The sequence below is a fragment of the Cupressus sempervirens genome, chromosome 10, assembly GCF_028749045.1.
Source record: "Cupressus sempervirens isolate cs-2001-9-10 chromosome 10, ASM2874904v1, whole genome shotgun sequence".
Taxonomy (NCBI): domain Eukaryota; kingdom Viridiplantae; phylum Streptophyta; class Pinopsida; order Cupressales; family Cupressaceae; genus Cupressus; species Cupressus sempervirens.
The window spans coordinates 622,981,036-623,053,124 of NC_143127.1; the positions used below are offsets into that span (position 1 = coordinate 622,981,036).

The following is a 72,089-nucleotide window of genomic DNA, read 5'->3' on the forward strand; positions in this document are numbered from 1 at the left end:
GTTGGTACTCAGGAGAATGTTCCAAATGCATTAGCAAAGCTAGTAAACAGAGTTAAGTTCAAATGGTATACAAGCTTTATAGGGCTTAAAGATCCTGACTCTAGCTAGAATTATTGAGTAACTTAAAAATTCATCAACAGGGAGATTGTTGAATGATGAAGTACAGATGCTCACTATATAGTGAATCCACGATACATGAGATCATCATACAACGAGTAGTGAATACACTATACATGTCATATGCTGTACTAAGTGGAAGTGAGTACATAAACCATATGGAGTACAGAGTCCCCTTCTAGATATGTATGGTAACACATATTATTGAGGTTAATCACTTTTGCATATGATGACATTTAGTGTGTGCAGTGAAGGAAGTATGCCAAGTCCAGTATGATGAAGTGGTATGGCAAGGGTGGTGCGTTAAAGGCAAGTATAGTAAATGAGGTATGAATACCATAATTTGGTCCCAGTTCTAGTATGGTGTCACTTCTATTATAGTGTCATGTATAGTACCAGTGTGGTAATGGGGCACAATGATGCCTGGTAGTTGGACAAATGGAAGTCGGTTGACCATTCTATAAAGTGATGATTAACATACCGAATTCTGCAATAAATTACAATGTACATAAATGGTTGCAAGATTCGTAAGGAATGGCTATGATGAAAATAAGGTTGATTGTAAGGCAATATGAACCTATGTGAAAAATCGAGAGTTCATTATATGTAAACTTTTTTACTCTAATACAAATTTGCTTGAGGGTTTTTTGGGTAGTGGGTTTTTTCCTGAAAGGGTTTCCCATGTAAAATCTCATGTTTCTCTATGTATTTGGTGTTTGGTATTTTCATATTTTATTTATTTTCACATCTCTAAAATTTATTATTTATTATTTATATGATAATTTGGAGTTTTCAAAATATTTTTGCACCGTTTCTTTCCTTACAGGTTCACAAAATATATAAGATTTTGTTGCACCATAGATAGTTGAGAGGGGGTTGTAGTTGTATGTGGGTAAAAGCACAAACCTATGTCATGCTTTTATAAAGGAAAAGGCTAACAAAAGTATAACTATTAATATTTATTGACATAAAATTGGTAGTATTATTAAGAATTTGATAATGAAGTAAACTCATGAAATATGTATAAATGGATAAATTTTATGATTATCTTGGATGAAATATGTACAAAGATGAAAATTCATTTGCTCTCGCAAGAATACCAGGAAATATTTTCTCATAACGAGGGTAGTTCTTAAAGTGCACCCTTGATAAATATGAGTGATTTGCCTATATATAATTCACATAATTTCAACATATGTAACATCCCACCTTCATCTCATATATAATAATTTGTTAATTATTTATTATCTCATATTCTAATTACTTAAAGCTTCTATTTAATCAATTCAATCTCCATTCCGGAACAAGAGACTATAGCACAATGATAACTTGTGAGCCTCTTATATCAAAAATCTTGAATTTGAGTCTATTTAAACTTAACACATAATAATATTTAATTTCAATAAATTATTATTATTATTCTAACCTAAACCCATTACCTAAAACAAGAGCTCTGATAAAGCTTAAGTCCCTGCCTTTGGTTAAAAGAGAAAGATAGATTTGTGTGATAGTTAAATCATAATTTTTAAATAGTTAAAACATAGAGGGAAATAACATAACTTTGAACATTTTATAGTTTGGCCAATTAGATAAAGTTCACCATTATGTGCAAACTCAAAATGTGGTCATTTCAAGATGTAGTCTAAAACATTTTGTTTATTACCTCCTTTGATGTTCCCTTTTACGAGTAAAATTAAAAATGGACAAATGATTCAATAGTTATGGAGAAATAGTGTTTCCATTAATCTAATAAATTAGTTTTTAATAGATTTCTAATGAAAAAATCTAATTAGAATTAATTAAATGATAACTAACACGCTTCCTAAATATTATTACAAATATCATATTAAATCAAAAGTTCTATTACACCTATTATGTCCTATATAGTTAATGTCTCATCATCTAAATGTCACTTATACATTTATAATTTTTTTAAAAAAATCTACTAATTTTTGATAAAATTGTTAGTAGTATCTAAAAAAAATTATAATCATTTTAAGTCATAAAGCTAAATTATTTAGTAATTGTTTGCACTTAAAAAATGAAATAATATTTGATAATGCAAAATGCAAGTATTAGTTACAAGGAACTTAAATATATTTTTAAATAGTAGAAAAACTAGATTAGATTGTAAATATAACATTTTTAAATTTTTAAATATATATATTTTAATTATATAATATTTAATCAATAATTTAATAGTTGTATTCATATTTTTAAAAAATTAAGAAAATTGGATTGTATTGTTTATTAGAAATAATTGTATGAGTAATATATAAAATGTAGAAGCATCTAGACAACTATTATTATTATTATACGATCACACAAATTAAAAACACATAACAAATTTACATTTATAATATTAAAATCATTTTTGATTGTATGTCTCGAGTTTATTTCTAACATTTGATTGCCACTTTATACATGTCCATGTAAAGAAATGACAGCTATTTATTTTGAACAACTAAACTTCTGACATGAAATTATTGCTGCCAATGATATTTTTAACAAGCTTTTTAATCTTCCAGCTGCGACCAAATGTTTCATTTTCTAGTTGTAGCACCGTTTGGGGCCCTGTTCGTTAGATCTTGTGGAAGAATGACAAATTTCTTTCAGAAAAAATTGATAACCATTCTGCTTCTTCAATTCCACCATTAAAACCCCAAAACATATGTTTAACCCCTTATCATTTCAATTATTTTGTGATTTATTTTAGTTGAAGATTATCAGTTTGGTTTCCTTAGTTTGATTCTTACACTGTTATAAAAGAGAAATTAAAATAAGCGTTTTTAGATTTGACTGCATAAGATTGTGCAATCAAATTCAAAAACATCTCATGCTAATACACTGTAGAATTTTCATCTTGGAGGAGGGAGGAGGTAAAATTCTTTGACGCCATGGAGGAAATAAAATTTGTTTTGATGTAACATTTAATTTCTTGTGCCAAATTTAAATGGGCAATCTGCAAATTAGACAATGCATACAAGTCCAAAAAATCCAATCAATTCAGGAAAAAAAGACGAGATAAAAGGTTTGCAAGAAGAGAGTCTGCGAAGGCATCTGAAACAACAATTAATACTGAATCGGACAGAATTAATATCGAATCGTGCAATTTTTTTCGAAAAGTTTCGACTTTTGATTTTTAGATTTTTCTTTCTCAAAAACTAATTAAAACATTGGCAAACCAGAATGCACCAATAGGAAAATAGAGAAATTCATAATGACGTCAAAAATAGAAATATTAAACACTGTCAACCATAGATATTTTATTTTATTCAAAGTTTGGAAGGAAGATTAATCGTTTATAATTCGAATGAAAACAATAGTCTCTGCCTTTTACAAAGCAGGGACTAACAAAAGCAATCTCTATTCTACTAACTTTAAAGTAGATATTTATCATAGTTCTAACTTTATAAGAACTAACTACATAAATAAAACTCAAGTAGTTTATATAAGTTACTTCAATTATTTGATTACGATTGATCGATCTAAATGTTTATCATTAAGGTATTTTAATGGTGGAGGTTTTATAAACCTATGTGCTTATACTCGTATTCTTTCCTTTCCACATGAAAAGCCTGATAGTTCATTTAACAAAATAGTCAAAAGTGGGCTGGCCCATAGGTCTCCCTCTATGTAAAGATTCTTTCCCCGTGAGGTTCGAGTTCAATTCCATTCACACACAACCCCCATCAATAATCACCCTCATTTCTGTCATATCTTCTTCGTCATCGATCTTTCGATAGTCATCCGTATTCACGTGTGTTGCCTAAGCTTCCTTCGCCTTCCGTGCGTTTTGGCGTCACTCTACTACTCTTACATCCCATCCAATCCAATGGACGTTCATGACGTAACTTTACCTATTATATAAACAACGTTCGACAGTACCCACAACACCGCAGAACATTCTTTCTTCGAAGCATTTGTTTGTTTTTTTTGGGACTCGATGGCGTATTGGGTATTGGCGTTCATGCTTTTATTTGGTAAGACATAAAAACTCCTCCTTCCTTGAATTCTTAATTCTAGTGGGTTGATTGTAGTGACTTGGTTTTACACAAGATTATTATGGCGTTCGTTAAGTTCCTAAAAAAATTATTGTTTTGACTATAAAATATGCAGATCATAAGAAGTAAACGATGCATTTTGTCTTGATGTGTAGGGACATATGGAGCGGGCGCAAGAGTGTTGACAATCGTCAATAATTGCGCATACACCGTTTGGCCGGGAACATTATCGGGCAATGGAGGCACTGCGTTGGGCGAAGGAGGCTTTGCTCTCCCCCCAGGAAAATCGATGCCCCTCACCATTTCTTCCGGTTGGTCGGGACGCATATGGGGGCGGACTGACTGTAAATTCGAAAAATCGGGTAGGAGAATGAATTCTATTATATTATATTTTGATGATACATCATAGAATATGATGTGAAATGAAATGTATAAAACAAGTTTCAAAGTGTTGCACCAGGTCAAGGATCGTGCGTAACTGGCGATTGCGGCAACTCTTTGAAGTGCAACTCTGGCGGGACACCTCCGGCAACTCTGGCGGAGTTCACATTGGGCGACAAGGATTTCTACGATGTCAGCCTCGTCGACGGCTACAATCTTCCGCTAACCGTCACCACCGTTGGAGGCACCGGCGACTGCAAAACGGCAGGGTGTGTGAGCGATCTGAGGAACAGCTGCCCGGCCGAGCTCAGTGTTGTAAACGATGGGCAGGTGACTGCGTGTAAAAGTGCTTGTCTTGCTTTTGGAACGCCCGAATATTGTTGCACGGGTGACCACGCAACCCCTCAGACTTGCTCACCGAGTAAATATTCCAAGGAGTTCAAGAAAGCTTGTCCAAATGCTTACACCTACGCTTACGATGATCCCTCTAGTCTTTACACTTGTTCCTCCGCCAGTTATGCCATTACCTTCTGCCCCACCACTTGATACAACTAGTCAACATATCGATATGGCCGGTATGATGATTCAATGGTGATGTTTGAATCATATATAGCTACTGCAATGGACTCAAGTTTCTTCATTATTATTATTTTTATTTATGGTGTGTAAGAGCCAGGGAGCTTTCGACTTATATAAGGATGCCAAATAGTCGTCCGCATGAATATGATATGAAGTTGTGTGTTTAATATGTAAGCCAGATTATTGAGCTACGAAAATAATGTGCAGCCTTCCACCTTGTGATAATATTTCCATTATAATATCATTATCAATCAGTGTAAATGAACATGTCACACCTGTTTGCTACAGCGCAGAGATCAGATTATGGGTAAGCGGTATCATACATGAAGGGAATTAATTGTAAACAGATACGTGTAACGTCTAAATGGGTTTTCTGCTGTGAAAGAAAAAATGTGCCTAATCGGTGGCGTGCTGCCCACAAATCAGGCGATTTGAAGGAAACTATTTAGCTCACCCGCTCATCTAAAATTAGGTCAGAAATCTATATGTCATCAAATACTTGTACGGAAAGCAAATACTCCATATAAATATCATATAGTAAAAATAAAATAATTTACAAGGAAACATGATAATAAAAATAAAATTCTTATAGGCAAATAAAATTATATGAAAGGTCTTGGGTTTGAAACTATTCAAGCATAATAAATAATAATAATTAATCATAACAAATTATAACAAATAATCTAGACTTCGACCCATTGCTATAAAAAATAAAGATCTTATGCCGATATAGATATAGATATAGATATTGATACTGAAATATATTTACATGTGTATTAAAACTAATAAAGGTAATTAGGGTATCTAGTTATAAAATAATATATTATTGAATGTTTTTAGTGAATGATCTTCTATGATTTGTGTATTTTTAGTTATGGAGATAATGATCCAACTACAAACACACAAAAGCACAACATCCAAGGCTAACACTCACGCCAAATAGTATGATGGCTGAACCAAGAATCTAAGACAATGCAAGGAGTAAAGGTCCTGGTCAGACACTCAAAAGGCTACTAAGTAGGGACTGACATCATGGAGAGTCGCTTGGCATCGACAAGCCCAAGCTTGGATCGTGCGTTTCAACTCCTCAACGGAGGGCCCCACACACACATTTTATTATCTTAAGTTTTATTACCAATCACACATTTTCTTTAATTATCACTTAGTTAAAACTTCCTCTGCCAACCCTATGGGACTAAGGTCACCAGGCTGCGAGATAGAAGCCCCCTCCATATGCTACCCTACCCTACCCATGCTCATCCTACGACAAGTGCCCGTGGGCATGCATACTCCCATCCCAACCCCAATGATCATAACTTCCGGCAAATCCACGAAAGATCGAGCCTCGCAAGTCACCCAACAAATGTACACGTACGTACTTGTGTGTGGCGCACCACCATCACGAAGATCATAACACAAGGACAGGAATGAGAACACAATGCAAAGAAAACACCCAATTGAAAGCAACACGGGAAGGACAGATTCTACAGGAATCCCAAAGCCAATAAAATCATACATCATGAAATCACTCAACCGGCCTCAATCCGAGAGTATGGATTCTACACGAATCCCAATGATGTAACAAGACCAAACATCGTGAACTCACTCAACCCGCCTCAATTTGAGAGTATGGATTCTACATGAATCCTAGCATTCACGAAACAAAAGCAAAGGTCCAACAAAACCCATAACAGGTATAAAATCACTCAACCGAACACAACGTCGGGAGTACGGATGCAACACGCATCCCAATGCAACATAACAGTGCAAAAGTGGTCTGATTGATATCCAAATGGATCATCAAGGTCCACAACCCACATTGTGCCAAGAAAACTCGAGAAAACAGGGTGGCACGCAAAACGAGGTAAAAATCCCAAAATTTTGAAAAACTTCAAAATTAAAACCCATTTGGCCTTTGGGTTCAAAAATCCAAAAATAAATAGAATCAAACACCGTATGCAAAAACGGCCAGCATAACGGCGTAAAATCCCAAACCCTCATCTCAAAAAACAAAGAAATGTTCATACCCACCCAACCGAGTAGAACTAGCATACAGAAACGGAGGGGAACACTAGTTCTCAGCCTCCAAACAAACGGCTACCAAAAACAGAAGCAGAAACAATAAAACGGGAAAGCCCTACCTCACAGCCAAAAGGGCAAAACGGGAATCTGAACCATAAAATAAATATCTCGCAGAAGTAGCTGAAAATCGCGGCAATCCAAGGTTTCCTCGCGCTGGATCCAACGAGCCCAACCTCGCAACGATCCCACACCCGTAGCTCCCACAACGAACAAGACAGTAAATCCTCATGAAGAGGATTTTGGGTTTTACTCTCCAACTTTCCAATTTGAAAGTGAGAAGTGAGGAATTAAATTCCTCTTTGGATACTTATTCACTTTTCGGGTGAATAATCGATTAGGGCAAATAACCAGCCAACCTAGTTAAATCCCGAATCGACCCAAACGAAAATAGGCTATTCCTATAAATAGGAATTCATCTATGGCAAAGCTACCAGAAATTAAAATAAATCAATTAAAAAGCCCGAAAACCCAAAAATACGTAAATCTCCTAAACAACTTTCACGACAAAGCGAAACTCTAAATGCATAGACATGCTTACTGGTCTAATCACATAATGCAAATGAGTTCGGATTTAATAATCACCGAAAGGTTTAATTTAAACATTTAATTAAGGATACGTCGACCATACAAAGGCGACATTGGTAAAATATGAACGACTGAATCACTAACTCCATGTGCCACTACCAGGGATATAAATCCTGCACACGAAACAACACGATCAAGTGCAATTGCATATAATAACATAGCCGAAGCAATAAATGTATTAAATCACCTAATTTAACCATTTATTTAATTATATTAAAATAATCTATTTACATCACTCACATTCGCAAAAGGCATAGCAACGCAGGAATGAAGTAAATAACCATAGCATTAAATCCATCACATAGTGAAATCAGAGGTATGTCCAAATACCGGATAACTAGATAACTAGATATCATCATAAAATACATTGTCATCTCAAAATGGCATCATCATGCAATATGATTAACTGAATAGCATAGTAGTCTAATATCTATGATACTAAAATCAAAGAGTAACATTTGACCCTCAGGTCACCTCAAATGTAAACATAACATGAGAACAGATATCTCTCAGATCAAAATAAAACAAGGTAAATGTCCGCAACACATAACCAAATAATCCAACAAGAACAATCCATTCTAATTACTTAAGCATTTAATAATGATTGATTACTTTTCATTAAAAAGACATTTAAAACACATAAGCAAACACAGTCATAAACATGACTAACCATCGCTACAGGAACCCAGTCCAGTGTAGCATGGTAATAGTACACAGTGCAATCTTTGCACACATCTCAGGGTAATCACGGAACAACCTCATGATACCACATCGATCCTAGTAACCACTGGCACAAACCTCAGTGAACCAAAAATCACATCATAATCTCGAAAATCAGTCAAAAGCATAATCAAAGCAATTGATACAAAAACATAAATCAAAACACCTCAATGGTGTAGACCACTCAGGGTCACAATCATGATCCATCACAACAAAAGATCATCAAGGTTGCATCCATCAGGACGACTTACAAAAGTCAAATGGGAGAGGCACTACAATCTAAAGCTCATGTTTAATAGAAAAATGATTCTTGATGCATGGGGTGTGTTTTTATATTTTGTTGTTACATGCAATAAATTTTTCATATTTAATTTCTATAAGAGGCTTCCTAGTATTATGAAGAAGCTCGCATTGTTTTTCAACTACAAAGTGATGTGCTTATGTCGAGTGCTCATGTTTACTTATTATTAGAAGGCATTACAGTAAAAACACAAATTTGTGTCTCCTTTTAGGACATTTGAGGGGGCTATGGATAGAAAGGTTACGATCAGAAGGGGTCCAACCAGAAGTCTTACGACCAAACACACATGGCACCAAGTAGCATTGATGTAGCATTTAGGTGGAAAAATAGGTCTGACCTGACCAGAGACCCCTTAATCTATATATAGGTTGAACAAGCCCTTAGTGGCTTATTTTTACTGCAACAATTTCTAGAATTCTTAGAGTGGATGATTAGGGCTTTTGGTACAATTAGGCAAACCAATTTTTTAGTTTTTATTTTTAGTTATTTTAGTGTTTTTTAGTTAGTATATGTTTATATATTAATGTTATGATAATCTATTTTAGTTATACTATTAAATTTAATTAATATGTTTTGATGTGTTTTTTTAATTAAATGGTAGTTAATTTAGTGATAGATTAAGCGTATAAAACTAGAATCAAATTTAATCTAGTTAACCATAGGCATAGATTAAATGCAGATAACTATAGTCAATTTTAACTTAGTTAACCATCTAGACATAGATTAAATGTACAGATAACCATAGTCAAATTTAACCCCTAGTTAACCATATTTATAATTTTAAAGTAGTAAATGTAGATTAAACATAGATGAACTCTAGTTAAATATAGTTAACCTAGTACACCTAATCTAAAATAGAACTTAACATATTTTTAACCATACTTTGAAAACATAGAACTAACAGAGGTGTGTGTGTGTGTGGGTGGGTGGGTGGGTGGATGGGTGGGTGAAAGCATAGATCTGTGTCACCTTTGGGGTTTACTTTAAGGTTTTAGCGGGACCAAATCCGGTGAGACAACTTCTGGGGGGACCAAATCTGGCTGAAATCACGTGGCACTGACTAACCACCAAGTGGCGTGTAAACATCTGTAGGGATCCGGCCAAACTGGATCTAGCCGGATCTAGTCCGACTGAAACTACAAAAATTATATAAGCTACAAAAAGACAAATCTGCTAGTCATTTTCATCATAGGAGCTTCCTGGAACTATGGAGTGGAAGAGCTAAAGGAGTCATTTGGTCAGATTAGGCATGTCAGCAATTCCCTCTAATTTTTTTAATATGTTTTAAGTTTTATTTTATGTTTTCTTAGGTAGAAATATGGTTTTTAATGTGTATTTTTAATGTAGATTGTTTTAAAGAGTTCAAATTTTTATTTTTTTTAATACATTTATGTTTTTAAATACTCTAATATCAGATTAATTTTAGAAAAAATATTGAAATTTAGTAAAGCTTAGAAATTATTAGAGAAATTAGATTAATTATAAAATATTATTTATAGAAAATTATGTAGAAAATTATATAGACAATTTAGAAAAGATTATAATAGTTAGAAAATTTTGAAACTTTATAAAATATTAGAAAATTTTTAAAATATTAGAAAAAAATAGAACTTTTTGAAAATATTAGAAAATTTAGAAAATACTAGAACACTTAGAAATTTTAGAAACTTTAGAAAACAATAGAAAAAAACTATTAAATATAGAAAACTAGTTAGATGTAAATTAGAGAATTTAAATATTTTTATTTTATTTTTATTACAAATCATTAGAAATTGTTCTAAAGGTAAAGGTTTAGAAATAATTGTAAACTAGAAACTAAAACCATCATATTAAACTAAATCAAATTTTACCTCTTACCATGAACACAAATAAATTCTAATTTAAACCTTAACATTGAACCTTACAAATTATAGGTAGGGAGTGGAACTTAACATTGAATGTAATTAAATCACTTGACATTAAACCTAATCAAATTCAAACTAAAACTCTCACATTCAACCAGATTAGACTCTAACTCCTATATTGAACCTTAAATCCAAATATGTTGACCTAAACTACTCACTAAACTCTAAACTGCTCTCTAAACCCTAAACCGCTATGTAACCATATAATCTCAAAACCTCTCTCTCTCTCTCTCTCTCTCTCTCTCTCTCTCTCTCTCTCTCTCTCTCTCTCTCTCTCTCTCTCTCTCTCTCTCTCTCTCTCTAACTTACATAATTTCATCACTTCCAACCCTAAACTCCTCTCTCTCTCTCTCTAGATCTCAAAATTTTAACCTTCTATCCCTCTCTAACTCGTAAACTCTATATATATCTCTATAAACCCTAAATTACTCTCTAACTCCTAAACCCCATCACTCTTTAAAGCCTAAACCATTCTCTAACCCCTAACATAACTTCGTCTCTCCCATCTCATCTCTCTATCTTACATAACTTCATCTTTGCCAACCCTAACCTACTCTCTCTCTCTCTCTCTCTCTCTCTCTCTCTCTCTCTGTCACATAACGTCATCTCTCCCACTCCTAAACCCCATCTCTCTAAACCCTAAACTGCTCTCTAACCCCTAATCCCCAACTCTCTAAATAATAAATCACTCTGTAACTCCTAAACCCCATATTTGTAAACCCTAAGCCACTTTCTAACTCCTAAACTCCATCTCTCTAAACCCTAAGTTGTTCTCTAACCCCTAAACCCCATCTCTCTAAATAATAAACCACTTTGTAACTCTTAAACCCCATCTTTGTAAACCCTAAACCACTTTCTATCTCCTAAACCCCATTTCTCTAAACCCTAAACCACTCTCTAACCCCTAAACCCCATCTCTCTAAATACTAAACCGCTCTGTAACTCCTAGACCCCATCTCTCTAAACCCTAAACCACTCTAACTCCTAAAACTCATCTCTCTAAACCCTAAACTTCTCTCTAACCCCATTTAATCCCTAACGTAACTTCATCTCTCCCATCTCATCTATCTCTCTCTTACATAACTTCATCTCTCTCTCTCTCTCTCTCTCACACACACACACACACACACACACACATTATCTCAAGTATCCCAACCCTAACCCATAATCCCTAACATAACTTCATCTCTTTCCTCCATCTCTCTCTAACTCCTAAACCCCATCTCTCTTAACCCTAAACTACTCTCTAACTCTGAAACCCATCTCTTTAAACCTAAACTGGTCTCTAAGTCCTAAACTACATCTCTCTAAACCCTAAACTACTCTCTAACCCCATAAACCCTTTGTTTATCTCTAACTCCTAAACCCCATCTCTCTAAACCCTAAACTTCTAAACCCCATCTCTCTAAACCCTAAATTGCTCTCTAACCCTTAAATCTCATCTCTCTAAATACTAAACTACTTTGTAACTCCTAGACCCCATCTCTAAACCTTAAACCACTCTCTAACTCCTACAACCCATCTCTTTAAACCCTAAACTTCTCTCTAAGTCCTAAATTGCATCTCTCTAAACCCTAAACCGCTCTCTAACCTCATAAACCCTTTTTCTATCTCTAACTCCTAAACCCCTTCTCTCTTAACCCTAAATCACTCTCTAACTCCTAAACCCCATCTCTCTAAACCATAAATCGCTCTCTAACCCCATAATCCCTAAACTTGTTATCTAAATTTGATTTGTACCTATTACTGAAAAAAAAAAGAAAAAAGTAATGTAGTTAAAATTTCATTATATGTTGTACAATTAGTGTGTTTTGATTCAATTAGTGTAGTTAACATTTCTTTAAGATTCATTTGGTGTGTTTTGATTCAATTAGTTTATATAATAATCTATGTATATGTATGCATGTGCAGATCTCTAGTATCATCTATTTAGTTTTGTTTGTTTATATCTTTCATCATTATGGCATTAGGGGGTAGTGATTTTGGAGAGGCCAGTGTACATGGTCATCCCCGTAGTGGTTCATCCCATAGATTGACTACTAGTACCCAAGATAGGGAGACATTATTCAGTGATACTATTCAGTGCTTACAGAGCACACTTGATATTATTGATCAAAGTCTACAGGCTTCACCTGCCCTACAACATAGGGATATGATTGCGATTAGAGATGAGCTAATTAGCATGACGTGCACTATCAAGGATTTTAACCCTTATGATAGTGTTAGTTTGGACAATTTTTATAGCGCTCTATCCCTTACTGTCAATGGTGTTTTCTGATGGAGGGAGATAGATGAGATGGTCTCAATGGAGAGTGTGAAGAACATGTTCCCACATTGTCGACCTTTGAAAAAGGTCAGAGGATATTGCACTATGAGGTGTACTAATCCATTGGTGGCACCTTTCATGTATCCTCGTTGGTTGGCTGCACATCACATTGCCCCAAAAGGATGAGTTCCCCTTATATTTTTGCGAACAATTGTATCTACATTGAGAGGTTGATTACACTAATATCCCTAGGCATGTTGGGCAGGGTTAGTGTAGGTTCTTAGATAAATTCAGACACCAAGATGCTCCTGCACCCATTAATAAATGGACATTGATTGGTCCAAACATTTTGGTGATGCCAAAATGTTTGGAGTTAGCTGTAGTTGGAGATAGAGTGGCAGATGATACACGTAGAGATGTGTATGAGAGGATTTCCACTATTGCTACCCAGGTGCATGATATGTCTTTTGACCGAATGCATAGATACATGACACAGGCACAATTTGCATCTACAGGTGGTCACACTATTGCATCATCTTCATGTTATGATATATATTATGAGGTTGACATCCCATCTCTAGTAGACATCTCTGTGGAGTCTTCAGTAGACTACTTGAGGGCTATGAGTACATGTTTATCCACTAATCTACTTTCAACCTATTGAGCTATATAGTCGTTGACTAGACAACCACTTAGTGCGGTGCCATCATATGTGACCGGTATCATCAGAGGTATGTCAGAGGCACGGGGTGGTTAGGGGTAGGAGGACATATATGTTGTAGCAATAGCTCCACCACAAACCATAGTTGACGAGGATGTGGCCCCCTTATCGAGGTAGGTTCTTATCCACCACGACGTTCATTTTTCACAGATATGATCACAGATCCTACACTTGACATCAAAGATGTTATCTTTAGTGATACAGACTTGAGTGAGATAGGTAGGCATATATTTGTGATGATGATGGCATATGGGGACTTGCAGACACCTATGCATCCTATGCAGCAGGAGACATAGGTAAAACTTTACAAACATGTCTATTTAATTGGACCTACAGATCTTATATTTAAAACTTTAGTAAAGTATAACTTGTGACATATTTGTTTCTTCTATTACATATAGACTGGATCTGCAGCTCGTGAGGGTGGAGATGGACAGACAACTATCAACCCTAGTCATCTTGAGTCGCAGGTAAATTTAATTGTACTTATGTTATTATTTATTAAATTTATACACATACTCATGATACAGGGTTCACGATCTCATCTCAGTCGATCACATTGTTGAGTGTGACATGATCATGTTTGATATTCATATATGTCATATACATGATACTTGATATTGATTTACGATGATATCATTTAGATTTATAGCTATGGGACATTTTACATTTACAACATGCTCATATTTGACATATTTCATATTAGCGTGAATTATCTGACCATTTGCATTTATAGTAGAAATATATGATATTTTGATGAATTATGTGACCATTGATATTTATAGTTGACATATTTTATTTTTTATGACTTGTGTGACCATTTACATTTATAGTTGACATATTTGATATTTTCATGAGTTATGTGAACATTTACATTTATAGTTGACATATATGATTTTTTCATGAGTTATGTGACCATGTTTATATATAGTTGATATATTTGATATTTACATTTATAGAACATATTTTACGTAAATGTGGAAACGTATTTTTGAAATATCTCCTACATTATTTTTTAGATAATTGTTAATGTGTAATAAATTTATGTGTTCTATAAATAATGAAAATATGTGTTACATAATTTTCTAGATGTGTTGTAAAAGTGTATAGCAAATGTACATGTAAATTTAGAAATAAATACATTATTTTATAGATAATTGTTAATGTGTAATAAATTTATGTGTTCTATAAATTAATGAAAATGTGTGTTACATGATTTTCTAGGTGTGTCATAAAAGTGTATAGCAAATGTACATGTAAAATTAGAAATAAATGCATTTTTTAAAGATAATTGTTAATGTGTAATAAATTTATGTGTTCTATAAATTAATGAAAATATGTGTTACATAATTTTCTAGGTGTGTTGTAAAAGTGTATAGGAAATGTACATGTAAATTTAGAAATAAATACATTGTTTTTTTATAATTGTTAATGTGTAATAAATTTACATGTTCTATAAATTAATGAAAATACATCTTACATCATTTCCAGATGTTTTGTAAAAGTGTATAAATATTGAAAAAACAAAAACATGTATAACTATTTAAAAAAATTATGTATATATAAATTTGAAATTTTTTTATGAATCATTAAACCTATCTAGATCAATCAGGAGTTTGTTGATACATATGGTCAAGATCCTCTTTATCTTTAATTATCTCTAACTACTTTTCATGGTCCTCGGTATCTAACCTCCACTTTGGTTTGCTACGTCCTTTTTTTGGCATAATGTCAAGTTGAATCTTTGTGGCTAAAACCAAGTGGCTATAATGCAAAACTTTTTGGCTAGGCATGTATTCAATAAATTGAACACCATTGTGATCAATTTTTGCTTGCTGATAATAGGTGCCTACAAAATAAGATTTATAATTCATTTAGTATTCTTAATAATATAGAAAAGAAATAATTATTCACAATTAATCTATCACTCTCTAATTAGTTGTATACATCTCATAAGAGGATAATCTATACCTTTTATAACAAATAAACCATTTGGACAATATTTGTTATCATCATTTGTACATGGTTCAGTTAACTTGATTTTCTCTTTTGTTCATCTAAGTAAATAATAATCCACACCTTCCACATTTTGAGGATCCACATTCATAAAAAAGATGTCACCTACAAATGTACAAAAATAATGGAAATTGTAAATAAATAAATATGAAGACAAAATTTTATTAAAATGAAACATTTTTGTAGAAACTTGCCTGGAACAACTAAATCAGAAACATGTTCATAATCAGCTGAATACATAGGATTATGAATGTCTATGTCGTTGTCATCTTCTTCATAAGGGGTACTTCTGATTATGTTTGTCCATGTCCATTCAGAGACATAGGCAGTCACAATATTCTTGCATTGACCCATTGCATTGTTTTGAATGCAGACATCACAAAAACATGATTTTTTCTCTTACTTGAATTACTAGAGGTTTGTGTTGTCCGCTAGTCATCAATTGATGAAATCTTCTAATTCCAACAATGGGTTGACAATTGTAAGGATTTGATCGATCAATATCTGTAACACATTAAATTGGCAATAATAAAAATATTAAAGTAATCGTGTTAAAGAAAATAATCATGTGTCAAAGAAAAATGGAAATCTTACCTTTCACTTTCTAAAAAAAAGTTTATTATATGTTGTATCACGAGGAGAAAAATGAGATTTGCACCATTCAACAACTTGATTTGCTTTGTCTATCTTTGCACCTATATAGGAAAGATAATTGTATCAATTTTAACAAAATATAAAATAACTATCTAACAGATGGTCATATATATCAAATTTGATTAGTACATAACAATATTATACTTGAAATTTCATGTTGGCAAAGTGCACACTTTACACATGCCCCTACTTCATCATGCTCTCCTTTTCCATGACCACTTTCAAAGTTCGAAAGAAACTTAACATTCTATCTCACATGTTGTGTTGCAAGCCAATTGAATGCTTTTGCAAACTTAAATTTCCCTAGGAAAAAAATTAAAATAAATTTATGAGTAATCAAATCTTGATATAATTAATTATTCAGTGAATTAAATATGTGCATGAAATTTTAAAGTTTAACTTTCAAATACATGTACCAGCACAACCATCAAACCAAATCCAGTGTTCCAAAGCATTTATCCCACAATTTGTGAGATCATCAAAGAACATTCCAAAAAAATGAGCTACATAGCTCCTATCATGAACCCTATCATCACTAAGATAAAAATTGACCTCCTTGATGATAATGCATTCATCTAGATCGATACTTTCTACCCCATCCACCTCAAATTGCGCATGTCTATAGGAAACTTGTACAAAAATTGCAATTTGATATGATTGATAATATATAGCTTGAATTACAGATTGAGGGGAAAAGGTATAGTTTTTAGAGAAGTCTACAATTGATAGAATACATCCTAGTGGAAAACAAGTTTATGAATCTCGAAACTCTTTGGCTTGCCATCTTGCACCATGACAATGTTGGATGTGTGGATAAATAATTGTTATGAATTTATCCATAAACTCACCATATGAAAAATTTCTCTCCTTCAAATCTTTTTAAAAAAATTCTTCTCCATTCCTTGTTCAATATATCTTATACTCAAATCTATTCCACACAATTGGTGTTGAAACATCAATATTGTCCATTTCATATAGAAATTTTTGCAACTCTCCACAATTTGTGCATGCATTTTTTATGCATTGCACATTGAATTCATCTGACTCTTTAGCATTATCACATAACAAAGACTTGACAAATTGTGTTGTGCTTCTAGGAATTATCACATCTAGCTTAAGTGTTGCCATAGCTTTTCTAAAAAATTGCAAATAAAGATGAAACTCAATATGATTTCGACAACAACAAGTTTCATGTACCTTATTTATTGCTACAAAACATGAGCACAACCTCTCAAACATTCTTTGAAAAAATTTCACATTTAAAAACTCTTTTTTGAAAGCTTCAAATAATTCACTTTGTGTTGTGTCTACAAAGTGTTTTGGATGTGCTATTTTCATACCTGTCTCTTCATCTTTGATCTATATAATGTCTCTTCTATTAGAAGAAACACATGACTAGCTAGTCCAATATTCAACAACATGTCTTCTAACATCTTCAAAAATTCTTTCCTTTCGAGGAAGTTGACAAATATTAACCTAGTTCTTTTCAATGTTCTCATCAAGCTAATTTCTCCTTTTTATGTATCTTTGAATAGTTCTTCTAGATAGATTGAGCATTTTAGAAATTGCTTGAATTTGGTTTTTTTGTGATAAGTCCTTTTTCATAATCATAGTCATCAATACTCTCCATTTAGCACTTAAATCAACTACTTGACTTCTGTTATCAATATCATTTAATGCATCTCTCAAATTCTAAACTATTGTTGCCTTCACATTATCTTTTGAGCTTTTCTTATTGTTCACACCTAACAACTCTAGGATAGGACTCATTTCTCTTTTCCTAAATAATATGACAAATAATTGTGCTTTGCCAATCAAATATTTATTTTCAAAAAATTCCTCCCACATATTTTTCAGATGTAGCTTAATTGTACTTTCAGGCATCATGTGTTCAGATGATTCATTTTCTCTAAAAAGAGAGTCTTCGTCCATCTCTACCAAATTTTCCAAACATAAACCATATTTTCCAAATTTCCTACTACTTCCTAGAACTTCAACATGATCTTCTTCAACTTCAATCAATGGATCTTCAATTGATGGCTCTATATTATGTTTTGTCCATCTTTTCTTCTGGTCATCTCTGACTTGATCATATATTTTTGCTCTTTTCACTTTATTCCCCATTGCACAAAAACCTGAATAGAGAGTTTGATATCACTTGCATATAAAAGACTTCCAAATTCAATTACATAAATACTAGTAGATCATAGACAATTTAGAAAAGACTTTTAACTTTAGAAGCTTATTATATTTAATTGTCTGTAACGCTACAAAATCTTAAGACAAGTAGTTGCATTAAAGTATTGCTAAATTTAAATTAAAAAATTTATTAAATATATTAAATAATTTAACTATCTAATAATTTTAATAGTTTTCATAATATTTTAAATAAACAATAAATTTCATTAATCGATTTCAATACAAAAATAACTTTAAAAATCTAATTTCTAAATATTTCTTCAATAAATTTTTATGTAAAACTTTACTTTTTTACTATTACAAATGTAATTATGAATTAAATATAATAATTTAAATAATGAAACTTTACCTTTAAAAAAAAAAACCTATATTATTGAATTAAATATAACAATTTAAAAATAAAACTTTACTTTTAAAATTAAAAAACCTATTTTATTGAATTAAATCTAAAAATTAAAAAAATAAAACTATACATTTCAAATAAAAAAGTTTTTTTAATTAAAAATAAATAAAACTTTACCTTTAAAATAAAAAACCTATTTTATTGAATTAAATATAACAATTTAAAAATAAAACTTTACTTTTAAAATTAAAAAACCTATTTTATTTAATTAAATCTAACAATTAAAAAAATAAAGCTTTACATTTCAAATAAAAAGGTTTAAAGGCACTTGCGCATGTGACCATGTGCGAACAACTTTTGGGTCATACGGATCTAGCCGGATCTGGTACAACCAGATTCAATCCAGCCAGAACTGTCTGTGTCATCCAATGTGGCACTTTCTTTAATCTTTTCTGCAATTCTGAAGAACTTAACACTTCAGAGGCCAATTTCATCATCAGAATTAGGGTTTCAAAAAAAATTAAAATACCATTGGATAGAACCTGTAGTCAGAATTATGGCAATATGATTTTTTTATAGGTGACATAATATCGATTACAATAACTACAAAATAATGCAAGTAGGTATTTCAACATTGAAGATGATGCACATTCAAAAAAATATAAAAATTAGAAGATGATAATGAAAAAAATTTAAAATGATGAATTCTTCTAGAGGAGAGAGTCCTCTTCGATAATATATAACTTTTGTGATGGTTGAGATAGATTTACTAGGGAAAAGATGGTGAGAATGAAAAACCATTAAATTATGAAAAGTTCAACTTTAAATAGCTATAACAGACAAAATATATAACATTTTTGAAAATTTCTTTTTGATAGTTCTAGGTACATATTTCATCAATGACATACTTCAAATTTAGACTAAAATACATTTATTTGCAATTATTTTTGTGGTGGGAACTATAACCCTTAATTTTCTTGATTTTTAACACTATCAAAAAAGATCATTGAAAATTATAAAAACATACTTTTTTTTTCTTTTTTTAAAATTTTAAAAAATAACATTCATAAACTTTATCCTTTTATACACATTTCATCAGTTTACATCAACTTAAAATTCAAAACAAAAATATGCTTTTTACATTGTTGAAGTTTAACACTTTTTTTGATGTTGGCCTTTTCATTTGTAAAAAGGTGACACATGTTTGTACTTTTACCCACACACACACACACACACACACATGTATATGTCTATATGTGTGTATGTATATGTATATGTATATGTATATGTATATGTATATTTATTTATTTATTTATTTATTTATATGTGTGTGTGTGTACACTAAAACCTAATCTATCAAGAGCACACGTAAACAAGCAAACGTTAGTAGCATGTGCATATCACAAGATTGAAACTGAAAGAACCACTAACTAACTTGAGTTTTAGAAATAATGCAACTGAAAGACAAGAGTCCCCATGTAACCTCGGAGCAGCTCAACAAGGGTGCCCACAAGAGGCCTTGTTGGTGTGCTCAAGATTAAGAGATGTGGATGTGCTCTCCCCAAACATAACTATGATTGAATCCCATGATAATGAAAGTATGAAAATGAGGCATGAACCTATGCTAGATGAGTGAGAAATGCTTCAAGAGGAGGCTATGGAAGAAGTCATTCTTAAAACATTCTAGGAAATGGAGATGAATGCAAGAAAATAAAATAAATTATCAATGCAAGAAATGAGATCTAAAACAACTACCAAAGAGTTAGCAACAATGCATGAAAATCTCTAGGAAACTATAAGCATAAACTAGCATGATAACAATGCATATGGAAGAGATAAAAATGCTTGAGACAAGTGCTCTATTTAAAGGCTTGAGGGAGACCTTGAGGAGGTGGCATCTATGTGGCATCGACATAGGTGCCACAAGGGATACACATGGGCTAAAGGAAAAGCCATGCAAAAGTCAAACTAATCCTTTATGATTTAAATGGCTCAAGGTGTGCTCACACATGTGTGAGAAAACTTGGGGAAAGGAATGGAGGGACAAGGATGTAAGAGTCCTTTTGAAGGAGTTAATGAAAGTGGGGCTCCTAGGTATTGAGTTGTTCACACGTGTGAGCAACCACTTAGGGGATAAAAGGTGATTAAAAGGGAGGTTAGGACTAACAAAGTGGGTTTAGCAAGTGGTAGGGTTAGAAGGATGAGAGTGATGGGTGGTAGGCTAGGCTTTAGGTGGGATTAGGATTAAATCAAATAGGATTTAACTCAATCATAGGATTATAGAATTTAATAAAGTGGAGGGAAATTAAATAAAGTGGAATTTATTTAAAAGGGATCTATGGAGCACAATGCATTAAATAAATTTAACACATTAGAGGGAAGTATTTAAATTAAATTTAAATACATTAGGGAAGTGAACCTATTTAATTAAATAAGTAGAAGAATATGAAAAATATAATTAATTAATTAATAATCAATTATAGTGTCAAGGGAAATATTAATAAATTAATATAGTGTTTTGGGATGATTTTAAGTGTCTACATTTTTTCCCTCTTTGATGTGGTGTCAGAATGACATTATATCAAAGAAAAGAAAATATAGGTTGCCCCAGAGATGAGAGGAGTCCTAGGAGTTGTTTCATAATGACGACGTGGGAGGAGGGTGCCCCCTCACAAAATATAGCAAAAAACAATTTTTTGTGCAATTTTCGCGAAAAAGACCCAAGAAGAAAAGAAAGGGAAAGGAAAAGGCATAGATGAACATTTTGCATGACTTGGGGACAAACAAGGGTAGATAGGGCCAAGGCATGATCACAAGATCAAAGGGGACCTCAAGGGGCTTATATAAGCCTCCAAGGCACTCGTGGAAGAGTCATTTGCACACCTAGAGAACTAGAGTGAAGGATGGATCCTATCGAGAGATTGCAGCTTGAAGAGCACATTTGGGTGCACTAGAGACTGCCCAACATGGGACCACTAGTAAGTTGACTAATCCAACCTATCAATTTTTTTTCTTTCACATTTAAATGACATATTTTTGGGGCAAGAAATTGGAGAAAAGTGGTAGTCGAGGCGGAGACAATGGTTCTCCACTCCATTGTCTCCATGGACAACAATCCAAGGAAACCATCTCTATGAAAATGACAACAATCATCCTATCGTCTGCATAGACGATAGAATGAGAGGATGAATAGGCCAGAGATGATAATCTCCATGTCATCATCTCTATAGACGTCAAAGCTGTAGACATCGATGAGAAAATCAACGTCTGTAAAGCTGCCAGAATTGCCTAATTGATATCTCCATATTTTGGTGTCTCCACAAATCTGCATCTACATGGATTAGCATCTTTGCCAATATGGATGTATCAATAGACTTAGGAAACAAGGATGGTTAGGGTTTGATAGAACAAGATGCCCCATGCTAAGATAAAGAATATGAGGACTGAAACAATAAGAGGTTGATTATTACATGTCTATGCTATAGGAGCCAATGATGACATTTTTTTCATGAGAGTGTTATCTAGTGACTATGGCCTTAGGTGATAGACTGGCAGAGGCAAAGTGGGGACATGTGTGGCTTTGTAGACTTGAGCATGTCCACAAGTGGCCAAACTTAAGGGTGCATTCAGTGCACTTATCAACATTGGTGGAGTGAAGGAATACATTGACTTCGAGCTTCCATCTATTGACAAGAGAGGCAATAGTTACTTTGTTGGACGTGTGGAAGATGCTTTGAGTTCTAATCTATGGGAGATACCCAAAGTACATTCTGGAGGGTGCAAATCTATATCTGTGAGAGTGCTTTGGGTCATGGAAACACTGACAGTCAATTCAACAGTCATGGTTGATATATAGAGAGGTGCTAGATTAGGGACTTCCATGGCTAGCCCTTTATTTGGCCTCTTTGATATGGAGGATGGTACCAGACCATGCTAGGCATGGATTTTTGATTGGATGGGTGTGAGTGCTTAGCACTCTACTATAGGATGATGGAGAAATTTTCTACTAGAAGCATACCATCTTGACCCACTTGTACTACGACTTGCACATGTCCACCTACTAACACAGATGACCATAGGCCCAGGATTCAGACTACTCATGGTATGGTCATGGGAGCACATAGGCGTGATATGGCCTATTACTCAATGTGAGACACAATAGCCTAGGGAGCCATACGTATGTCAATATAGGCCACCCATCCAATATACCTCCATCGAGTCAATAGGATTTTGGTGATGGTATTTGGATGAGATTATCATGTTCGACTAGACAACATACATAGGTTGCGAGCGATGGGGGTCATACTGCCTACAAGTGATGAGGATGATTTAGAGGATCAATTATACTTTTAGTATGCACAGTCAGACTACTGGCTAATTGGCTAGATGGTGCACATTATGATGCACTACATTCCCTCTAGGGTGTAGAGATGTTTAGATGGGTTTAGGATGTTGAAGTGGATAGGTTGATGTATTCAGGGTGTCCTAGGAAGTGGGTTAATTTTGGGCATTTGGGACCATAATCAAATTAGCTAAGGCTTCATGGTGTGACATGTAACTAGTTCCATGGATACACAGACAGGATCAAGGAGGTGTTAGGATGACACCGATGTACACATAGTGGTGGGCAACACATCAACCACTGAGACTGACAATACTAGGGGAACCACCACTAGTAGAGTAGGTATGAGGCAGGGGAGATAGTACTAAAGCTAGAGAGGAGGGATAGGAACCCTAGCTATTGGGGCCACAGGGATGACGAGTTTGTCAGCGGAGAGGGCAGGCACTAGTGGGGACACCACCAGTACAGGGATCACAATAGGGTCCACAGGTATAGGGACAAGGGACACAGAGAGTACCCATACATGTACCAAAAGGGCCACCTCTATCATAGAAGGATCATGCATATTTTATTAGGGAAGAGCGAGATAGCCTCCAAATAAAGGTTGCTTGATTACAAGGTAAGATAGTGGCTAAGAGTGTTAGGGCTACTAGTCCACATGCAGAGACTGCCAGACTATAAGAAAATGTTCAGGTAGAGCGTGTTAGGATAGACAATGTGTAGGAGGCCTTGGTAGCATTATAGATGAGGGTAGACAATGGAAAGTTTAGGGATCTTACCATATAGGCAGATGCAAAGGAGCTAGCAGAGCTAGATGCTCTACGATAGGATGTGGCTTCCCTTCGATCTGACAAAGAGACCTTATAGCGTCATGTTGATGATTATTGCAGTCAGTGAGATATCACGATGCAAATGACATAGGATAGGGGTATGGTCACTATGATGTAGGAGTTTATGTCTACATGTTTCCATGAGGCACAAGCTCTAGGAGAGGGAGGTTAATATCGAACATTGTATCATGATGTCATGTTAGTAGATTAGTAACATCCAAAGTTTCAGGAGACATCCATCTTGTGGGCCATTGGTGGCCGATAGAGATTAGAGTCATCAATTGGGTAGGGGAGGCCACCACAAGGAGGATGTATAGGAGGAGTAGAGCCCTCATAGCCAGGCACATGATCCTTAGAGTGATCGATTTTTGACATAGTGATGTATATACAAATGTAGCGAGTTTTTGATGATGTATCTTGCATGATGTACTACATTATTCTTTTATATATGGACTATACATGGACACTTATTTTTAATCACAAGAACTAAACTCCATAAATCACAAGAATAAGAATAATGCATGTAAACAATTAATCTATTGACTTTGCATCATTTACACATAACACACATCTATTAACAAATATAAATCCTCTTTCAGAAAGGTTATCTAAAGTAAGAATTTTCTCATGAGCCATTGCCCACCAAAAGTAATTTATTTTAGGAGGGAAATTTGGGATCCATACCTTATTCCATAACTTATCTCTTCCTCCTATTGTTTCTATAGACATGTACACTAAGATGATTGAGAAGAGACAATTGCTATTATATCTCCAAACCCATTTGTCCTCCTCCAATTGGTTTTATAAACTTGTGTCATGCACCATCTTCTTAAGAGAGAAAACATCATCACTTCTAATATGGGAAATCCTTTGGGCCTCCATTTTCCTTTTACAAATATTAAGCAAGTCCAACCATCTTTCTCTACCATTATTCTATTCTAAATAATTATCCACCCTATTCCCAAGAGTAGTAGTTAGCCACTTAATCAAACCTTGGTTAGATATTGCCTCCTTGATTGGGACTTCATCCTTACATATCTTGAATCCAAGAAAAAAGATTTTCTACCATTATCAATCAACGTTCTACTACCTTTTCTAACAATCCCTTTCATTTTTAAAACATTCTTCAATAGAGAAGATATCATTGTCGAACTCTTTTAGGGCTAGTTTTATGTTGATGATTATTAGTAACATTATTTTGAGATTATCAAATATTGTTTTAGATTCAGTTTATTATATGATGAGATTACTTGGTACTTTATAATTCATGTATGCATAATGATTATTCAAGTGATTTCATTTATTGATGATGATTAGATAGATGGTTTATTCTATGTGTGTTTACTTATGGATACTTACCCCATACTTGCATGTGTATGGTGTGTGTGTTTGTTTTCTTTCTATATGGCATTTCTAATGTGGTTAAGGGAGTCGTAGTCACCTACTAGTCGAGATCTAAATGATGCACCACTTCTTGCCATTGCCTGTTTAGCTTAGTATATATATTGTGCTTATGCATGTGTGGGTTTTATGCAGGTTGTAGGTATTGGGTATAGACTTCCCTAAATTGCTAGGATGGGCGTACCCTATCGCATTATCTCAATGATAAGAGAGGGGAGATAAATTCTCAAGTCCAAGTCCCAACCCTTTAAGCCATTTGTCCTAATTGAAAATGAGGACAAGTATCTAAGTCGAGTACCCTCCAAATACGTCGAATGACATAATTCGTGATATTAACCCCTTAGTTTGATTTTGTATGTGTTTTGCTTTGATGGGTTTTTGTATTTTACTTTATGAGTTCTTGGTGTATTTTCTATTAATTAAGTCTAATTAAAAGATTTAATTAATGATGTAATTAAATGGAAAATTAATTAAATAAAAATAATTAAAATTGAAGATAAAATTTATAAGTTTAAATTTAGAACGTGATAATATTTATTAATTTAATAATAATATATTTAGAGCTCATTTTTATTTTATCAATTAAAGTTTCGAAAATAAATATAAAAGTGGAAAAGATATTAAAATTATTAAAAGATTCTAGATCACATGATGCATGCATGTGATTAAAATGTATTAAGATAAAACAAGTGGATTTAATAAAGTGAGTGCATGAGATTTAAAATTAATAAATTAATTTTAAAAGGAGTCAAGTGAATATTAAATAAAGAAATTTAATTAATAAATTAACATGCATTATTTTAATATTTATTCACATAGGAGTATGTGAACTCTTGTAAGTTGTCATGCTGACAACACAAGAGTTTGCACTCTAATTATGCACATGTTGTCTACACTTAGGAGTTAGCACATTATTTGAGCACATGGTGTCTACAACATTCTAAAGACCTCATCATGTCTATCTTCTTATCGTGGAAGTTATGTGCTTAGTTGTCATGCTTATCCCCTAGTTTTTTCTAGACACATTCTAGATGCATCTTAGAGGCCTTTATATGGAGGCTCTCCTAGTGTGTTTGGACAAGCTTGCATGCATTCAAGATCCTCATATGCTTCTACAAGCACTCCTAGTCACTCGGGGGGTTTCAGTTCTTGGAGGAATGGCGAATGTTGGAGAAGGAAGGGATTTTTCTATGGACATCTAAGGCATAGAAAATTAGCATCAGTATCCAAGTGCACTCATGATTTTCACATATTCTATTTGCACTCTTTCTCTTCCTGTCTTCATCATGTCTATTATGATAGTCTGAATAATGAATGAATCTTCAATTTTGTAATTTGGAATTCGAGCATGCATATTGTTTCATCCAGTTATGGGAATTAAAAATATTATTGCAATCTTCCCTTAGTAGAGTCAAAATTTGGAAATTGATTCGGGTTTGGGTTTGAATTCAAATAGAATCTTATTATTATGCATTAGTTTTATATGATTTATTAACTAATAGATAATTTAATTTAATTTAATTAGAATTAGTTAATAGTAGAAGGAGTCTAATTAATTATTAGTCAATTTAAGTAAATGGATTTTTAAATGAGGGCAAATTAAAAGAGATATTAGTATGTGTTTAGTGGAATTAAATAATTGAATTATTAATGAGATTGATTTTACTTAAAATTAATGAGGATTATTTTAAATAAATGATTGTCCTTGAAGTGTTTAAAGGAAATTGTAAACTAATTATTTGAAAGTTGATAAGTATTATTCTAATGTTTTGAATAATGTGAATGATTTTATCTAAAAGTCAATGGGAACTAGTTCAATGATTTAAATAAGTAAATAATTATCTTATGATTATTTTAGAGAATTGTTTTAAAATAATGGAGGGATAATTCTATGTTTTATTTTTTTTTAAATGGGTTGAGTTGTAGATTAAATGAAGAATCTTATACACTTGAAATGTACTTGAAAATGAAAACTGAAACCTAATATTTGGCTTAACCATGTGATTGTGAAAGAAAACTAAAATATGTGTTTGTATCTTGTTCTTTATGCTATCCATGTTTGGGGTTTGGGTGGTCCTAGAGTGTTGACCAGTTAGGATGTCTACCAGAGGCTTGGGAGTTATGCGAATGTGATGGCATGTTGATGTTATTTGGTCTCGATTATTTTAAAACCCAACCATGGTAATGTGATGGCATACTCTATGAGATGTTTGTATTTATTTATTGTTATTGCTTTCTAGTCTTCTTGTGTAAAGCTAAGGTGTATGTATTTGAGACACTTGACTTAACCATTTTTGAGTCATCAATCAGTTATACTTGGGTTACTTTCTAGTCACCTTGATGGGACTGAAGTGTTTGTTTCGATCTTGATGATGTCATGTTGTGACATGTTTTGACTTGACCATTTTGGAGTCTTCAATCGGTATTACTTTGAGATACTTTTCGGTTGCTTGTTGAGAATCGATGGATATTATGATTATCATTGGATGCTTTTCAGTTGCTCATGGAGAATTAATTTGACTATTGTGGATTATCTTTTGGTATTTTTCCAGTCACTTGTATAGGATTCAGGTGATTTTGTGATTTATGATTCTATAAGCCTAGGGTAGGTTATCTACTTGTAGTGTTGAGAAGTGGCTTGCAATGGGGACCGAGGCCCTAAGTGGTTGCCAGGGTAACTCATTGTAAGTTGTATTAATAAGTGAAAATATTACACTAAATGGGGATTAAAATGAACCTAATAAGATAATTGTATGTTCTCCCCCATGCCTCAAGTGCTAGTACAGACTAGGATGGGAGTAGAGAGAACACTTGGTTGCGACCTTGCATTCTGTAGTATGCCTCGTCAGTATGAGAGGATACTAGTGGCCGCATAGGGATCACTAGGGGGTCAGGATCTATTGAGAGAATATCAAGGTAACTCTAGCGTGATTCGTACGATGACACTTTCCCACTTACATAGTAGGTTTCCTACATGTCTTTTTTGTGCCTCTGGGATTAGATGTTAGTTTGTGATTGGAACCTTTGAGTTAGTAAACTTTTAGGATTCCTAGACATAGAAAGTATTTGTGCTATGTGATTTGATAACCTATTTGGGAATTGAGATTATCTCCTCGACATAGTGGGAGTGGGCCATTTAGGTCCCATGTGGTCAGGTAGTAGTGCTTTTTCACTCTAACCATTTGAGATCCGTTTGTAGTCACTGTGGCTGGAGCATTCTTTGTGGTATTTACCTTCATTTTGTTCATGGATCTTATGATGGATGTTATTTACTAGTATGTTTCTCTATATTGATGATTAGCATGTGATAGATGATGTTATCTATTTTGTAGGATCATCTTATTTTGTATTCTTGCATGTTAGATTTCTTTATGCATATATTGTAGCATGTTTTAGGAGTGACATCCCTATTACTATAGTACCGATGATCTCTTCGGTAACTTGAGATGTTACACATGGAGGGATGGCTAGGGCCCATGATGGTCTAATGATGCTATTTATGGTTGGGAGGAAATGTGCATTTAGATAATTATGTGTAGTGTTTATGATTTATGGCTATCTTTTACGATGGATGTTTATATCTTCTATGATGATGTATCATGTATGGAATTTGGTTTCATTTACTTTATTGCACTTGCATCATGGATTAAAATAGGATGATGTACTTCATTTTCACACATGTATATTCTTTTAAGCCTGTTGTACCTTGTGTCATGTACAGTGTATGATTGAGCATTTCGAATTTAATTGTCAAGAGGCATTCGGCACAAATGTGTAATATGGACATTGGACTTTCTATTTATTCTTTCATGTGGATGTCGTAGTGGTTAGACTTAGTATTAATTAGATCAAATGTGACTCAATGTCTTGGGATCCTTAAGGAATGTAACTTGTCATGAATTTTTTTAGTTGTATGTATTTTATTACTTCCGCTACTATGTGTTTGATATGAATGGTTTATCTTTCATGTTCCCTTGGCATGGCATTACAGAAGAGAAACCATTAGAGTTATTCCTACATTAAGAAAGAGATAGGTAGGACCATATGAAATATATTTTTCTCTAATTATCTTTGTCCACTCCATAGTTCCTTCTAAAATAGACCACCCTACTTTAGAAATGAAGTCTTTGTTCATACCCCTAATACTTCTTATTCCAAGGCCCCCTTTTTATTCTTGGCTTGTAGACCTGATTCCAACTCACCAAAGTCATTTTTCCTCTTTTCTTTAGCACAAGACCGATAAAAATATTTTAGATGTTTTTCAAGCACATCTTCCACTTTTGTCGACATTAGAGAAAAGGACATTAAATACACAAGGATACTTTGGAGAAGTAGTTTTCCTTCAAAGCTTAGGAGCTTTCCTTTCTATCTTGCCAACTTCCTTTGAAATTTCTCAAGAATTTATTCTGATATAGAGGAGGAGGTTTCACGAGAGAGAACAATAGATTAAGATACATGTCTGGGAGAACATCTATGTTACATTCCAACACAATCAAGATTATTAATTGTTAAGCCTAGTATTGAAGAATAAGATCTTAATTTTGATCAAGTTAATGTGTTAACCTGAAAAGATAACATCACTTGATAGAATGACTTTCTAGGCAATAGCCTATAAGATCATAGCAGCACCAAAAAGTAGCATGTCATCCACATATTGTTGATGGGTGGAAGGAGGAAGTCTCAAAGAAGCCTTAACTACAGAGATCAATTTAAAAAGGCATAGATTTCTTAGGTTTCTACCCAAGACTTTTGCCACCACTACTACATCTAGGCTCATTTTTTTATGTCATTTCATCGTACTAGGCAACAAAAAATTATCAGGCACTTGACTAAACAAGTCATCACTAAAAAGGTGTCAAACTTAACGACGAACTCAAAAGTCACCAAAATAGCAATGCCAAATATCATTGGTAGGTCATGGTCAAGTAGGTCGTGATAGAAACATGATTGTCAATGTTACCATTAACTCTAGGACATCATATCATCGGTTGTGGGACAATATTGAATTACGTTTACCAATAAGGATGTTGAAGAATGTAGGGCATTCTTGTCATACATTGCATCAAAAAAAGATTTGTTTTACATTGAAAATCTAATGATATGCTAATATTATAATTGTGTCAGGCAAAAAAAATCTGGTTAATGAGTTCCATTTTGGAAGTAATGTATTATTCTTTTTCCATGATCCATTTTTTAAAGTTTGACTTAAATTGTAGAGATATTATAAAATTAAATGCAAATAATTAAATGAGGATTGTTCATTATACAAGTGGCATATATCAAGCTTAAAGTCACAATATTGGATTAACAATCGACTTGAAGACAATTATGCAAGAGATTGATGCAATTATATCAATCTTTTAAATAAATGTCTTTAAGTTGTTGCTCATTCCAATAATGGGACCTTGAGCTTGATATTTTCCAGCTATATAATCAACACTCCTCATATAACCATTTGCATGTAATTTAGAATATTTATGCAATTTTTAAGTCTTTTTTTTAAATGGGTTGTGGTAGGAGAATATTATACCACTACCAACATGGAAATCAATAACTGGCAAATCTTTTTCCTGACATAATTATACTATGCGTAGGTTATCAGACTTTGAACCAAGAGCACTGGCATGATCTACAAGTTTAAAAATATAAAATAATAAGAAATATGAAGGCAAACTATATGTATTTATTAACATTTTCATCATAGAAAAGGAGGTCCATGTTAATTATGCTTTGGTTATATATACCAAAAAGGTGTTGCTATTATGATTTTGACAAGGGTAGGTGTGTGGATGCTTTCATGAGACATAATAGTATGTAGGTTGTATTACCAACTACAATGAGGCATGTAAATGGTTTCCTAATAGAAATCTAACGTAAGAACCAATCAGTTGCCAAAAGTTGGAAAGAACCTTTGAAACATGTATTTTTCCTGGGCTTCAAATATACTACTCATCTGAGTTATTATAACTATGCCACATCAATAGATTAAAAAAAAATTCCCCTAATAAGTGTTATGCAAGTTTCAAAAATATAGCAAAAGATTGAGATTGGGTCCTTGGGTAAGAATTCATATTTTACTTCATTGCATTTTTTCATCGGTAGACTTTTAAGCCTATTTGCCTTATAACATGGCATTGTAGAGTTTGAACTATACTTACTAAATTGACTCATGGAAGTTTCCTTCAGAAATTGCTTTATAACATTAACATAATGTTAAGGTGATGTTCTTGAAATAATCAATTCATAGCAAAAGAGTGAGCTTGGGTCCTTGGGTAAGCATTCATATTTTACTTCATTGTATTTTTTCATCGATAAAATTCTAAGCCTATTTGTCTTATAACATGGAATTGTAGAGTTTGAACTATACTTACTAAATTGACTCATGGAAGTTTTCTCCAACAATGGCTTTATAACATTAACATAATGTTAAGGTGTTGTTCTTGAAATAGTTTTGAATTCTATTTATCTTTCTAAGTTATTATCTCATGATATGAGTCTATTTGATTTGAGCACTTGTTGATTGATGGAAGTATAAATAGGAAAATGAGATCATGAGAGGGGGGTGAATCAGAGTCTTAAACACCTTTTTTTTTAGCAATTCATTCACACATGCACCAGTTGTCTTGTCCATGCAAAACTTGTAAAAATAAACTTGTTACATAACATGTAGATCTAATCTATCACATGCATGAGAATAAGCACATAACACAATATTTGTTACCCAGAAACCCTCTAAGATGAAGGTAAAACAAGGGTGGGGATGAAACCTACAAATCTTTACTACTACAACAATAAAATTAACCTGTTAGGGTTACAATGTTTGACCATAATATATGATCTACCCTGTGAGGGGTCCACTTTTGAGACTATTGGGTCTCACCTTGCTAGATGACTTAACACTTACAATAAATTAAGGACTTTGTTAGGAGATTTACATAGATTTTTTAAGACCACTGATGAGTCAAGTTTTTCGGATGTTTTGTTTATGATTTTCGAAGTAGAAACTTGAATATCTTATAGTTTTTTGTAAACATGATACAGTCTTTTATGTTTATAAGTATTAACTATATGTATATCTGATGCTTATGGAACTTAAAGACAATACTGAATATATATATCTAGATTAATGAATGTCATGGTAAATCTAGTATGTTTCTTCTCTAGCTTTAATGGGTAGGCCTCCTGTAGTTGTGTGACAAGGCTACATTAAAATAGGAAAAACTTATTATGATCTATGCCTTGGATTCATGTCTTGGATTTTTTTGTGTTGATTTTTTGTAGGAAGAATAAGTCAAACAAAGAGAGCAAACTAAAGAATGAGTGGGTCTTTCAAGGTGGGTGACTATTTCAGAGTTCATTTATAACTCCACTCCTTCAATCACTTTGCAGTTGCTGATTTAGTTCAAGATAATTTAGTTGTCGAGTGTTCCTATATTTTTCAATCACTGAATATGGCTTATCTTCTTGCATAATGATGTTGTCACTCTTGAAACTTAAAGTTTCTATGTGATGTAATGAAAGACCTAGTTCATAGGCATTATGTTTTTCCTAGTTTCCTTCAAATAAGTTGGAAGTTATGTTTCCAAAGGAGAGATGTTTTTGAGAAGTTCATGTTGTAATCAAGTAGTAGAGTAAAGCATCTTGATATTCTATATTGTGTCCATATTTTATTGAATGAATACATGACAGTTCTTCACTTCAATCTCTGAGTTATAATCCATTCACACTTCTATGGGAACCCACATGGAAGGTGAATTCTTTGTTCATGCTTAAGTAGGATTCAGTTAAGTTTCCTTTGAGTTGTTAAGTATTATTGTTCCTGCAGTCACTAGTAGCAGAACCATTGACTCTATCCTATAGCATAGGTTTATTTCCATAGCATTATTTATTTACTATTATGTTTTCCTTAGATGAGAATTAATTTGTAAGTTCAGTTTCTAGCATAATTTTCCTGTAGCAACTGCTTTTACCTTAGTAGTGATGACTATTGAGAAGAACTAAAGCATGAACTTTGCAGTCACTATCTCAAGTTCACATTCTCAAATTGATACATTAAATGACCTTATCATGATGTTGTAAGTAGAAACATGATGAAATTCAGCAATGAATCATTGTTTAAGGATGTCCAATCCTTGTGTTACTAGGATATTATTCTAACTAGTCATTTTTGGCACCATTGTCAGGGATGGTGTCAATTTAGTTTAACCCAAAAGTCATTAAATTAGTTTGTATTTTTCTTAAACTTTTCATGCATAGGTGTAGGGACCATCTTGGGTGATTCCTACCTAATCATAATCAAGAAGAACCATTTGAGGTTCTCAAATCTAGCACTTGAGGAAACCCACTTAGAAATTCCACAACAAGACGAACCATTTAAGAACATGTTTGATGATGCCGATGACCAATTGCCTTCACCACCGTCATCTAGAGAATATATGTATTAACTATTCTAGAGCTACTTTTAAGAAAGGAAGAGGCTTGAGAGCCCTGCCTCACAAGTCTAATGGCAGAGGTGTGTCCAAAACCAAGTTATCCAACATGTTGTTTGACTTCAAACAAGACATCATTAATGAAGTTTCTGCTCAGTTGGATATAATGCAAACCAAGGGGAAAGAAAGATGAATCTAATGCAATGTTGGCAGAATATTGTCCACAATGTAGGGAGGAGAAAAAGCATTTTCAGTCCAAGTCTGTTGCAAGCCTAGAATCTCAACCTATGCCTAACAAGTTTAAAGCCATTGATGAGAATGGAGAGGTCCTCTACATTGCCCAACAAAGGCCATGGGCTCTAAGATTAGGTAATTCCCAAGGTCCTCTTCAAAATTTTAATAGTAATAATGTATGGCAAAACCAACATCATAGTGGATCTAGTGGATATAATAGTTGGCAACAGCCCCAGTAGGGGTGGCAACAACCACACAGTTGGCGTAACCAATCAAGCTAGCAAGCTTTGATTCCACCACCTTAGCAGCAAGCTTTGATGCCTTCTCCTACCACCAATATTACTTCCCCTAAATAAACTTGCCTGCTCAGCCTACTCCTAATCCCAACCATGCTAAGCCAACAATGCAGCAGAAGAGCTATGAAATTTACCTAAATAGCATCCATTTAAGATTTGAAACAACTCTTCCTCATCCACAACACCCTATTATTACCGAATTTGAGGATACTTTAGAAAAGCCAACTGAGATACCAATCTAAACTATTGCTCTTGTTGCTCCTACAACACAAGAACTTCCATTTCCTTGTAGGTTGGAGGAGCACATTAAGCCAGTGGAAGATCATGCAGTATTGGATTTGCTACCTCATGAAATGGAGTCTTTCCCAATTTCTCAATTACCCATGGCAGAAAAGGTCACCAAGATAGAGGCCAACTCAAGAAAGGAATTAAATATAAGCAGTTCTTTGACTTCCTCTCAGTGGTCAAAATTCTTGCAACTTATTTTAAAACATCCATTAGCCTTTACTTGGGATTATACTAACATGAAAGGCCTAGACACTAACCTCTACACTCACAACATTTATATCAGCTCTAAATTCTTACCTATTCGCCAACCTCAGCACTAGGTAAAACCAACTCTTAGGAAACTAGTCAAGAATGAGTTGCAGAAGTTGTTAAATGTTGGCTTCATCTCTCCAATTTTAGATATTCAGTGGGTATCCCCTCTTGTTTTAATGCCTAAGAAAGGAGGGAAGTGGAGATTTTGTGTTGACTATAGGGAGCTTAAAATAGAATTGATACAAAATCAACACAAGCAATGGCATGATAAGTATGTTCAGGAAAAAGTTTTTTTTTTTGGTGACTGGGCACTCCATTATGACTCCAAGTATCAGTATAATCCTAGAAAATTCCAAAAAAAATGGTTTGGGTTGTATGAAATTATTGCAGTCTTTCCAAATGGAGTGGTCCAACTCTCCACTATGGATTGGGTTTGGTGCAAATTGTTGGTCAATTGTCAAAGGTAGAAATTATATCACAAACCAAAGAATGAGGATGAGTTCTTGCAGCAATTCTCTTCTACTACTGGTGTTATAGTTCTTGCAGCATCTCCTAATGAGCTTTTTGCTCATTTTCTTTCCTTACTCTAGGTTTTCTTGTCACTATCATAATAAACACTTTCATTGTGAAAGTTGATTCTCCATAATAAATTTTTGCCTCATTTCTATTCTACCACCCATCCATCTCATCATTTCTTTCATTCATGGATAGCAACTGCCACCTCACCAACACTTTTGGTTAGCACACATTCCAAGGTATGCGATATTAATTTTTTTTGTATGCCTTGTCACCACTACAAGTGGGGGACCACTTGCACTATTTTAGCTAGGGGGAGTTATATTAGTTTTGTCATTATGTTTATGCAATCTTTTTATTTATTCTTTTCCTTTATTGTACTTGCATTTTCTGCCAATGATTTGACATTTTTACAAGTTCTTTCATTCGTTTTATTTTTTGCACGTATAAAACTAAGGTGGAAAGGAATGTTATGTATGAAGTTCTGAGGGATGCATTTATGAGTAATTATGAAATGATAACACAAATATTTGCATTCATTTTACTCATAAGTTATTATTTCTCAAGCTTCATTACTCTAGAAATTTCATCTTGTAACCTGTTGTTTCAAGTTTTCTTGTCCAAATTTGTGGTTGTCTATTATTCTCTCCTACAACTTTGTTTTGGGTACCCTGGAAATTAGACAATGGGAGGAGACCTGATTCAAAGAGAGCCTACTATGCATAATACATTGCTTGAAGACCAGAATTGTAGGCCCTATTTTCAAGCAAGGGGATGGACAAATTATGTTTAGAAGCTAACTAGCTAGGATGACGAGGTTGCATTTCAATTTCTCAACTCCTTAAAGAATTAAGTGGCAACAATTAAAGGATTAGAGGTGCCATTTTCTCAGATAATTTTGGTAGAAGTTATGGGACTACCATTGGAAGGTGAGGAACTTATAGAGAATCTTGACCCAATTTTTGCCAAAGCTCAATTCACTCTACATGGAGATCCAAAGCTTGATATTAATAAGAAACAAGGTATTGTTAGACTATCTCTTCCTTGAGCCATTTCCATAATGTGCAATTTTTATCATGAAGTATTTCACCTATGAAGGGCAATACTCATTTTTGCATGCCATTCATTTCAAATTCTTGAGTTGTTTAAGGCATGATATTAGATCTATCAATGTCCCTAGTTTTGTATTTGGCATATTGTCAAAACAAGCCATATTAGTACAAGAGGGTAGATGGAACTCTGTCTCTCACCATTGGTTAATTAAGCTAATAGTAGAAAAAGCTTTAAAGGAGCAGTCAGATATTTCCTGGGAGGAATTTTTGCTACAAGGGTTTAAGGAGCCTATCCCAAAACTAGTTGGGTGTAGAGTAGGTCAAAGGGTTAAAACTGGTAAAGGAATTAAGAAAATCTTTATCAAAATTGGACAATGTTCTTTGTCCAAAAAGAAAAAGGAAGCTAAACTTAAAAGCCCTAATTCCTCTAACTTCCCTAACTCTATTAATTCCTATAATTTAAGAATAGTTCATGAAGAGAAATTGGAGAAGGCTAAAGTTTCCCCTATAGTAGAAACAATTTCCCCAGAGCATAAGAAGTGAAAAATTAACCCTAGTACTAGTCGGCAGGCTAAGGAATCTCCTGTAGCCAAGAGCACTTCTAGAAAAAGGAAAGCCCTAGAAAAGGAGGAAACTCCATTAAGGAGAAATCCTAGGGAAAGAACAAAACCAACTAAGGAGATTCCAGATAATGAACCTCAAGTAACCTAAGATTCTGAGCCAAAGGAAGAAGAAAATGAAAATATCCAGCAAGAGGCTTATTTACAACCTAAAAGTTCTCAACAAGATGAGAAATGGATTGAAGTTATGGAATAGGGCACATTTGAGGAATTTCACGATGATAAAATAGAGAAAGTTCCTAATAAGCCTGAGAATGCAGAAGTCATTACAATCAAAGATGACTCCAGCTCCAAGGAGTAGGCTTATATATTTCAAGGACAAACCTTTGGGAATTTTTAGGGAGATTATTCAGGGAGTGATGATTCTGATAATTTTATCAAGGAAATAGATGAACCAACATTTTCTCCTATAGCAAAATCTCCTATGGTAGATAATGATCCCTATGAAGAAAATTGAGCTGTTGATATGGACATTATCAAAAAGGTGGTTGAGAAAATTTTAAATGAAGGGTTAGAAACATTAACTTTAGTGGCTCAATAATTCTCTGATCCTGAGAAAGCTATGATTATTTGGATGGATCCTTTAAAAAGGATAAGTGCTAATAAAGGTAAGTCATTTGTTCCTCAAGCAGTAGATAATTCTCACCATATTTTGATACCAACTCAATCTAGTCCAACATCTTTGTTAGATGTTATTTTCCTATTGACAAAGTAATTAAATTCTAAGAGGGAAAAGTGGAAACAAAAAAGGAAAGAATTGAATAAAATCATAGATAGTCATTATCAAGAAACACTTGTTCAAGAGGAAAAGGTAGAAAAATTAAATGTAGAGCTTGACAAAATTAGATCCTTAATCCTTGACTTAATGGGTTGTAGATCCCCATCACCTATCTATGCTCTATTTCTTAAGGAACAGTTGTTGAACTATCAAATGACCTGCATTATGTAGGATAGGACTACCTCATTACAAGAGCCTACCCAATTTTTCCAAGGTTTCCTTAACTCTCTTATAGTCATCAAAATTTGTTATGTGAACTTTGTCTTCACAATCTTGTAGTTCCAAATGACCGAGTTCGGAATCCCTTACTTTATGTTGGGGATATTCAACTTAGAGCCTTCATATCCTGGATACAAAATGAAATTAGTTGGAACACTCAAGCTGAAGTGTATAGGAATTTGGAGTTAGACATTCCCCTGGGCCTGAAGTCAAGGATCCTTGAACTCTCTATTATAATTGGTTAAAAATAGCCCCCTCTTAATCAGGTAGCGAGATCATCTATCCAATAAGGAAGGAAACATTTAACACATGTGAACAGATGGAAAATACTAAACTACATGAGGCTAGAAATGCCATACATTGGTGCTAGAACATGTTATCTGAGGAGATGAGAAAGAGAGAACCACATTCACCTCTCAATTTTGCAATGGCAATCCAGCGTGCTCCTCAGTACATCTCTTTGGGAAGAGAGAGAAAGTTTTTGGATTCCATTAACCTTTTAGCCTCCATTGTTGCTATCTCCATTACTTGCAAATTCAAAAAGACTAGACGATTTTACCATGCAGGAGGAAGAGGATAGGTGGAAGAAGCATAGTAGAACAAAAGGGTTTTACTAGAGTTTTGTAGAGGGAGGATCTAGACAAAGCATAGCTGCTAACTATAGGATGATAGTTAGGTTAAAGAATTTATTTGCTATGGGACCAGAAAATGGTTAAGCTAGGGGGAATGATGGGTCAAGTTTTTGAGATGTTTTGTTTATGATTTTTGAAGTATAGACTTGAATATCTTATTGTTTTTTGTAAACATGACACAATCTTTTATGTTTATAAGTATTAACTATATGTATATTGCATGCTTATGGAACTTAAAGACAATATTGAATATACATATCTAGATTAGTGAATGTTATGGTCCTGCAATTCTGTGGCAAGGATACATTAAAATAGGAAAAACTTATTATGATCTATGCCTTGGATTCATTTCTTGGATTTTTTTGTGTTAACCTTCTACAGGAAGAATAAGTCAAACAAGGAGCATAGACTAAAGGATGAGTGGGTTTTTCAAGGTGGGTGACTGTTTCAGAGTTCATTTATAACTCCACTCCTTCCATCACTTTGTGGTTGTTGATTTAGTTCAAGAAAATTTAGTTGTCGAGCATTCCTATATTTCTAAAGCATCGAATATGGCTTATCTTCTTGCATAAATGATGTTGTCTCTCTTGAAACTAAAAGTTGTTATGCTATGTAATGAAAGACCTAGTTTGTAGGTGTTCTATTTTTCCTAGTTTCCTTTAAATAAGTTGGAACTTATGTTTCCAAAGGGGAGATATTTTTGAGAAGTTCATGTTGTAATCAAGCAGTATAGTAAAGCATCTTGATATTCTATATTGTGTCCATGTTTTATTGAATGAATACATGATAGTTCTTCATGTCAATCTCTGAGTTATAATTCATTCACACTTCTATGGGGGCCCACATGGAAGGTGAATTCTTTGTTCATGCTTAAGTAGGATTCAATTAAGTTCCCTAAGTTGTTAAGTATTGTTGTTCCTACAATCACTGGTAGTAGAACCATTGACTGTATCCTGCAACATAGGTTTATTTCTAGAGCATTATTTATTTACTGTTATGTTTTCCTTAGATGAGAATTAATCTATAAGTTTAGTTTCTAGTATAAGTTTCCTTTAGTAACTTCTTTTACCTTACTAGTGATGACTATTGAGAAGAACTAAAGCATAAACTTTGCAGTCACTATCTTAAGTTCATGTTCTCAGATTGATACATCAAATGAGTTTAGCATGATGTTCTAAGTAGAAACATGATGAATTTCAGCAATGAATAATTGTTTAAGGATATCTAATCCTTGTGTTACTAGGATATTGTTCTAACCAGTCAACCACTTTGTTAAGAGATTTACTCTGATTCAGATTGTTTAAAAATGATTTAGTACCTGACTCTCAGTTTGCTTCGTAAGCTAATTTTGAGTCTCCTATTTGCAAACTGATCCTTTATTTGATCTGATAAAGCTTTTCTTCCCCTTCACAATGTTGATTAGATCACTTGCTCTACTATGAAATAACAAAACACTTCTACTTGACTGCTTGATCTGATCTTGATCCTTCACTTCACTTATTCTCTTATATTTTTTGTCTCATCATAGCTCATTCGATTCTTCACTCTTTCACACACACCTAATCTAGGTTAAAACCTTCTCTATTTAAAGAGTTTCATAATGAGTTTTCTAGATGCTTCCTCATCTCACCTCTTCATCTAAGTCGTTACTCATAGAACATAGGGATCTATGATCCACCTCCAAAAATGCATGAACTCTACAACAACCTCCACAAATATTAAATGTTCTTTCCATCTCAGCATGAAAATGTTTTACCTAAAATTTTGTATCCTTTCTTAATTGTATGTAAAATTATGTGTTTCTCGACACTTGTTGTCTCTGATACTCAGCATGTTGTTGATGCTCAATCTGTACTATGCTCGACACTTGCTATGCAACTCAACACTTCTATGCTTGAACTACTTGGTAAGTGTTGTATTTTGTCTTGTATAAGAAATAATCAACATTCACACACTTACTTGTCTCCTATAGAGCTTGGTACATACATACTTATGTACATGAATTGGCCTATAAAGAGTAGCCCAATCACAGTGATGACTATCTAACTCTGCCTAGTGAATGACTAAGTGTTGAGCACTAATAGATAACAATAGTTAGAGATACCAACAATCTCTCCCTTTGACATTAGTGGAAAAAACACTTCTTCCTTACAAATACAATCTGATATGAATACTCCCCTTAATTCTTATGACTTCAAACACTAGTACATTTGGGGGTAATTTTTGATGTTAATTTTTAACGGCGGGTCAATTTGGCTTGTCAAATTATTATTTTTTAAAATTTGAGCCCAGTAATGTCAAATTTTTTATGTTGTTGGAGATATAAACAAAAAAAGAAAAGTGAAACTTCATTTCATATCATATGGCAAAATATGGGCAAGAGCCTTCAGGCATGACCAATTAAGAGATGTTCGGTGCCATCAAGGTAAGGTTAATGGATTCATTTTCATTATCTGCATCCTCTTCTATTTGGAACTTTCTTTCAAGGTAATGTCTCATTCTCTTTTGTTTTCTTGCTTAATTTCAACATAAGGGTTGAAGGTATTTTTCATTTTCATTGTAAGGGTTCAAGGTAATTTTTGTTTGTATAATTTTAGGGTAAGGATTCAAGGTAATTTTTACTTTTGCCATCGATTATGGAAATTCAAACATTGTTCATATTGCCCAATTTCTCGATTGGATTTTGTAAAGATGTAACCGTCTAAGATTTACTAAACTAAAAAAGTTCCCTTAACTATGATAATAAAATCAGTTTTATTTGTGAATTTCTTTTGCATCTTCATTATATTTGAAAGTTTTAATTGATTGAACCTATTAGACTACCGAGATTGATTCTAATTTGGATGCTTCCTCAGCTACGTGTTGAACCATAGGAGTACTGCCATCCTCTTTATCCTTTTCATATCTATCATTGTTTCATTTCCAACATTGGCTTGGTTTGTCCCCATTCTTATCTCTAGTTAAATTTGGTTATTGTGTTTCCACCTTCCATTAATGAGCCCTCTTCATGATAAATATTTGTATTGGGAATCACAGAGATGGATTTTTTTTTTTTTGGATAATGATTTATTTTAGAATCTTCAAGGATGTTTTCTATTTAGTAATTTTTAATGGACGTATCTGAAGTTCTATTGCTTGCATTAATAATGTAAGGAAGAAAATCGTGATGTTATGGGTTTTGATGTTGATGTGACCATTATTTGAAACAACTTTTAGCCCTGAAACTCATTAATTTCATCTATTTCCTCCATAAGATGCCTATCTGATAATTTTCTTGAATCAAGTTTGAAAGTCCTCTTGGCATTATGCTATAGCATCTTTAGATTTACAACTATGAGCTATAACCGCTAGGAGAAATCTAATCTTAATTTCTACCAATTTTGACTCCAAATTTTATAGTTTTGCATTAGAATAATTGCATGCTATTTCATATATCATTTTGGTCTAAGCCCCAATCCATCCTCCTTGTGACTTTAGATTTGGTGTATTTTCAATAGAAGCAACAACATGATCATTCAATGCTATAACTTTTCTTTATACTATTTTTAATTTTTTAAAATCTCTACAGAATTTAGTTCCAACAATAACCACATCCATATCTACTAAGACAATTTTTCAGTTTATAAGTAGTTCAGGAACAACTCCTTGTATAATATGTTAAGCAAGTCCTTCAGCAATTGAAATTTTTGCAACACCAGGCTCACCAATAATAATGAATTTATTTATGTTCTTTTTGAAAGAATCTTTCCAAAGCTTCATATTTTTTCTCAAGATTATGGATAGTATTTATTTATGAGATCAAGTGACATCAATGATTGCCCATTTTCAACTTTCCAACATCATAAATGGAGGACCTGACTTTTGGAAAAGAAAAGAAAAAAAACTAGGGCTCCATCTTGCTTCAAATTATTCCATTGAATCATACACAAACTAGTGAATGTATCTTCCCACTCATTGTGGAAGATGAATAGTCTCTTCCCAAGTTTCTCATATCACTTCCCACCTCTATTGCTCTGACTCAATAGATTCCTTATTGCATGTTCATAACATTCAGACCAAAATTACAATCATATTTATTATTCAGATAAAAGGTAATCATATATCTCCTTCGATAACAAACAATTAGAAATAAGAGTAGGCCATATATAATTGCTCAAACTATGAACGATAGTGTGCAGGTAATTGTTACTTTCCATCATAAACATAGAAATTACAAAGCAAGAACCATCAAATTCCATATCTATTCATGATGCTCGGTGCTTCCTATCATTAATATCTATGCCTTCCAACATTCATTTGCTTACCTATTTGACTTTCCTCCATGATTCCTTTGTATGATTCCAATATTTTAGTTCCTAAATTTTTTATTTGAAAGTAAAGTTAGTTAAATGAGGTTATAAAATTTCATATGCAGATGTATGTATGTATGTATGTATGTATGTATGTATGTATGTATGTATGTATGTATGTATGTATGTATGTATGTATGTATGTATGTGTATATATATGTATGTATATATGTATATGTATGTATGTATGTATGTATGTATGTATGTATGTATGTATGTATGTGTGTGTGTATATATTATGGTGGGATGAAGACCAATTCAGTAAGAGTAAGGATTTTCCCACCAAAAGGATTGTCATTTCATTCCAAATCCATACAGTACTATTCCAAGCCCAGACTAGGTTGAAGATAATCAATTTATAGGTCAAAACTCTTGACCTTAAAACTTCATCCTTCCATGTTTGATCAAAATAATGATTTAACTCTTACACTTCAAGATTGCAAGAAAATTTGCAAAAAGTTCCATGACAACTTTTATTGTATTTTTTGCAATTTTTACAACTTTTACACAAACTTCAAATAAAAGACTCCACATGCCTTCAAAATTATACCACAATATGAAAAAATATTATAAAACACAAAAATGGAGATTTTTGGTCAACTCACAATTTTTGACCAATCATTGACCAACCTTTGACTTGCCTATAAACTTATTACAACATGTCAACAACTTGCCTACATGAATGTTTGAGATTGTCTAAACTATCTTGTGTCAACTTGGATGCTTATTAATCACCTTCTAAATTATCCTACATAGTGTTTGACCACCTTATTTAGGACCTAGGGCCCCTGCACCAAGCTCTAGGATTTCATTGTCGTGTCATTTTGATTGATGTATATGTATGTATATATGTATGTATGTATGTTTTGTTATAGGATTTTTTGACACCACATCAAGTTCTTCCACTTGATGAGGGTACCAATGTACATCCTATAGGTATGTGATTTCAATTCTCAATCATCAAAAGTGGCATTATTATCTTCATGATTATTATTGATAGTTTTATATTACTCTTGTCATGTTCACTCTTCTCCTTTACTTAATGACTTGTATTCATTCTTTGATACTTAAGATAATTGTTGTATGCGGAAAACTCATATATCTTTTCTAATTATAATTGTTGAACCCTTATGATGATATAGTCTTAAATGTATATCCTCTTGACCAATTTCATGTCCATGATCTTGTGATGATATGATTATGATATCTATGTTGTGTATAACAGTCAGTCTAAAACTTTCTATCATTGCCTTTGATATGATAATGTTGTCATTGTCATAAAATATGCCTCTAAAACTTTCTATATATGCCTTAAAATCTATGTTGCTCCTCATTGATAATGCCCTTGATGTAATGTCTCCTTTTACTAAAATGTGGGAAATAGGTACAAATAACTTACAAAACTCAATTGCAAGAGACTTCTTTCATTAAAGTCTCAAATAACACTTAAACCTAATAATGATTGATATAAGAAAAATAGTCTATGATACCAATTTTAAATGATTGTTCTTATCTTATACAATTGATATTATATTTGAGAACAATGGCATTGTTATCTCTGATACAACAATTAAGTATATGTAAGATGATTTTGGTCTATATATCTACACTTAGTCCAATACAACAATGTTAAGATTATCTCTATTGTTTCTTATATGACTGATAACAATTATGCAAGGATTATCTTTAATTTGAACTGTGCAACTAATGAGATTGGTAGTTGTCTCTGATATGACAATATAAGTAAGCTACAATATATTCCTACTCTCACTATAATTACTATCGCTCATAGTGATGCATTTATTATTCTTCATTTGTTCAAGAAAATTTGCAAGTGTTCTCAATGATGTTATCATTGTGTTTGATTTTGATCCTTAAACATATGCAATTATCTTTCAAATATTGCTTATTGTGACATGATGATTTGTTGCTCCTGATATATTGCTATAGGACTAGTTCCGCTTATAGTGGTATAATGCTTACCCTCGACTTGATAATATTTATTTTGGAACAACTCATGGGTGGAGAGTTTCTCCCGATAGTGATGCCATTGTTATATATTATTTATTATTAAATTATATTAGAGGAAAATTGGGGAAATCACAAATACATTGTGTGTGTGTGTGTATTCAGGTGCTGATGATTTCCATACACCTACTTCCATAAGGCCAGCCAGCACTCTGAGATCATCGACTGTAGGATCGACAACAAGGAGCATGCAAACATCCACACTTGTTGCAACTAGAGATGGTAAATCCTTGTTTTGCTACATTTTGTTATGTGTTAAATATGATAATATTTGTACTTTCTTATTCATTTGAGTATATTATGACATTGATTAACTTTGTTATGTGATAGGTATACCTTGTCATGTTGATGATAGAACTAATACCAGTATTGTTGATAATTTACCAGCCTTTCCTATAGTAGCCTATGTTACTTGTACTGGATCACTAGAGGCATCATTGTTGATGGTTGAGAAAGATATGATTCCCTTAAAATTTCATAAGCTTCCAAGTACTCTAAAATTGTAATTATTTAGAGTGCAATTATACTTTACTTATTCATAACTCATTTTTTACTAATGATATGGTGATGATTTTGCAGGAAATGATCTTTTTTATGAAACTTTTTATGATTTAACATTGAATATATTTGGGCCCACATTACGTAAAAGGTATGTAGCTTGATATAATTGGTTGCTACATTTTTCTGTTTATCCTTGAACTATTTCTTTTATCTAAAAATTTTATTTTTTGTTAAAGGTTGGACTAACCAAGCCCCTAAATTAAAAGATCATCTCATAAAAATTATGGAGGAGTTCTTTGGTCAAAATATTTTGAACAGAGCTAAACTTATATAAAAAGCTTGCAAACATCTAAAGACTATGAGAGACTAGTATAGAAGGGCTCTAAAGCTCAACCCAAAGTACAAGTGTTCTCCTATGGTGCCATAGTTGGAGTGGAATTAAATAATTGAAGATGCAAAAGAGAAGAGACTAAGGGATAAAGGAATTAACTTCAGTCACTTTTTTTCAAGAATGTTGATTCACTATTTTTGCTTGCAACAACAGTTAACATGTTGATTCATGGTCAACTCTTCACAAGGAGCAATGGTTATTATTCAAAACCATAAGATAACTATCAAGACAACCAAGAAAAAATTAACACCTTCCCTAATCCACATACAGTAAGAATCATACAATCAATGTATTCTTCATTATGAATTTGCATAGTATATACTATCTAACGATGAGTAGTAAGGCCTTTTTCCATTACATGTTATTTATAAGAAGGTTAGTGGATTTTCATAAAAGAATTTCCATGATGAAAATATACAAATACAATGGGAGGAGGTCAGAGAAAACTTTAGTGTAATGCATTTTCTACCACAACTACAAAATCTTTTTGAAGGAATTGCATTCTCATATTTTGTTTTTGTCTTTTCAACATACTATCAGCTGATCCCAATGTGAAGTGGTGGAAGCCATTAACATATTTGTGTCAAGAAAAACTTAAAATTTCCTTCATTAATGTTTAGGAATTAGCTAAATATATCTCACTAATCCATATGCATCAAACTTTGCACTAACTCACCGCACATGCATCGCTGTTGGAAAACTCAAAAAAATGGAAACTCCAAATTTTAGAGATAGTCATGATCAAATTGGTGTAAAAGGAATAGATAATTGAGTAAGGTAATATTTTACTTATCACTATGGAAATCATAAGACACCATCGATGAGAAAGAATTCAGGAAGCTACTTCATTACTCATCTCCACACAAAACTATTCTCATTCCTATCAAAGTTTTGATATGTCCCTTTGAAATTTCACTCCACCCTTCACATACTAGATTTTGTAGAAGACATATGAAAGATAGGTGAAACAATTAAAAAGTTTTAAAATATCCCACTGTGGATTCCCTTTTATCAACACAAGCTTAACATTTTTCTACAAGCACCATTCAAAACTCCTCAATTTATGTATTTTATTTATGTGAAGAGTGGTGCCTCTCATCGGCTCTAGATTTTATCTATACCTTTTCTCACATCCACCCACCAAACCTACTTGGATTTGTAAAATGCAAATGGGTTGTTGGAGGCTATCTTGGGCTTCAAATTTCAAACTGAGACTACTCAACCTTCCATAAATTCAATAGACCATGCCTCATCTCCAATCAAGAAAAATTTAAATTCATTGCACAAAGTACACAGAAGATAGTAGAATCAATCCATAAATAATTGGTTATTTATTGTCGATATAACTTCATATAACTTATTATTCTATTGCATAATTTCTCATTTTTACATGAGTAGTTCGATAGGAAGATTCTTTAATGGCACAAATCATTATCTATACTTCCTCTCTAGTGACTAGTCTTAATAAAATGGTGGGATCTCTTTCTATTTTGTCAAAAATAATTTACACCATGGCTTCATCTGATCATTGAAACAAAAGCCTCCTAACTTTATGATCATAATCTTTTTGTAAACAATGGTCAAATTCATGTATTAATGTCTTCATTGGCAGTCAATATTTTCAATTGGATTGCCAACACTCATGATATTGCATAGCACAAGAAAGGTGACCTTTTTGCCTCATTGCACATCACACTTTGAAAGAGGATTCAAAATATCACCTCCCACAATTTGCATATCAAACATGTTTAATTCATTTGAGGATTTATATAATCTAACATATTTCTAGAAGTGTGATTGTGAATTTATATAATCTAACATTTTTCAAAGTTTACATATACAAGTTGTAGGACACATCGAAGGCAACACAAGCTAGGAAAGAGAAGGTTGGTTAACACCATCTTGGCTTTGGTGGATATATATAAAAATTCACTCACACCTTGTAAGTAGCAGTAAATGAAATTTCATATCAATTTTTTTTAATATAAAATTACAAATAAGCAATACATTAATTATTGATGATATTATGCAAAAAATGCATGGCATTGAATTTAGTCTAGCACCCATAGAAGAGGACAAACAAATTGGCTTCAAGCAAGGCTATAAAGCAGTGGTTGCCCGCTACTACATAGATTCCAATGGCCAAATAGGTGTAGAAGATTCTAGTGTAGCAGTTGACACACAGGTAAATAGGCCAAATCAATAATAATAGTAATTGAGAACTTCATGACAAATAATCTATTTGATGTTAATTTTGAGCAATAATAACAATGTGCGCATAACATTTGCAGCCTACTACTCCTAGCATAGATTTTACTCATGATGACGAAGGCATAGATCCTACACATGACGAAGACCTCAATGTGCATCACAATGATACAAGTACATATTCAATTTCTGGTGAAAATTAATCATGTAATTATTAATAAAATTTAGGATCTTAAATTACAATTGGTGTAACTTTTCAGTGATATTTTTTGAGTATGCAGAGTGTGATGTTAGTGTTGAGCATGTTGAGGTTGGGGCTAAACAGAATGTGATAGTAGATGATGTGGTACTATTAGGTAAAGAAAAATCCCTATTATGTTCTTTAGATTAATGAAATACTTATAACATTAAAAAAAAAGTTTAGAATTAAACCCATTTATTTCTTATTGCAGGGGTGCATCAGCCTTGTCCTCAATGAAAGAAGAGGAAGCCTTATGTCGTAAGATCATAACCACAAGAGCCACAGGATGTCGAAGATAGTTAGGATCCACCTATTAGCCTTTATCTTCAAAAAAAAAGAAAAAAGAAAAGAAGAAATAAATGTTAAAAACCTTGTTTGATGATGAATGTGTTGATGGATATTTATGAATATTTCTTATTAATGGATTTTTATGATGATGAATGTTGCTTATTGATGATGAATGTTGATGGATTTTTATGAATGTTGATTAATTTTATGTTGTGTTCTTGAATATTGTTATGTAGTTATAATGATTGACATGTTCACAAATTATTGATGAATGTTTATAGGTATTATTGCATTATATGTCATGTTAATGAATGTTATGTGAATATAATGATTGATGTGTTCACAAATTATTGATGAATGTTTATATGTATTAATTAATTGCATTTCATGTTAATGTATGATATGTGATTATAATAATTCAATGATATACTTCTAAAATGAATGAATAAAATAATTACTTAGTTGTTAATGGGGAATTTAGAGTGATTATAGGGGGGGGGAGGCCAAATGAGCTTCCACCTTCACGTGTTTGGCCTTGTTAAGTAGACAGTATGAAAGGATTCTCGAAACCAGGTGAAGCTCAAACTAAACTTGTTAAAAGTATTTTAGTCGCAACTTATTTTTGTATCATGTCATTATTGACTCTCACATGCATTATTTTCATTATTATAGATCATGGAGATGCTCAAACTGCCTATTTTCCAACTTGGTACTTACTTTTAGTGGGTGAGCGTAGCAGGTTCTAGGTGAATGCCTTAAAATGGCCTTAACATTACTACTATGAATTACAACATGTTTCTTTCTCTATAAGTTCTATGTAGATTATAATTTATTGTTGATTACCAATTGCTTCTCTAGTAGAAATGGACAACATGTTTCTTTCTCTATAAGTTGTATGTAGACATGGAGCTACTCTCTCAAGATTGTGTATCACACTTGTCTACCAAGGAGGAGAAAGTATTTGATTGTCAATATTAAGGTATATTAATCTCCTAAGTTTACTAGCTTTAGGTTTCTTATAATATCTTTGTTATTGTCAATATCTTATGAGACTCTCTACAAGTACGAGCTATGAATCTGTACAAGTCAAATGAAGTTGAATGAATGTAGATCGTAGAATGAAAGATGACTCTGAGATTGGAGGTGAATGAGAGAATTAGGCACCACAAACAATAGAGTTTATTTAGTTGATACCAAGAGTTTCTTCCAAGTTTTAATTTATTATCATCCTTACTTTGCCAAAAGTAAAAAAGAAACCTCAAGATCCCTATTCTCCCAAAGCTACTTAAAGTCTTTCATAGAAAAGGTCATGTCTATATTGAGAGAGAAAAGTTCAAGAATTCTATAGGTTATGAAGATATCAACATGCCTTTGTTAGTATACAAAAAATGTGTATCATTACTTTATTGTAGTTATTGTCATAACCAGTGGCAATGATATATAATGATGTTTATTTTTTGTTTGCCACAATGGTCATATTGTATGTCATGAAAGCATTTGATTATTTGTCATGGAATGACCCTACAAAGTAACTTGCCACTATCATTTTTTAAAAGTGCTCTCATATTCAAAGCCCTCCTTGATATGGTTTGACATTATAAGAATTATCTTAGAGAAAAATTCACCCAAGACCAAGGAACTCAAGCACAAGCACAATATTAGACCAAAGAGAGTATGATTAGAATGAAAATATAATATTCATTTAATATATGAAAGTACACTAGGAGTGCCTGTATATAAAGGCCTCTGGAACACTTCTAGAATGCATAGAAGTTAGCAACATGATAAGTCATACATCCAAGCACATGTCCACCGGATATGGGTTATCCTCCATTAAGCATAGAATTAAGTGTGATGATGAGAGGATAAGCCTACAAAGGTGTAGCATGCAAAATAATGTTGTAGACACCATGTGCTAAATTAGGAGTGCAAATAATTGTTTTGTCTACATGAAAACTCATTTAATTATGCAAACTCCAATGTTGTAAACACCATGTGTTGAATTAGAGTTGCTTACTCTAGTGTTGTCAACATGACAACTCATAAGAGTACACAAACTCCTAAGTGTCTCACCTAAGAAATAATAAAATAATGCATAATAATAAAATAATGCATTAACCTAAGTAAACTTAAGTAAGTGTAAATAAGTAAATACTTATTTACACCAACACCCCCCCTTAAGTGCAACTTAGGGGAATGCACTTACGCTTACGAAAACTAAAATGAAATGCATAATGGTCCCAGCTACTAGGCCATATTAAGTACCCATGTACATAATGCAATGCAATCTCTCATAAAGTGGAGAAAGAGGGAAAAACTCATAGGAAAAACCCTACCCCAAAAAGAGAGATGAAAAAACTAGATGCATGGATGGATGGAGTAATCAAGACCCCCCCATTATGACATACATCAAGTATATATAAAAGAGAACTATGAGAAGAATACAATCCCAAAAGAGGAAAAGGTCCCCCCTACAAAAGAGAAGAAGAAGAGTGACAAGGTAGTCCCCCCCAAATGGAGAGTGTTGATTAGTGATAGCTATCCCAATGTAGAAGCTAATCCAAGACTACTGAATAATGTTCCTCCCCTTTGGGAGAAACAATATCATAGGTAAATAAGAGATGCTTCCCCTATGTGTAGAAAGAATTCTAATGATCAATGATGCCTTTGAAACCTGCTCAACTATCCCTATGTCGATACTGACTATCACCCCTTCCAATGTTGCTGAAAAGAACAATGTCGAATCTAGCAAGGATCGATGTAGAACCTATCTCAAAGAATCTAATGTCTCCTCAAATGATAAAGAGAACTTTCTCAACTAATTTACATAAGGATCCACAATCATATCAACCTATAAAGGTTGATCATGTAGAGAATGGACATGAGGGTCCGAGTGAGCCCTCGCAACAAGGATCTTCTTTAGCAAAGAGAAGATATATATCATCAATGATGTATTCCAAATCTACTATATATGACTCCACAAAAAAACTTGAAATATCTACTATGTAGTCATCCACTGATGTTGGAGTTGGAAGACTAGGTGTACCCCACTGTGCTAGACCTATCACTATGGAAATATATGAAGTATTCACCTCAATAAAGAGAAGGAAAATATCATCTATAATGTCTCCCACATATTCAATGTGAGACTCCACAAACAACTTTGCAATGTTTGGAAGGAATTCATCCCATGAAGCTGAAGTAAGAAGACATGAAGTTTCCTATTGCACTGAATCAAAAGCATCTATGGCTAGAACTAGATCAGTAATAGCAATAGGAGTATCAGGAGGTGTGATCCCATCTATTGTTGGGGGTACCATAATAGGAGTGATACTAGATAGAATGTCCTCAGGAAATGGAGGGACTCACGGATCTCCATATTCTTTCCAAAGAGCCATCCACATATCATACGGGTGAATGAGCTTTTTGATGACATGCCAAGGATCATCGGTCATATTCATTATAATAATATCCAAGAGTCTGTTAATAGGTGGCTATATTTCAATGTCAGATATTAGTTCGTTGGAGCATAAATAAGGAAATACTTCCTTATGCTCACTTTTTAGATGATCAATGACTAAAGCACTCCATTTTTTATAGTTCCTTTTTGTCAATGGAGGTCTAATCCCAAACTGACATGTAAAATAGAACTCCTCCATGAGATCAATGAATGTATGGACCCCCAAAATATAGAAATAATCAATCAACCCCCCTAATGTATGATTTGGGCACTCTATACTTAGTGCGATTATAATAGCCAATTTAGGGCCTATTTTTTAAAGTAGTATTTCTGTCCATAGAATGTGTAATCTAATTGTAGATCTAAAAAGTAGACAAAAAAATATGCACTTTCAAAAAAATGAAACCTGAATATGTGTCCAGATGAGCCTGTACTAAGCATTTGAAGTGGCAAAAATCAAGATTTGTGAGTTGCAAAAAAATTCAAGAACAGAGATCTCAAACCACCTGCACCAATGTGTAGATCACAAAATTCTACCCAAAACAAAAAAAATTGCTCAAAAAAATGAGTTCGTATGAGGGAGATATCATTGTTTGAAAATCACCTCTATTGTTATTTTTCCTAAATCACTATCGTCACGCCTCCAAAAAACAAATGGCTCTAGATTTGGCCTCAGATGTCTGATTTGGATGAAACAAAATCTGATTTGAGGGCTTTTTGACCTTCTGAATGTGATGCAAATATTTGATTTACACTAGCAAGCTTCAATCTTCACTTGCAAAAATCTCTCCTACTGGCCTAATGGCCAAAAATTTCTCTAAAAATAATGTAGATCCGAAAAAAATTGTAGAGATGCAGATGAAAAAAAAATGTAAATCTAAAAATTAAATGTACAGATCTGAAATGATCATACCAATTCTACAAATTGAGCCTTTGGGTTCTAGTTTGCAAAAAAAAATTTGCCTTAATTTTGACTATTGCCAGATAGGTGAATTTATAGTCAAATTTCACCGAATCAATGTTCTGAACATAATGATGAGGTTTGCTTTGGCTCTAGATGCTCCCAATATCTGTAGATATCTAGGTTGAGGTGTTAAAGCAAGAATGGTCTCAAATAGCTATGTGAAGAGAAATTCCCCAAGCTCTAATGCCATGTAAGAATTTTTCTTAGGGAAAAATTCACCCAAGACCAAGGAACTCAAGCACAAGCACAACAGTAGACCAAAGAGAGTATGATCAGAATGACAATATAATATTCATTCAATATATGAAATTACACTAGAAATTCTTGTATATAAAGGCCTCTAGAATGCATAGAAGTCAGCAACATGATAAGTCATACAACCAAGCACATGTCCACCAAATATGGTTTATCCTCCATTAAGCACAAGAGTAAGTGTGATGATGAGAGGATAAGCCTACGAAGGTGTAGCACACAAAATTATGTTGTAGACACCATGTGCTAAATTAGAAGTTTGAATAACTGTATTGTCTACATGACAACTCGGTTAATTATGCAAACTCTAGTGTTGTAGACACCATGTGCTGATTTAGAGTTGCTTACTCCAGCATTGTCAACATGACAACTCATAAGAGTACGCAAACTCCTAAGTGTCTCACTTAAGAAATAATAAAATAATGCATTAACCTTAGTAAACTTAAGTAAGTGTAAATAAATAAATACTTATTTACACCAACAGACATAAATGGACTTGTGTTGTCATATTTCTCTAATTTAATCTTGTAATTTATTGCTAGCATGTGCATTATTCACATCTATTGATGATTGACATGCTACATTGAGAATGTGTTCAAAACTTGCCACTATTAGATGTATAAGAAAGTCTAAGTAATCAATGATTCTTTGGAATGACTACCATTCTCCTTTAATAGTTCAAGATGGAGTGTGATTTTGGGTTGCAAGTCTTCTTAATGCAACCTTTTGTTTATCAATAGCAGCTCTTCGTAAATGGAAAAACTAATGTGCTTAAAATAAAGATACAAGCCATGCTTAACAAATGATGTCTAATATATCATCTTTAGCAACAATTATTTGAATATCAATTATTTTATAGAATTCTTCTTGCTACTACATTTTTTTCAACTCTAACTATTGTCGCTATTTCAACTTTTACTGTCATTAATGATATAAGCAACCTATTGAAACATCTCTACAAGTCATCTCTATTTTGACACATCCTGTATTCAAGAGTATGACAAACCCATCAAAACATCTCTCCAGGTTGTCAATAGTTTGATGCATCCTGTCATCAATGATGTAAAATACTCATTGAACCATCTCTCATAGTAGTTGATAGTTCAACATTCCAAACTAGTTATCTAACACTGCCATGGGACAATGATGGCAATAATTTTTTTTATTTTTTGTCTTTAATATATTGACACCCATCTTGTGCATCAAAATTTCAACTCCATTTTAGTGATGGTAGTTTTTAACATTTTTTAGTCACAGTTTCAACGAACAAGCGTCAAAAAATAGGTCCAAATTTACTAGTGAAAATTGGGACTTATGCCATATGAATAATGAATAAATAATGTATAAATACATGACTCAAAATAGTCTGATATCTCTGTGTCATACCCTATTTACCTACTAAATTCTAAACTTCATTACCCATTCATATTGTTGGCGTAAATAAGTATTTACTTATTACACTTTACTTAAGTTTACTTAGGTCAACATATTATTTTATTGTTTATTAGTTTGACACCTAGGATTTTGTGTACTCTTATGAGTTGTCATGTTGACAGCACTAGAGTAAGCAACTCTAATTCAGCACATGGTGTCTACAACACTAGAGTTTGCATAATTAACTAAGTTGTCATGTAGACAACACAGTTATTTACACTCTTATTTTAGCACATGGTGTCTACAACATAATTTTATGTGCTACACCTTTGTAGGCTTATCCTCTCATCATCCACTTACTTGTGTACTTAATGGAGGATAATCCACTCCGAGTGGACATGTGCTTGGTTGTAAGACTTATTAGTGTGCTAAATCCTAGACATTCTAGAAGCATTCTAGAGGCCTTTATATTCAGGCACTCCTAGTGTGTATGTACATGACATCATAGAACATTGAATGAAAATAAATCAATTTTGGATATTGTTATTCTGGTCATACCTTGTTGGTCTACTATTGTGCTTATGCCTGAGTTCCTTGATCTTGGGTGATTTTTCCCTAGGGCAAATTCTTACATGGTATCAGAGCTGAGGGAAATTTGCTTCACATAGCCATTGGAGACCGATCTTGCTTCACCTCTCTAAGGACACCTCAACCCAGGTCTAGAGTATCACAGTCATTGGGAGCATCTAGAGCCAAAATGGACCTCGCGATTGCATCTAGAGAGTCAATTTGACAAAAATTGACTATAAATTCGCCTATATTAAGCAATAGTCAAATTTAAAGCAAAATTTCTTTGCAAACTTGTACTCAAATGCCTTATTTGCAGAATTGGTATGATCATTTCAAATCTCTAAATTTAAATTTTAGATCTACATATTTTATTATTTCAGTCTTTGCAATTTCTCTACATTATTTTTTGAAAAATTTTGGCCATCAGGCCAGTAGGAGAGATTTTTTGCAAGTGAAGATTGGAGCTTGTTGGTGCCAATCAGATATTGGCATCATATTCAGAAGGTCAACTAACCCCCAAATTGACTTTTGTTTCATCAAAATCAAACATCTGAGATGAAATCTAGAGTCAATTAATTTTTGGAGGCATGGCGACGACAATACAGAAAAAATAATAATAGAGTTGATTTTCAAACAATGATATCTCCCTCATATGGACTCCTTTTTGTGAGCAATTTTTTTTCTTTTGGGTAGAATTTCATGATCTACACATTGGTGCAAGATGTTTGAGCTCTATGTTCCTGAATTTTTCTCCAAGTCGTAAATCTCATTTTTTGCAACCTCAAATGCTTAGTACGAGCTCATCTGGACTCCAAATCAGGTTCCATTTTTTTTGAAAGTGCATATTTTTTCATCTACTTTCCAGATCTGTAATCAGATTATAGGCCTATATGGATAGAAATACCACTTTCAGAAATAGGTCATTTCTTTGCCTTGTATTGCTTCAAAATTGTTGTATTTCTAAGCTACATTGTAAAGTTTTAGATTTGAACTATCAAAGGAGGTTTTAAACAAAAAAATCAAAAGTACACTTTGTATATTTTGACAAGTGGCTATTGTACATGCACTACATATAAAGTGCCAAAATCATACATTAGGGGGGGTTGATTGATTTTTTGTATCTTGGGGGGTTCATTAATTAATCTCATGGAGTCTTGTCACACATGTTAGTTTGGTGTTAGCCTGAAGTTGACAACAGGAAACTATCACAGATGGAGTGCATTGATACTTGATCATCTAAGAGAACATTAGGAATTCCTTCCTTGTCTCTATTTGAAGACATTGCCACCAAATCCTAATTGGACATATATTATTGAACTTCTTCGCTTTTTGTATAACAATATGAGTAAGGAATATCTTGCTCCTCTTTGAATGGAAACTTTTCCTCATGACGTTTGGATGGTTCTTTGGGAAGCATATGGAGATCCAACAGGTTCTCCATTTCTAGAGGACATTCTATCACTAGTCACTCCAATCATGGTCCATGCAACTCTAGTCGAGATCTCACCTCCTGATGCTCCTATTGCTACCATTAATCTAGTTCCAACCACAAATGCTTTTGATTCAATGCAGCAAGAAACACTATGTCTTCCTACTTCAGCTTCATGGGATGACTTCCTTCCATATATTGCATGTCTATTCATGGAGTCGCACATTGAAGATGTGGGAAACATCATTGATGATATTCGCCTTCTCTTTGTTGAGGCAAATATTTCATCCATTGCCATAGTGATAGGTTCATGTACTTCAACATAGCAAGGTACACCTTGTCTTCCAATTCCAACATCAGCAGATGACTTCTTGATAGATATTTCAGACCTTTGTTCATGGAGTCACACATAGTAGATTTGGGAGACATCTTTGATGATCTACATCTTCTCTTTGATGAAGCAAAACCTTCTTCAATTTTTGTGAGGGATCACTTTGACCCTCTTATCCATTCTCTACATGATCAGTCTTCCCAGGTTGATATGATTATGGATCCTTATGTACAAAAGGTTGTAGGAGGTCTCTTTATCATTTGAGGAGATAGTTTTTTCTTTGAGATATTTTCTACATCCATCCTTGCTAGATCTGTACTTGTTCTTTTCAGCAGTGTTGGAAGGAGCGACAATCAGTACTGACACAAGGACAGTTGAGCAAGTTTCAAAGACACCATCATCATTGAGATTCTTTCTACACATTGGGGAAGCATCTCATTTGTACCTATGATATTATTTCTTCCAAAGGGGAGGAACAATATTTAGCAGTCCTAGATTAGCTTCTACCTTGGAGAAGCTATCATTGATCGACATTCTACATTTTGGGGGGGGGGGGGACTACCTTGTCTCCTTTCTTCTTCTCTCTTTTGGGGGGGACCTTTTCCTCTATTGGGATTGTGTTCTTCTCATACTTCTCTATTGTATATACTTGATGTATGTCGTAATGGGGGGGTCTTGATTACTCCATCCATCCATGCATCTTGATTTTTCATCTCTCTTTTTGGGGGAGGGTTTTTCCCATGAATTTTTCCCTCTTTCTTCACTTTATGAGAGATTTCATTGCTTTTGTACTTGGGTACCTAACATGGCCAGTAGCCGGGACCCATCATGCATTTTCATCCTAGCTTTTGTAAGCTTAAGTGCATTCCGCTAAGTTACACTTAAGGGGGGGTGTTGGTGTAAATAAGTATTTACTTATTACACTTTACTTAAGTTTACTTAGGTCAATGCATTATTTTTTTTATTATTATTTTGACACCTAGGAGTTTGCATACTCTTATGAGTTGTCATGTTGACAACACTGGAGTAAGCAACTCTAATTCAGCACATGGTGTTTACAACACTAGAGTTTACATAATTAAGTGAGGTGTCATGTAGACAACACAATTATTTGCACTCTTATTTGAGCACATGGTGTCTACAACATAATTTTACATGCTACACCTTTGTAGGCTTATCCTCTCATCATTGCACTTACTCCTATGCCTAATGGAGGATAATCCACTCCTAGTGGACATGTGCTTGGTTGTAAGACTTATTAGTGTGCTAACTCCTAGACATTCTAGAAGCATTCTAGAGGCCTTTATATTCAAGCACTCCTAGTGTGTATGTACATGACATCACAGAACATTGAATGACAATAAATCAATTTTGGATATTGTTATGTTGATCATACCTAGTTGGTCTACTATTGTGCTGGTGCTTGAGTTCCTTGATCTTGGGTGATTTTTCCCTAAGGAAAATTCTTACACATATGTTAATTCCTCCTTTTGAATTTCTCTACATGACAATCATTCCTCCTTGTTTTTGACACTTATGTCATAGCTATTGGGGTTGAATGGGAGGAAGGAAATCATATTTGTCAATGAATGTTTGATGAACTTGCGTGATCATGAAAAGTGCATGATCCCAAGTGGTTCTTGCCACCTCCAAGAAGTGATTTTGCAATTTTAACCATGTTGCTAAGTCAATTAAGCTATCAACCACTGAAAGATTGTGATCTTCTTTGATAAGATCCTAGGCTCATTGCATTTCCCTTTGCATGACCTCCAAATGAGGTATCAACATTTCTTGAATAGAGATCAATTTGGATCTTAGGTTGTTGTCAACTGCCCGAAGCTCAACCAATGTGCCTTGAGCATTCAATAGCTTATTGTAATGTTCAATACTGGAGTCTTCTGACTCTAAAATAATGTTGTTGGATCTCTACATCTCAGCACGAATCTGCTGAATTTGTGCCTGAATATCACCTATAAATCTTGGCACTTCTAACAAAATCTTGTACAAATATTGTACTCTCTATATAAGTTCTATCAGATTCTATACACGTTCTTGTAACTGAACTTTCTGTTTGAGAATCATTATGGAAATTTTATCCACAACCTTATTCTTAAATTTTCTAGCTCACCAATCCATTAACTTCTTATTGGATTCAATATCACCAATGGTTATTTATTCAACAATAATTACAAGATGGGAAAGAATTAGGGCCTAATCATCAAAATTTTGAATATCAAAAGCTTCAACAAAAATGTTTTTAATATCATCTAACACCTTCTTTTTGTGCTCTCTTCTTAGCTCTTTCTGTTTCTTCTTTTATGCAAAAATTTCTTGTAACAAAATTGTCTGCTCCAATGTAAAATTTGGAAAGTCTAATTGTGGCATTTCAATTACTTCATCCAGACTAACTTCAATATCTAGTGAGGTGTCAATTATTGATTTATCTTTACTAGGTGAAGGAATGTTGCTGCTCAACACTTCTTTGGGGGTTGGTGAGGGGGTTTCACCACTCAGTCGTGTTGGTGCATTAGTGCTCAAGACAATAATGTTTTTACTTGACTCAGGACTATTCATCTCTTTATTTACCTCAATGTGAGGTGCTCACATAGTTTGACTATCTATACTTGTGTCCTTTATCTTTGTTTTTGCATCTTTAGTTGTGGGCCTTGATTGCTTGGCCTCTAGAGTGTCAGAGGTGTTGGCATGTATTGGAGACATGCTACCTTATGGATTCAACACACCTGAAGTTTCTCCACTACTATGATCATCTTCAATAGTCACCATCTCAGTTCCTTGCTCTATATTGGTTGCTTTGGTGGATAATCCAAAAAAAACTCTTCCAAAGAAATTCATCTTGTTGTGCTACAACTTCCATTTTATTTTGCAATATCAAAAAAAAATCTATACTTAGGAACAAATATGCTCCTATACCTCTCCAAAAAAATTTCCATTTAGTCTTGAGATAGATCAAGCATAACTCTAACTAAAGTGTCAGTTCTTATCATTTTTGCTTCTTCTTCTGCTTGTTGTCACCTCCTTTCCAGTCTAGTATACAAATTTGTGGCTATTTTCTTCTCAACTTCACTTGGAGCTAACTTATTATTTGCAATCATGTATAGCATAACCTCCACGACTTTGGTTCTATCAATATTGTCCAATTTGTCATATTTCACAAATCTAAAATTGGATAATCCTAAAGATCTTCTTAGATTTGCACATACTTCATCAATTGATATTGTTCTCATTATGGGTGATCCTTTGACCAATCTCCTTCTCTTTGGTTTAGATCTACTGGGCTTAGTACTAGTCACTACTACTCTTTGTTTTGCAATCTGCTCTTCACTAGCAGTTGTCCTAGTCCTCGGTTTAGTAGGTGGAGGAGGAGAGAGGGGTTTCACCACTGACATGTCAGTTCTTTTTTCCTTCTTTCTAGGTGGAGTGGCAACAATTGGGGCTTTGCCCTTGTCTCCTTCTTCTTCTTCCTCCTCATCACCACTATCATTTTCTTCATCTTCTCCAAGACCTTGTGTAATTTGTAATGGTTCCTTGCCTTTTTCTAGGGTGTCTAGTTTTGCCTCTAGATCTTCAATCATTCCCTTTCTTTTCTTCTCCTTCAAAGCTATCTGTATATTTACAGTAATTCTGGCCTTAGCTATTCTTCTTTCAATAATGCAATAATGTTTGCATTAACTAAGTCACTTCCAATTTCATAGTCAAAACTTTGTAACCAAGACTTCCTTGGCTTTACTACATGTACAAATGTATTATCTATATCTACAAGAAAATATATATCATTGTAATACCTAGTTACCAATCATCATCCTCATCTTCATTCTTTGCTTGAATTCCTCAGAATAAGAATTCATGACATTCTCAAAATTTTCTCCTAATTGAGTAATGTATTCAATTATTTTCCTTCTCACTAGTTTTTTCTTCTCCCAAATAATCTCTCCAATACCAAGAAAATTTTTATGTCTATAAAGAAATTACATATAATAAGGAATTCAAACCTACACATTGAATTCTTTTCTTTTCTAATGCATGCCATATTTCCTACCAATTGTATTCTTTGAAGCTCGGCAAGATCATATTCATGATCTTTCATCACTATTTTCCATGCTTGATCCACTGCCATACATGGCACACTATTTAGTCTACTTGACTGGTAAAATTTAAGAGCTATAACCCTCACTATAAATTTGATTAATGAATCAAAAATGTTTGTAATGGAAAAACCTCATCCATTCCACTTGGCACTTGTGTTTACCTCAATTCCCTCTCGACTTAGGCATTGTATGGATTTCTTCTTGTCTAGGGTTGTATAACCTATAGCCTTGTGAATCATTTTCTTTGTGATCTCTACGGGTCCATTCTGTGACCAAAAATTCATATCATGGATCCTGCTAAGAATAATTTTGATCCATTCAATCTTGAAATTCCTTGGGGACTCTAGCGCATGAGTTAACCCTTTCCTTTCAACAACTTTGAATTCATCCTTCAAGATTCCTTCATTGCATAACTTCCTATATGCTTCTCTCATTTCATAATCACCTACTTCTATGATCTTACACATATAACAACTCCTTACATTATGAATCATAATAACTTTGGGTGATATCAAGGATAGTGCACCCACTGAATCTCCTTTCATTGCAATTTCTAGAATAGCATGAAACTTTGGTGGAGGACAAGCGTCACTCTTCACCAATTGAATTTTACTAACCTCTCGGCTCATTCTAGTGGTAGATGAAGTTGTCATCTTCTCTTTGTTAGAGTTTGAAAAACTTTTCTTTCTTTTGAATTACTTGGCACAACTCAAATCTTCACTCGATTAACCTTCTCATCTCATATTTGTTTCAAATCACTCTTAAATTTCTTTTCTAATCATCAAATTGCTTTATGCTCTTGAAATTTGTATGCAAGGTGTGAAATAATGTCTTCAATTTTTGATATTTATCCTCCTTTTGATTGATTTAAGGTCTCCATTAATGTTGTGTACTCAAGTAGGTGGAAGTCAGCTATCTCAATTGACATTGGTGCCTTCGAACTAGGTCTTTACTATATAGTTTGGTCTCTTCCATCTAACTCAGCTTCTACCATTTGACTCGGCCTCTACACCAATTTACTTCTAAAGTACTTAGAGACAATTTACTAATGTTCGGCACTAACTATATAAATCACTCTTTTGTACTAATCCTATCACAAATATGTTCTCATGCATCTTTACATATGCAAATATGAACTTTGGCACATTTTATGTTAGGAACTAATGTATGATATATCAATTAAATATATAGTTCCATACATACCTCTTTGCTTAGTTTGAGACATGAGATGATCACCTTCTCCATTGGATTGGGTGACCTCAATTCCATTTGCTCCACTATTTCCATCTTTTTCTTTCTTTTTACATGTCTGATTCATCTCCTTCTTTACTTTTTTAGTGTCCACTTTGGGCAAATGCACCAAGTTGTGGTTCCAAAAAGATGATACTCAACTCAAATTTCTAAATTTCTAAAAGTGCACATGCACTTTTTAAAAACTCTATAAATGGGTTGCAAACCCACAACCCATTCCATTTTCCCTTATTTCTTTGTGCTGATTTCTTCTTTCCCCTCAATAGCATGCATGCAATTTGTGGAATTTGAAGAATTTTCTCATTCTCCTCCTCAAAATGCCTCCTCATCGTTGGAGATTGGGATCATCCAGTATGTTTTCTACTCTTCTTTTTGCATTGTTTTATATTTTTTTTTAGTTTTTCTTCAAGTTTGTTTATTTATTTAAAATGCAATTGGTTTCTTATCAGGAAATGTGAATAACCAACTGCCAAATCCCTAGCCTAATCAACAAAATCAAAATGAAAACCCTCCATAAGATCAAAATCAAAACCCTCCACAAGAAGAGCAAGAAATTTTGCAACCTCCACCAATTGAAAGACCTCCTCTTGGCACCCAAGGAAATATAATGAATGAAATAGAAAGAGGGAAAAATGAATTAGAAGAAACCATTGGTAGGTTGAAAGCTTGCACAAAAACTAATCATATGAGAGCACATTTGGCATCATCCCTTGAGTCCATTATGAGCCATGCAGCTTTTGTTAGTGGTTAGTTGGATATTTGGCATGTTAAGAGAGAAGAAAAAAGAAGATATTATGTAAAAAAATTATCCTATAAAGATGTAAGAAAAAAGGACATAGCAAAAGGTGGCATATGTGCATTTTTAAAAAAGCCTGGAGAACAAGACATTGTTAAACATACAACTAAAAGGTTCCCCATCCATTAGTACATACATGATGATATTAGAAATAACTTTTGGGATAGATGGTGGATGGTCCTTGATGCCTCTCCCTACAATAATCACAAGGTTTCAATGTATTTCTTAAAGAAAATGTATTGTGAATTTTTCCTTGGGGAGATTACCAATTATTTTGATATGTTAGATTCTCATGGTAGAGGTGGGGGGTCATCATTTCAGAGGTCAGGGGCATGTCATGACTCATATGTAGTTAGGGTGCCTATTGTCAAGCCACAAGGTGAGCATGTGATTATTCCTTTAGTTGTGAAGGAACATGTAGAGACCAGTACTCTAGGGACTATAAATTCTTTGACATAGACCCTCATTCATTGTGCCAATCCATTAGTTGAGGAGAATCCTTCTTTGTATCATGATCACATGTGCACATCATGTGGATCCTTATGCATGTTTGGCAGTCATGTTGGAGACACTATGGATGATGGGCTAGTCACTGATGATTTCTTGAGTGACACATTTGGCATTGACACACAAGTAAATTACAATTATAATAAACTAATTTGATCACATTTTGTATGTACAGTGAATGAGTAATTAATTAGCATGTCTTGACATTGTTCAAAATTCAGGGTAAGAGTGTTGATGGCCCTAGTACAAATTCCTCGTCCCCATTTTACATCTCGTTGATGAGTCGAGAGGTATGTATCAATTTAATCATTTAAATTAATACATATATTTATTAAGTAATCATATGAAGGATTGACAAAAAAAAATTATCCATGTGCATTATTTCTCTATTGGACCACTGACATTCACAAGGGACTCTGAGCCTAAGCATGATATGAGCTTCATAGAGTGTCATGCCCAAAATAATGAGGCAAAAACACACAAAAGTTTTTATTTTATTTTTAAGGTTAATAAGTACAATATGTTGATACATGTTTGACTAAGACTCACATGACACATTACATTTTGACATGATTCAATAAAAGTCATTTTACAAGTTAAACTATAGGTATGTTGAAATGTAGGCATAGGGTTTCCATAGCCATACCTTAATACTTTACCTAAACATTTATTACTCAAGGAAACTTTAATGTTTCATTAAATCAAATAAAAGAGAAAATAAAAATTTCTAATACTAATTTTAATTTTACCTTACTACTAAATTCATGACCCATTAAAAAGGGAAGATACATTATCTATCCCTAATATAACATCCCCACTAACTATCTGTACTAACCAATTCATTTTCCACTCTAATCAAAACAATTGATTATTTAAAATAAGGCAATTATTTACAATTTAATTAAATAGAATTGAATAACTAAAACAAAATAATAACACTTAAATCTACAATCCTAATCTAAAAACAAACATATCTAAACATATAATATAATTTAAATAAACCAAAAATAACATTACATTATGCCTAAACACTAATTTTAATTAATACCTATAAAAAATTAACTTTAAATAACCTAACTACTTAACTATTATACTAATACTAAATACAAAATTAATTTCCACAAATAATAAAACATTAATTAATATTACCATACTAACTATGACTAACTAAACCTACAAACTATCCCTAACTAACCATTTCCACCTAAACCCCTTACTAACTCCACCTAACCTAAACCACCCCCCCCCCCCCACCTTACCCCCTTGCCCCACCTTCATCCTCTCCATGTGGGTGCAATGTTCCAAACTCCCTTCCATGCCGCCCAAGGAAAATGCACGAGGGCTCATGCAATTGGGGTGGGATGGGGTGTGGTCAAAGGGTGGTTGACTCACGCCTTCCCCCACTTTTCCAACTAATTAAAACAGCCCCCCCAAATTTATTATGCGCCCCCCCACACCCCCCCCCCCCCCCTTATTGAAATAACCCTGTCCTTGAGCATGATGTGCTCAGCCTAATGTCAGTAAGAAAAGGCAGATAAAGTCAACATTTATTGTGGTTTCCCTTGGTCACAAAAGCCTACACCTAGGATGGTGAGGTGGAGGGTAGAAGTTAATTTAAAGTTTAGTTGATGGACTTTAGGATAGGATAGAGTAGTTAGATATTTCATTTTTGTTTATTTATTTTATGCTATTAATTAAATAAATAACAAGGAATATTAAAAAGAATCTTGAGGGAATATGCTCTATTCAAAAAGGGGATTCAATTTTTCCTAGACAAAGGGCAGAGAGCATTTTTGCTCTAGAAATGACATTTTTGTAAAGGGTCTTTTTTTTCTAAGTGTTAGATTTTCTAATTCATCTACATAGCCAAAGGGGATTTATTTTTTCCTAGGATAATTTCTAGCATAGACTTTGATGTTATGTTGACGCACTCAAATAGGAATATTTTTCTTCTCAATAATTACTATTAGACAATTGAAATGCCAACTAAATAAATTGAATTTTCCTTAACATAGTTCGAAATCAAATTTCATAACTTTATATAACATCATTTCATTTAATCATCATTAAACATATGCATACACATCTGAATCATAAAGAATATCATATGAAAGGAAATTGCTCGTTTTATTTTTTTCAACATACGTGGGCTAGCCACTTCTTATTCATTTAATTCAAACACCTGATTCAAAGACTCCCTCGGAAAAGAACTAGAGAAGCAAAATCAAGATCATAGTCATTTTAGAAATAAGGTTAATAATAAAAATTTTAGAACAGGATCATTATCCCAAGGAGAAGTCTCCCAAACATTTGAATTGAAATAATAACTCTAAATTCTTGCTTGACTCCATATCAAGGTAGCCACTACAAAATCTATAAATTACATCAAGGTAACCATGGAGAACTGAAAACTGAATAAGAGATAATCAGATTCATCACAAGGACACATACAACCAATTGCTCCCATCTCAATTTTATATAATAGGTTCATTATCAAACCAGACTAGGGAGAAGGTGGATTTTTTTAGGGTAAGAGAAGTCAATCACAACACCAAAACAGATGCCCCTTTTGAGGCTATAATCACAAGAATTTTTTTTCTTTCACTTCTTAATTCCCAAAACACAAAATGGTTTGTACTAATGAGTAGGGGCCCATATCACCCTACTCTCCCCCTCTCATCATCATGAGGAGAGACTCTGCACTGACCCAGAGTCCAACTAAGGCCTTCCTCCCATACATGGCCACTTTTGCCCTATCCAAGGGTGAGTAATGTCAACACAACCCTTAGAGTGTCCCTCATAAAACAAAATGTAAAACACAAAAAGAAAACAATCAAGAAAACCATAACAATTCAATCCCTTACATGTTTCACCATACATACAAAAGTACACACATGCAAAAGACCTACTTAAGCAAATGAAAACACATCATTAAGACATGAACTTAAAGGATTCTTACCTTCACAAATGGTTATGGAAAATTAAAATTTTGAGAAGAGTTATCCTTCTTCCTTCTTCAATCCTAGTTTTACTCTCTCTAAATGTAGAGATTGGGTAAACACTCTTCAACCCTCAAATTTGCAACTAAATAGGCTCCTAACATACCCACCTAAAAATTGCAATAACTCCAGACTTGACGAAGGTCTTCTAGAGTCTTCTAACTTAATCCTATCATTAAGGAAACCTCTATGGTGAAGTACAAACTTGTCAAACTCATGGTGAAGTGAAAATTTTCGCACTAAAGTAAAAATGGGATATTTTGGTGATCACAAAAGTCAACAAAAGGGTCTAGAGGGGTGGAAAATGCCCCCAACTCATACATATACCCCCTAGGCACTTAGTTTTAATTAATTTTGACCTCTAAGACCATTTTAGGACCTATTAATTGGCTTGAAATATTTAGAATTTCTAAAAATCCTAAGAATGCAAATTTACCACTAAACCCTAATTGGGGTAATTAATCCAAGTTACCAACTAATTAATCTTAGGTTACTAACTTAGTTCATCTCAGATTATTAGGTTACTCGGTTAACCCTAATTATCATGTTGATATACATATATGAATTACAAGTGTCAAGTGACACTATAAGATCACTGTTACAAAATATTAAACACTTTACGATTATAGAATGATACACACATTCAAATTATGATACAAATAAAATACAAAACAATGGAGTTTGCATCTTTCATTAGACTCAACCCTAGGTTTCACAAACTATACATAGGGTCAAGTTCTAATTCTCCATTAGATTTTTTGGTTAATAATCCTACACACTAAATTCACACATCAATAGTTCGAGAAAAATCACATACATATAAATAAAACTCATCTAGATAATCACATAAATCAAAATATCAATCTTTCATATAAATAACTATTATCTCATTTATGTTCATATATTTAACCATTAAAATTTGCATAATTAGGGTATTAATCATATTTCTAATCCTGCATTCATTTATTGTATTACATAAAATATGCATGCTCATAAAATATTAAATAACATGATTAAAAATCTCAAAGTAAAACATCACACATCATAAAATAATATAATAATGTCTAGTCCATCTGACAATGTCTCAACATATTGAGTCATAATGTATCAAGATAACAATGTATCAACAACACTGTGATGGGTCGAGGTGAGGCCTCACATAGAGGTACATTTGTTTCATGTTTCATGTTACATGTAAATTTTATTATATGATTTGCAATTTTTGATATCCGAGACTCCTCCTTATCTTTTTCCAATCCATCGATCATGGTGTTATTGCCATGATGGCTAGTTCGGAGCCATTGATCAAGGTATGAAAGAGTTTTCATAATTTTAGTTGTTATTTATAATAGTTAGTATTGAAATTTCAAATGTTATTTATAAGTATGATCGAGTGATTATATTGATTAAATTGTTGTCGGGCCTTGTTACTCCCAATAGTCCGTGACCCTTTGAGGTGGATGTACAAAGTGACAATTTGATGGCAATAAGAAAATAATTAATTTTGCATGTAAATATATTTGATTTCAATGTATAATAATTATTGATTCATATATACTTTGTTTGCATCAACTCCAGTTAGAAAGGAGCCTAAACAAGAGGATGAACGAGCATCTAAGGAAGACCCCATCATCTCCATCATCTCCCTCCATGCAAAAACCAAAGACCTCTAGGGATTTTTTTCCTTCCCCTTATCAGAAGGAGAAGATATAGGGATAGACATAAATGTATAGGCATTAGTGGACATATATCTTAGGTTTTATGTTAGTGGACATATTTGACATATATTTGATGTTAAATTTTATATTTGATGTATTATAAAATTTTATATTTGATGTATTATAAAATTTTATATTTGATATATTACATATATTTCAATATTTTCCAAAAAATTGCTAAAATTGCACAAAAGTTGTCAGCAACTTTTATTGCAAAATGCAATTTTTGCACAAACTCTTCCTAGAACTTAACCAAGTGGTTTTTGGTAACACATAAGACCTAAATAAGGTGTAATGACTCTCAAAACACTTCTTGATTCAACTTATTACCAAAAACAAAACAAAAAGAAAAAATCGTTAGGACTAAGGCAACTTGGGTTTATAGGTGATCTCAAGTTCCTTGACCTTACAAACAAGGATTACCTTATTACCATAAAAAAATAACATGTTAAAAATGAGGTGTATGATTACCCCTTTACCTTCTATCATGAGTCTCCATCATTGGATGAGATGACATATCTAGTTGCCACCTAGGTGCCCTACACCACAAGTTTCAACATCACCTGAGATGGGGCCGCAAAATCAAAATAGGATCTAATCTCCAAAAAGTGAGAGATTTTATTGTAGGTTTCAAAAACATGATCTTGTAGCACCCAGAATTAAATTCATACCTCACATGAGCTCTGAGATATGCCCCATCAAAGATTGCTTCCCTATGGCATTTAGTAACTCTTAGGGTCAATTTGGTTCAGCATGCCCAAGAAAGTTCAAGCAGTCAACTAGAGAGGAAGAGATTGGGACTAAGGTTTGTCCAACCACTTGGAGCTAACAGAATAGATAGTTTGATACCACAACAAATGGTTAGAGAGATTCATCAGTTGGTGACTTTGTACTAGCCAACACTACAAGTTTCAACATCACTCAAGATGGGGTTGTAAAATCAAAATGGAATCCAATCTCCAAAAAGAGAGAGGGGTTATTTTAGGTGTTGGAAACATGATCCTATGGCACCTAGAATTTCATCCATACCTCACACAAGCTCTAAGACATGGCCTGTCAAAGATCATTTCCCTATGGAATTTAATGACTATTAGGGTCAATTTGGTTTGGCGTGCCCAAGAACGTTTGAGTGGTCAACAGGACAGGACGAGCTTGGGACTAAGGTTTACCCAGCCACCTAGAGCTAAGGAAATGGATAGTTTGATCCCATGATGAATGGTTAGAAAGATTCACCAGTTGGAAACTTTGTACTAGCCAACATTACAAGTTTTAGCATCACTCGAGATGGGGCTGCAAAATCAAAATAGAATCCAATCTCCAAAGAGAGAGAGAGAGACAGAGAAATGTTATTGTTGGTGTCAACAACAAGATCTTGTAGCACCTAGAATTACATCCATACCTCACATGAGCTCTGAGCTATGCCCCATCAAAGATCATTGTCCTATGGCATTTAATGACTCTTAGGGTTAATTTGGTTTGGCATTCCCAAGAATTTTCAAGCAGTCAATGGGAAAAGACAAGTTGGGACTAGGGTTTACCTGACCACTCAGAGCTAATAGAATAGACAATTTGATCCCACAATGAACGGTTAGAGAGATTCACCTGTTGGTGACTTTGTACTGGCCAACACTACATGTTTTAGCATCACCCGACATGGGGCCAAAAACATAAAATGGAATCCAATATCCAAAAAGATAGAGAGGTTATTGTAGGTGTTAAAAACATGATCCTATGACACCTATAATTGCATCCATACCTTGTACGAGCTCTGAGATATGCCCCGTCAAAGGTGTTTCCCTATGGCATTTAATGACTCTTAGGGTCAATTCAGTTTGGCATGCCCAAGAACATTTGAGAAATAAATGGGATAGGATGAGCCTGGGACTAGGGTTACCCAGCCACCTGGAGCTAATAGAGTAGATAGTTTGATCCCCACGACGAATGGTGAGAGAGATATGAGCAAGATATGTATGCCTAGGCCACTTTGTGCAAGATATGAGCAAAAGTTGCTAATTAGAAAAAATTGGATAGTTTAGAGTGTTTGGTCAAGATAGCCTAGGATTAGGTTTTCTTAGTTATTTTTTAATAATTTGGAACCTTTTCCAAGTACTAGAAATTAAATCTAGATAACTTTGCAAAAGTTGCACTTTTTGTGCAAAATTGCAAAAGTTGTAAAAGTTGCTCAAAAATAAAACTTGGTTGGAAAGGAGTGTGAAATCTGATTGGAAACCTTCTAAACTTCCTAAATATGTTTCCCGTGCTCATATACCCAATCATGGGTAGTTACGACTTCCCAAACCTCTATTTGCAACATTTTGCAAAGATTACAAAAGTTGCTCAAGCAACTTTGCAACTTTTGAGCAATTTTTGTTGTTTACATTGTTTGGTGAAATGGGTCTGTCTAGGATTATTCTAGGACCCTAGTTAATATTCCTAGGACCTATTAGGTAACCAAATACCTTATTTTCCCATCCCTAACAACTTTTAACCTATTGAGCAACTTTTGGCTCATTCAGCAACTTTTGACCAACCTAGGAATTTGAGTGCTTTCCCATGTTGAAAACCTTCTAACCTTCCAAAATATGCTTCCCCATGCTCAAATACCTTACCATGGGTAGTTACATTTTCCAAAACTATCATTTTCAACATTTTGCAAAAGTTTCTCAAGCAAATTTTGAACAATTTTTGCTCTTTACATCTTTTGATCAAATGGGTCCATCTAGGACCATTCTAGTACCCTAGTTAGGATTCCTAGGACCTATTAGGTAACCAAATACCTTAGTTTCCCAAAACTAATAAAATTTTACCTTAGGATTCTATGTTTTTATAATTATATTCAATCTAATCAACCAACTAGATCTGCTCTACATTTTAATGTCTCAAGTATTGCCTCGTGATCTGACTCGTGAACCTTCCAAAGAGTCTTATTATGTGGTTTTCTACCATATTTTATCAAGTGAAATTTGACACAACAAAAAGATTAGAATAATGAAGAATCTTCCTCTCTATTTTTCAATCCTCAAATAACCACAAGTTAGGGTTCTTCATAGAATATTGTCTAAGTCATGTAATGGTTACAACCACTGCACCTATATGGTACTCTAAACCTTCACCATCTATAACTGAGTAATCCAAAAATAAATTGTCCTAGACACAATGACACAAATAATAATATGTCCCTTCTTCATTATCTTTAGGTGCAATAATAGCAAAAACATGGCTTGTAGTGATAAATGTACAAAATGTGGTCATTAATTCAGCAAATAATTAGGTAAAAGTTATAAAGTTACATATTGAATTTACAAAGATATATATATTACCAGGTTGCACTAGATCAGACAAATGGTCAAAGTCAATGGATGAATCCATCGCTACCATTTCCAGTGCTTGTGGGGGATGATAGGTGTCAATTGGGTCCAAAACCCATATATCCCATTTGTCCACCCATTCAGTTGACTCACACTCATCCAAATTTTCCTCTACACATGATGGACAATAGCATGTCATTCTTAATCTATGGATACTCCATGAACATGCATCAAAGATTATAAAAGAGTGCAACTCA

The 72,089-nt window shown here is 33.6% G+C and overlaps 1 protein-coding gene across 1 annotated transcript; it reads left to right on the forward strand.

The window, feature by feature from the left end:
* Positions 1 to 4,012: 4,012 nt before the first annotated feature.
* LOC149535378 (pathogenesis-related thaumatin-like protein 3.5) lies at positions 4,013 to 5,342 on the forward strand. Its single transcript, XM_089807341.1, has 3 exons — positions 4,013 to 4,100; positions 4,277 to 4,483; positions 4,582 to 5,342. The coding sequence occupies exons 1-3, from the start codon at positions 4,064 to 4,066 to the stop codon at positions 5,046 to 5,048; spliced, it is 711 nt and encodes a 236-aa protein (XP_089663467.1). The 5' UTR covers positions 4,013 to 4,063; the 3' UTR covers positions 5,049 to 5,342.
* Positions 5,343 to 72,089: the final 66,747 nt, after the last annotated feature.

Coding starts and splice junctions, on each gene's coding strand:
- LOC149535378 (XM_089807341.1), top strand. CDS start 4,064: ATGGCGTATTGGGTATTGGCGTTCATGCTTTTATTTG. Junction 4,101..4,276: donor GGCGTTCATGCTTTTATTTG/GTAAGACATAAA, acceptor CTTGATGTGTAG/GGACATATGGAGCGGGCGCA. Junction 4,484..4,581: donor CTGTAAATTCGAAAAATCGG/GTAGGAGAATGA, acceptor GTGTTGCACCAG/GTCAAGGATCGTGCGTAACT.